The sequence below is a fragment of the Aquarana catesbeiana genome, linkage group LG01 (genome assembly GCF_042186555.1).
Source record: "Aquarana catesbeiana isolate 2022-GZ linkage group LG01, ASM4218655v1, whole genome shotgun sequence".
Classification (NCBI taxonomy): domain Eukaryota; kingdom Metazoa; phylum Chordata; class Amphibia; order Anura; family Ranidae; genus Aquarana; species Aquarana catesbeiana.
The window spans coordinates 194,593,375-194,665,463 of record NC_133324.1 but is presented as its reverse complement, the minus strand read 5'-3'; the positions used below and the strand labels follow the sequence as shown (position 1 = coordinate 194,665,463).

The following is a 72,089-nucleotide window of genomic DNA, read 5'->3' as shown; positions in this document are numbered from 1 at the left end:
TCATGAGCAGCTCACAATAAACCGCACCATAGAAAACATACAAAAATGGAGACAGGCCAAAAGCACCTTTGACCTATGGGCAGAAAGGCATGAAGCGGCCAAAACATCATACTCTCAGCTCCATTTTCATAGATTTGGAAACAAGGCTGGTAGGCTCCTGGCCAAGATGTGCTCAGGCCCCAGACGTCCCACCTGTATCTCAGCTCTTAGAGCTAAGACAGGCTCTATAATCACCTCCCCAGCTGAAATTAGCAACCTACTCGTGGAATACTATACCAATCTATACAAAGCTGACCCGACTGACTTGCCTACCACTGACTTACTGCTCGACAAAATACGATTACCCAAACTTCACCACACACAATTAGAGACGATTAATGCCCCCATCACTGTTGATGATATTCGATTCACGATCAAAAACATGGCCTCGGCCAAAGCCCCGGGACCCGACGGATATACCGCTGAATTCTATAAAATGACCAAAGAATTTATCCCTAATACTTTAAAACATGTTTACGCAGCTATGTGGGACGGAGGGCCCTATCTTCCTACGGGAACACAGGCCCACATCAAATTAATCTCTAAGAAAGGGAAGGACCCCCTATTACCGGGCTCATACCGACCGATATCATTAATAAATGTTGATGTCAAAATCCTATCCAAAATAATTGCGTCACGGCTAGCTCCCCTACTGCCATCTTTATTACACCCAGTCCAATCTGGCTTTGTTTCGGGCAGATCGGCCACCCTAAACATTCGCAAAGTGTTAATGGCTCTTGAATACGCCAAAACTCACCCTAACCAAGACATTGCCATCATGTCATTAGACGTGGAAAAGGCCTTTGACAACATCAGTTTCTCTTGGCTCTTTAGAGTGATGACACAATTTGGATTCTCAGGACCGATTATGCGATTCCTGCTACAAATGTACGCATCCCCTACCGCACGTCTTGTCACCCCCGACTTTATCTCGGACACGATTCCATTAACGAAAGGAACGAGACAGGGGTGCCCCCTGTCTCCACTCCTGTTCAATCTAGCAATCGAACCCCTGTCCAGAATACTAAATTCTAAAATAAAATTCAGCTGATGGAATCAGTGGCATCACTCTGGAGGACCACACTCTTCGTTCGGCACTATTCGCAGACGACATACTGCTATTCTCCACTGACCCTATAACAGACTTCGACAGACTCAAACGACTTTTTTCAGACTTCAGACTTTGCTCGGGATTCAGAATCAATTTTGATAAAAGTGAGATCCTACCATTACACCCCCATCTCTCCAGTAAATGGAAACACCTATCCCCCCTGGCCATAGCCAACCAACATATTACATACCTGGGCATTAAAATAGGACGTGAACCATCCTCTTTATATTCCTTGAACTACCCCCCTTTGATAACCAAAATTGTGAAGGAGTTGGAGGCTTGGGGGTCCCTACCTCTCTCGCTCTTTGGGAGATGCCACCTTTTCAAAATGGTGTCCTTTGCGCGCCTGCTCTACCCAATGCAGACCATACCTCTTCTAATTAAACATTCAGACATCCAAAAACTCCAAAAGGCCCTAACTACCTTTGTATGGTCTCACAAAAAACCTCGCATAGCGCTACAGAAATTATGTCTCCCGAAGGGTGAGGGTGGAGCGGAAGAGTCATGTACATATCCTCTAAAACATGGTGTCTGTATGTCTCTATGTCTTTGAGAAGGTCCATAGTATAAGGTTTAGACAATATTGATGGTTATATGTGGAGGAATAATGAGGCAAGGGGTTGGGAGAGGGGGACACAAAGGAGAGCACTTGCAAATATATCTATGGGGATAATAGTAAAAACAAGAATAATTTACATTATAAACAGATATACAAGTGCAGTTTCAATATATGGTATACAACAAGGAACCAATTGTTAAAGGTACACACATAGAAGAAAATAATTAAAATTTAAAAAGTAGTGGCAAGGTGACACAGATTATTATTGGTGGACACGGTAAAAAATATATATACACAGATGTATATTTTTGTGGTGATTGTGCATGCAGCACTCAAAGCTTCTACAAAGAGGATAAGACAAGTAAAAAGGCGCAAAGCACAATTACCTTCAATAAAAAACCGATTAGTTCATAAACTTAAAATTGGCCGGGAAGATGCATATAAATGTTCATGCATATATGTTGGGAGTATATAAATGTAGGTCAGTCAGGGCAGCCACCGAAGGAGCCAAAATCGGGATCCAGCAAGCTAGAACAACAACAAGGAGAGGGGCGCCTCTGAATATATATCATAAACACAATTTATTAAAACAGCAATATCCACTCACATAAAAGTTGGAGAAGTTGCATTCAGGTCTGTTGGCTGAGCTTGAAGAGATGCAGTAGAACTACAGGTCACAGCGGTTCCTGCAGGGCATATGAAGTCCATAGAGGAAGGATGAGCTGGTGCAGCCAGATGCAAACTCTTGCAGTTATCAGTCCAACGCATATCCTGCTGTATAATCCTGGTGGTATCCTGGATGTCAGGATAAGGGTTCCAGATAGGAAAAAAACAGGGAAGGGGGGACGCCAGAGCAACCATTCGGCCGCTCACCACTGTGTACTGGATTAAAAGTGAACAAGGGAACGAGAGTAAATTAGAGGGGGAAAAGAAAGGGGGGAGAAAGGAGGGGGGGAGGGGAGGAAAGAGGGGGAAGAGAAGAGAATGGGGGGAAAAGAAAGAGAAGGTAAGGAAAGGAGAAAAAGAAGCGGGGGACATAGAAAAAGGAGAGGAGGAAAGAAAGCGATGATGATACTTTTATTATATTATTTTTCTTTCATGCTTAATAATGTTCGTTTTTATCTTTATATTTATTTTTTATTTTTAATTCATTTATTTACCCTGTTCTATAATGACTACCTTTTTACCTCTATTGGTGCCCTGTTGTAAAAATAGTTTCTTTATTATGCTGCTGTAAGGTCCTTCTTTTATTGTCCCCCCTGCTGCTAAATGCCGCCCAGTATGAACATTCTGCATATATCACGGACTTCCTGGCCCCGCCCCCCTTCAGACTATTTAAGCCCAGTAAGTTTCTCATCCCCCATGCTTGATAAAGGAATGCGGCCATTCTTCCACCAATGGCAAGCCGATTCTGAAACGCGTCGCATATGTGTGACGTCATCACCGGGCGCCTCACTCTGTTTGCTCCCCAAGCCTCGTTGTGATTCACCACACGGCCGGCCGTGTTCCAGCTTAGAGGCTCTCAGTACACAGTGGTGAGCGGCAGCGCGGCCGAATGGTTGCTCTGGCGTCCCCCCCTTCCCTGTTTTTTTCCTATCTGGAACCCTTATCCTGACATCCAGGACACCACCAGGATTATACAGCAGGATATGCGTTGGACTGATAACTGTAAGAGTTTGCATCTGGCTGCACCAGCTCATCCTTCCTCTCTGGACTTCATATGCCCTGCAGGAACCGCTGTGACCTGTAGTTCTACTGCATCACTTCAAGCTCAGCCAACAGACCTGAATGCAACTTCTCCAACTTTTATGTGAGTGGATATTGCTGTTTTAATAAATTGTGTTTATGATATATATTCAGAGGCGCCCCTCTCCTTGTTGTTCTAGCTTGCTGGATCCCGCTTTTGGCTCCTTCGATGGCTGCCCTGACTGACCTACATCTATATACTCCCAACATATATGCATGAACATTTACATGCATCTTCCCCGTCTATTTTAAGTTTCTGGACTAATCGGTTTTTTATTGAAGGTAATTGTGCTTTGTGCCTTTTTACTTGTCTTATCCTCTTTGTAGAAGCTTTGAGTGCTGCATGCACAATCACCACAAAAATATACATCTGTGTATATATATTTTTTACCGTGTCCACCAATAATAATCTGTGTCACCTTGCCACTATTTTTTAAATGTTTATTATTTTCTTCTATGTGTGTACCTTTAACAATTGGTTCCTTGTTGTATACCATATATTGAAACTGCACTTGTATATCTGTTTATAATGTAAATTATTCTTGTTTTTACTATTATCCCCACAGATATATTTGCAAGTGCTCTCCTTTGTGTCCCCCTCTCCCCACCCCTTGCCTCAGTATTCCTCCACATATAACCATCAATATTGTCTAAACCTTATGCTATGGACCTTCTCAAAGACATAGAGACATACAGACACCATGTTTTAGAGGATATGTACATGACTCTTCCGCCTACTATTTTTTCCAATTATGTTAAACTAACAGGCGCCACTAGATACACCCTCTGTGGAAAATTTAAACACCTTGAAAGAATAATAAAAAATCTTAATCAACAATGGTGGGATAAATTTTTCCTGGAAAAATACATCTCGACCAAAATTTCCCCTCGAGGCCTTAGAATTACCAAAGATTGCCCTTTTTTAACCACTTGAGCCCCGGACCATTATGCTGCCTAAGGACCAGAGGTCTTTTTCCAATTTGGCACTGCGTCACTTTAACTTTTAATTGCGCGGTCATGCAATGCTGTACCCAAACGAAATTTGCGTCCTTTTCTTCCCACAAATAGAGCTTTCTTTTGATGGCATTTGATCACCTCTGCCGTTTTTATTTTTTGCGCTATAAACGGAAAAAGACCGAAAATTTTGAAAAAAAATGATATTTTCTACTTTTTGTTATAAAAAAAATCCAATAAACTCAATTTTAGTCATACATTTAGGCCAAAATTTATTCGGCCACATGTCTTTGGTAAAAAAAAAGTTAATAAGCGTATATTTATTGGTTTGCGCAAAAGTTATAGCGTCTACAAACTAGGGTACATTTTCTGGAATTTACACAGCTTTTAGTTTATGACTGCCTATGTCATTTCATGAGGTGCTAAAATGGCAGGGCAGTACAAAACCCCCCCAAATGACCCCATTTTGGAAAGTAGACACCCCAAGGAAATTGCTGAGAGGCATGTTGAACCCATTGAATATTTATTTTTTTTGTCCCAAGTGATTGAATAATGACAAAAAAAAAAAAAATATTTACAAAAAGTTGTCACTAAATGATATATTTCTCACACAGGACATGGGCATATGTGGAATTGCACCCCAAAATACATTTAGCTGCTTCTCCTGAGTATGGGGATACCACATGTCTGGGACTTTTTGGGAGCCTAGCCGCATACGGGGCCCCGAAAACCAAGCACCGCCTTCAGGATTTCTAAGGGCGTAATGTTGTGATTTGACTCCTCACTACCTATCACAGTTTTGAAGGCCATAAAATGCCAAGATGGCACAAAACCCCCCGAAATGACCCCATTTTGGAAAGTAGACACCCCAAACTATTTGCTGAGAGGCATGTTGAGTCCATGGAATATTTTATATTTTGACACAAGTTGCGGGAAAGTAACACTTTTTTTTTTTTTTTTTTTGCACAAAGTTGTCACTAAATGATATATTGCTCAAACATGCCATGGGCATATGAGGAATTACACCCCAAAATACATTCTGCTGCTTCTCCTGAGTATGGGGATACCACATGTTTAGGACTTTTTGGGAGCCTAGCCGCGTACGGGGCCCCGAAAACCAAGCACCGCCTTCAGGATTTCTAAGGGCATAAATTTTTGATTTCACTCCTCACTTCCTATCACAGTTTTGAAGGCCATAAAATGCCAAGATGGCACAAAACCCCCCCAAATGACCCCATTTTGGAAAGTAGACACCCCAAGGTAATTGCTGAGAGGCATGTTGAGTCCATGGAATATTTTATTTTTTGACACAAGTTGCGGGAAAGTGACAATTTTTTTTTTTTTTGCACAAAGTTGTCACTAAATGATATATTTCTCACACAGGACATGGGCATATGTGGAATTGCACCCCAAAATACATTTAGCTGCTTCTCCTGAGTATGGGGATACCACATGTGTGGGACTTTTTGGGAGCCTAGCCGCATACGGGGCCCCGAAAACCAAGCACCGCCTTCAGGATTTCTAAGGGCGTAAAGTTGTGATTTCACTTCTCACTGCCTATCACAGTTTTGAAGGCCATAAAAAGCCCAGATGGCACAAAACCCCCCCAAATGACCCCATTTTGGAAAGTAGACACCCCAAGCTATTTGCTGAGAGGCATGTTGAGTCCATGGAATATTTTATATTTTGACACAAGTTGCGGGAAAGTGACAATTTTTTTTTTTTTTTTTTGCACAAAGTTGTCACTAAATGATATATTGCTCAAACATGCCATGGGCATATGTGGAATTACACCCCAAAATATATTCTGCTGCTTCTCCTGAGTATGGGGATACCACATGTGTGGGACTTTTTGGGAGCCTAGCCGCATACGGGGCCCCGAAAACCAAGCACCGGCTTCAGGATTTCTAAGGGCGTTAAGTTGTGATTCCACTCCTCACTACCTATCACAGTTTTGAAGGCCATAAAATGCCAAGATGGCAAACCCCCCCCCAAATGACCCCATTTTGGAAAGTAGACACCCCAAGCTATTTGCTGAGAGGCATGGTGAGTATTTTGCAGCTCTCATTTGTTTTTGAAAATGAAGAAAGACAAAAAAAATGTATTTTTTTTTTCTTTTTTCAATTTTCGAAAGTTTGTGACAAAAAGTGAGGTCTGCAAAATACTCACTATACCTCTCAGCAAATAGCTTGGGGTGTCTATTTTCCAAAATGGGGTCATTTGGGGGGGGGGGTTGTGCTATCTGGGCATTCCATGGCCTCCGAAACTGTGCTAGGCAGTGAAGAGTGAAATCAAAAATTTACGCCCTTAGAAAGCCTGAAGGCGGGGCTTGGTTTTCGGGGTCCCGTGCGCGGCTAGGCTCCCAAAAAGTCCCACACATGTGGTATCCCCATACTCAGGAGAAGCAACAGAATGTATTTTGGGGTGTAATTTCACATATTCCCATGACATGTTTGAGCAATATATCATTTAGTGACATCTTTGTGCAAAAAAAAAAAAAAAAAAAAAAAAAGATTTGTCTCTTTCCCGCAGCTTGTGTCACAATATAAAATATTCCATGGACTCGACATGCCTCTCAGCAAATAGCTTGGGGTGTCTACTTTCCAAAATGGGGTCATTTGGGGGGGGTTTGAACTGTCCTGGCATTTTATGCACAACATTTAGAAGCTTATGTCACACATCACCCACTCTTCTAACCACTTGAAGACAAAGCCCTTTCTGACACTTTTTGATTACATGAAAAAATATTTTTTTTTTGCAAGAAAATTACTTTGAACCCCCAAACATTATATATTTTTTTTAAAGCAAATGCCCTACAGATTAAAATGGTGGGTGTTTCATATTTTTTTTTCACACAGTATTTGCGCAGCGATTTTTCAAACGCATTTTTTGGGGAAAAAACACACTTTTTTAAATTTTAATGCACTAAAACACACTATATTGCCCAAATGTTTGATGAAATAAAAAAGATGATCTTAGGCCGAGTACATGGATACCAAACATGACATGCTTTAAAATTGCGCACAAACGCGCAGCGGCGACAAAATAAATACATTTTTAAAAGCCTTTACAGGTTACCACTTTAGATTTACAGAGGAGGTCTACTGCTAAAATTACTGCCCTCGTTCTGTCCTTCGCGGTGATACCTCACATGCATGGTGCAATTGCTGTTTACATTTGACGCCAGACCGACGCTTGCGTTCGCCTTTGCGCGAGAGCAGGGGGGGACAGGGGTGCTTTTTTTTTTTTTTTTTTTTTTTTTTTTCTTTATTATTTTTTTGCTTTTTTATCTTATTTTTAAACTGTTCCTTTCATTTTTATTTTTTTTTAATTAATTTTATTGTTATCTCAGGGAATGTAAATATCCCCTATGATAGCAATAGGTAGTGACAGGTACTCTTTTTTTTTAAAATTGGGCTCTATTAGACCCTAGATCTCTCCTCTGCCCTCAAAGCATTTGATCACACCAAGATCGGTGTGATAAAATGCTTTCCCAATTTCCCAATGGCGCTGTTTACATTCGGCGAAATCTAAGTCATGAAATGCTCGTAGCTTCCGGTTTCTTAGGCCATAGAGATGTTTGGAGCCATTCTGGTCTCTGATCAGCTCTATGGTCAGCTGGCTGAATGACCGGCTGCATTTTCAGGTTCCCTGTTGGGACAGGAAAGCCAGAGAAAAACATGGAAGACGGTGGGGGAGGGGGGGGCATTCCCTCCCACTGCTTGCAAAAGCAGTCTAGAGGCTAATTAGCCGCTAGGATTGCTTTTACATGAAAGCCGACCGCTGGCTGAAAAGAATGATACCAAGATGATACCTAAACCTGCAGGCATCATTCTGGTATAACCACTCAAAATCCAGCAACATACCAGTACGTTGCTGGTCCTTGTTAGGCATATATTGTAAACTTTTTTTTCATGCAGCCTGTGGGCTGAACGAAAAAAAGATATTGATCGGTGGGTATGCCCACCATTAGAATACCTCCCTTCATCCACCCACTTCTAATGATGGGCATACATGCACCATTTATATATGCCGAAGCATGGGGGCATCCTCCCGCAAAAGGCAGGAGCAAATTGCTCCTCCACCCACTGCTGCCCCCACGCTTCAGCATATATGCTGAAGTATGTAACTGTGGTGGTGAAATCACCTCCGACAGCGCTGGAGTCACGGCTTTATATATCGTGGGAGCAAACGCTGTTGCTGTCAAGATAAATAAATCCGCGCTGCAACTGAATGGCGTACCTGCTAAGCAAATGATGGTTAACAATAAAACAAAGTAACATTACAGTATAACAGTAAGACTTACCATACCTGCAAAGCAAATACAAAAAAAAAACATAGTAAAAAATAAAACATTTAACGCAACCTGTGCCTAAAATATATATATATGCCGAAGCATGGGGGCATCCTCCCGCAAAAGGCAGGAGCAAATTGCTCCTCCACCCACTGCTGCCCCCACGCTTCGGCATATATGCTGAAGTATGTAACTGTGGTGGTGAAATCACCTCCGACAGCGCTGGAGTCACGGCTTTATATATCGTGGGAGCAAACGCTGTTGCTGTCAAGATAAATAAATCCGCGCTGCAGCTGAATGGCGTACCTGCTAAGCAAATGATGGTTAACAATAAAACAAAGTAACATTACAGTATAACAGTAAGACTTACCATACCTGCAAAGCAAATACAAAAAAAAAACATAGTAAAAAATAAAACATTTAACGCAACCTGTGCCTAAAATATATATATATGCCGAAGCATGGGGGCATCCTCCCGCAAAAGGCAGGAGCAAATTGCTCCTCCACCCACTGCTGCCCCCACGCTTCGGCATATATGCTGAAGTATGTAACTGTGGTGGTGAAATCACCTCCGACAGCGCTGGAGTCACGGCTTTAGATATCGTGGGAGCAAACGCTGTTGCTGTCAAGATAAATAAATCCGCGCTGCAACTGAATGGCGTACCTGAAAACAATAAAATGGTTACCAACAAAACAAAGTAAACGGTAAAGTATGAAAATAGTAAAGAAACATGGTAAAACATAATAACAATAAAACATTGCAGAATAGAATAGAGTAAAAAAGAGAAGAACAATAGAGAGAGAATAGAGAGAGAGAGAACAATAAAACAACAACTATTTTTGGTTTTTTTATTTTATATTTTTTTTTGTTTTTATTTTTTTTAATTTTTTTTTAATTTTTTTTTTTACACTTTTTTTTAGTAACTTTTAACTTTTGTAACTCGTTCCAGGTTTGGGTCCCTCAAAATGCAATGGCATCTTGGGAGACCCTGTGTTAGTGTGCCTAGTCTGTGCAGTGCTGAACCCTACGCTAATACTCAACTAATGTATGGTAGCGTTCAAAGCATTCACCCATGCAAAGACCAGGATTGCCAGGACAGGAGGGACAATAAGACCGGGTGTCACGCCTAAATCCGCGCTTGCTGCAGACACGACATCTTTTTTGGGGGGCTCGTTGGGTAGGGGTACTCGGGATGGCATAAAGAAAATGCCGCTCATGCAGCCGGCTTACTGCACTTGGTTGGGGAAGGTGAGGTAGAGCACCGTCTGGAAACAGAAGGGCTCTGACGATCTCTTCCTGGAATTTAAGGAAGGATCCAGTCTGTCCTGAAGCTCTGTATAGCACATGAGCATTCAGCAAAGCCAATTGAAATAAGTATACAGACACTTTTTTGTACCAGCGTCTGGCCTTACGGGCAACTAAGTACGGCGCCAACAACTGGTCGTTGAGGTCCACCCCTCCCATATTAAGGTTGTATTCGTGGACACAGAGGGGTTTCTCCACAACACCAGTCGCCGTAGAAATTTGGGTCGTCGTGTCTGCATGAAGGGAGGTGAGAACGAAAACATTCTTCTTATCCCTCCACTTCATAGCGAGCAAATTATTATACTTCAAGCAGGCTCTCTCCCCCAGCCTAAGACGGGAATCTACAAGCCGCTGGGGAAAGCCCCGGCGATTAGGTCGCACGGTGCCACATGCTCCAATCTGCTGATCAAACAAGTGACTAAAAAGTGGCACGCTCGTATAATAATTGTCCACGTACAAGTGGTACCCCTTTCCGAATAAGGGTGACACCAAGTCCCACACTATCTTGCCAGCGCTTCCTATGTAGTCAGGGCAGTTTGTCGGCTCTACGTGACTATCTTTGCCCTCGTAAACCATAAATCTACATGTATAGCCTGTGGCCCTGTCACAGAGCTTATACATCTTGACCCCGTATCTGGCACGCTTGCTGGGAAGGTACTGTTTGAATGACAAGCGGCCAGAAAACTTAATCAGGGACTCATCAACGCAGACAACTTGATGGGGGGTAAACAAGTCTGCAAAACGTTGGTTGAAGTGGTTTACGAGGGGCCGAATTTTGTAGAGCCGATCGTATGCAGGGTCTCCACGAGGACGACAGAGTTCATTGTCGTTGAAGTGCATGAACCGCAAAATCTGCTTGTATCGTGCCCTGGCCATGGAAGCAGAGAACAAGGGTGAATGGTAAATTGGGTCAGTGGACCAATATGACCGCAACTTACTCTTTTTATTCAACCCCATGAGGAGGGAAAGGCCCAGAAAGGTCTTAAATTCGGAGACCGTAATTGGTCTCCAATCTCTGGCAAGGGAGGACTGGGGATTAGCGGCGATGTGTTGACCAGCGTATAAATTGCTTTGGTCCACAATAGATCTATAGAGATCTTCGGTGAAAAACAGTGAATAAAAATCCAGTGGCGTAAAGTCAACTGTTTCCACCTGAATTCCGGGTTGGCCAGTGAAAGGGGGAAGTACGGGTGCTGCAGAAGTGGAAGGTTCCCAATTCGGATTGGCCAATGCAGCAGGAAGGGCACTATGGGCACGACGGGCCTGTCTTTGTCTTCTTGGTGGCAGCGGGACACTACTAGTGCTTGCCACCTCGCCAGCTTGAACTGCACTTATGGGACTCGCCACATCACCACGTGATACTGCAGTGCTGGATGTACGACCAGGGTGTACTAGGCCGCTGGTGCTTGCCAGTTCACCAGAAGGAGTAGCGGCGCTAGTACTTCTCTGCTCCATACGAGAGCCCTGCGGTTCTTGCACTTCAAGGACAGAAGAAGAAGAATGGGGTCTGGTACGCCTGACTCTAGCAGGGACCACAACTCTGTCGTCAGAGCTATCTGTCATGGAGCCGCTGTCCTCTACAGGTTCGTATTCTGAGCCTGAACTTGACAGATGAGTGACTTCCTCTTCACTATCTGTCATACTCAGAAACGTGTAGGCCTCTTCACTAGTGTACCTTCGATTTGCCATTTTGGCCTCTAAATTTAGGGGTACACTAGTGAGACTCACAGGCAAAAAAGCTCCTGACTGTTGGCGACTGTATAAAAACGCTACCAAAAAACTGTTAGCGATCGCAGGGATCAGGCCTGACTCTGCGAACGCTGCAGTTATGTGTGCTTAGTGTTTTGTAAGTGTCAGTTATCGATCGATACTGCACTTGGGTGGGCTGGGCAGGGCTGGGCCGAGGAGCAAAACGCAGGTGCTAGCAGGTATCTGGGCTGATCCCGCTAACACTGCGTTTCAGGGAACCCTAAACTGCTGGGGAGTATAGATCTGATCGGATCAGATATCGATCCGTTCAGATACTATAGCACTAAGGGAGGTGTATGCTGCGTGCGTGGGTTTTAGCGGTACTGGCGCTAACCTGACGCTGCCTGGGGCGACGCAGACCTTATCTGATCCTAAAAACTTAACTTCTATCACCGCCGGGCAATTAGGGGGTTAAACCTTTATAGGGTAATAAACGGCGGGTGCCCTAAAACTATAATAAACTATAATAAACTGTAATAAACTGTAATAAACTACAAAAAACAAACTAGCTAACCAGCGTCACCCGTAACAGTTATACGGTGATCGCTGGTGAAAGGGTTAACTAGGGGGCAATCAGGGGGTTAAAACCTTTAGCAGGTAGTATATGGGGGTCCCTGTCGCTATAAAACACTGACAGCGAACCTATATACTTACCTCCCTAACTAGCGTCACCTGTGTCACTAATACAGCGATCAGAAAAACGATCGCTTAGCGACACTGGCGATGGGGGGTAATCAAGGGGTTAACTTTTATTAAGGGGGGTTAGGGGGGTACCCTGGACCTAAGGGGGGGTACCCTAGACCTAAAGGGGGCTAACCTAACTGCCCTAACACTTCTAACTGACACAAACTGACACCAATGCAAAAAAAAAAAAATGCTATTGGTGTCAGAGTGACAGGGGGTACAGGGGGGTGATCGGGGGGTGATCGGGGGGTGATGGGGGGTGACAAGTGTGCCTGGCGTGTTCTACTGAATGTGTAGTGTTGTGCAGACTTACTTGGATGTCTTCTCTCCTCGGCGTCGGATCAAAAAGACCGACTCGAGGAGAGATTACATCACTTCCTTTCCCTCTGTTTACATTACAGAGGGAAAGGAAGCATTTTCATTCGCCGGGAGCGATCGGGAGGGGGTGGCCAACAATGGATGGCCGCCCCCTCACCTCTCATCGCCCGGGAACAAATGGCGACCGCCTCGGGCACCGGGGGGGGGACCGATCGGACCCCCCACCCGCGGAAGGCAAATCACGTATATGTACGTGATTTTGCCTGTCTGTGCCACCTTGCCGACGTACATCGGCGTGAGGCGGTCGTCAAGTGGTTAAACACCACCAACAAAAAAGAATGGGAAACCATTTCTGAATTCTGTACGTCCAAATGGATGGAAATACTCATCGAGCATAGATCACATCTCTTTGAGAAACTCAAATCTGAAGCCAACACCATAGCCACAGAAATTACAGATCGAAAGGTCACAGTCCCACTTTCTTGGCTTGATGTTCTCAAAAAAAATACCAAGTCTGATGAGGATTATATGATTAAAACTAAATTAGGCAAATTTAAAAGAGATTTAGATGATTTCAAAACCAATAGAGTTTTCAACTGGAAACTCAAATCATCACCTCCCTTACCTGATACCCGACCACCCCGTCCCCATCACAAACCTCCCCCCTGTCCACTTCCCATCATCCATCTTTGGTCCCTTCCTCTTCCCATCCTCCCTCATCCCTTACTTCCCTTTGTCCCCCCCATCCCCGCCCACTACCTCCCATCGTACCCCCTTCTCAACATCATCTACCCCCACCCCTCATGAGCATTTCCATTCCTCATAGGAACACTTTATCTGGTTCTCTCCCCATGACTCGCTCTGGTCACTTGACCAACAGAATTTCTACTACCAAAACCAATAAACTACTTGGTAACCTTAGTACCTATTACAACAGACCTTCCTATGCCGGAAGGGGACATGTTAACACCAATAAGAACACTGCCCTTGTGCCCAATCCAGCTTCCCAACTGACGTCAGCATCTAATCTGGTCATGATACCACATGACCCAACCATGGATGTCCAGCCCACTAATAATACTTTTGCCTCTACCCGGGATAATCCTGATTCTACTAATACACCTTTTACTGACGCTTCCACATTCCACACAATAGGTTCCTCTGCCACCACTGATAGCATCCCTTTTTTAGTTCTCAGTCCTCCTCGAGCCAATTGGAGAAAACGAAAACTCACCGGAGAGGCTGCAGAGGAGGACGAAAAAACTCCCGACACCAACTCAACAAAGCTCCGCAAAGTGTAAAAATCTTCAACTTATCATCCCTCAAACTTTCCCCTATAGATATCAGCCTATTGAGAAGAGGTCTGAATTTTGCTCCTATCAATAAGCCCAATCCCTTCCTTTTATTTAAGGATTTAAATAGATACATTCGTAATCTTACTCTCAAAAGATTTTTTTATGCCAAACAAAATAAACCTATTGAGGTCTGCCCAGGCTCCTCTTCCACTACTCCTCCCACAGACATGTTTGAATATGATGGCGACATCATAGACATACTAGATACGCTAACTAATGAAGGAGACACCCTAAATCTATTTACTCAACATCTTGCCACGTCTCCACCCATTATACACTCATCATTGAAACCCAAGTCCATTTTTTACCCTGCCCATTCAAAAGGCCCCTACCTTGAAAGTTTTTACAGGGTAGTATATGCCGATTTTTTGAAACTTTGCCAGACATCCACCACGATACCTCCTCACATACATAATTTATCTGCCTCTGAAACTCGTGCCCTTGACTCCTTAACACATTCATCCGACATCATCATAAAATCAGCGGACAAAGGGGGAGGTATTGTTCTGCAAAACAGGGCGGACTATATCAACGAAGCCCTCAGACTCCTCTTGGACGAAACCAGCTATAAAAAGCTCTCCAAAGACCCTACCACCGAATTTGCAGCTGAGGTAAACGTTTTGGTAAAGTCAGCTCTTGACTGCGGAGTGATTGACAAAACGGAAGCCTCTTTCTTCACCAAAAACTTTTATCAGATCCCATACTTCTATCACTTACCAAAAATCCACAAAAGTCTTACCTCTCCCCCTGGCAGGCCCATTGTGGCCGCCATGGAGAGTGTTACCACCGGTTTCAGTCAATACATCGATCTTTATCTCCAGCCCATCGTCAAATTATTACCGTCCTACATTAGAGATGGTTCACACTTGTTGGAACTACTCGCACCATACAAATGGGAATTCTCCTATCTTTGGTTATCCCTAGATGTCACGTCACTGTACACTTCAATTCCACACTCTTTTGGCCTACTTGCGTTAGAATTTTTTCTCGTACAGGACCCCTTGATCAATCCCAGACAAGCTGCATTTATCTTGGAGGCAACTAAGTTTTGCCTTACTCATAACTATTTTGATTTCAATGGCGATTTTTACTTACAAACTAAGGGAACCGCGATGGGAGCCAATTTCGCTCCATCGTACGCTAATTTGGCCATGGATATTGGGAGAAGAATTTCATCATACACAACAACCCCTACTGTGCCAATATCGTATTTTTTGGTCATTATATTGACGACATAATCATTATTTGGGATGGCCCTATTGATCTGGTCCCCCTTTTTGTCAAACACTGCAACTCTAATCCATACAGCCTGTCCTTCACCCACGTCTCAGATTATATTAATCTGGCCTTTCTAGATCTAGATCTTGGTCATTCAGGCGATAGGATTATCACTAAAAATCACACTAAACCCACTGCTGGCAACTCCTATTTGCACTTTAGGAGTTGCCACTATCCAAAATGGACACAAAATATACCGAAAGGTCAGTTCTGCCGCTTATGACAGTATTGTACCCTAGACAGTGACTACGACACCATGAGTATACAACTCAAAAAGAAGTTTGCTGACAAGGATTATCCCAAAGATCTAGTGGACGAAGCATATAATTATTACGCCAAAGGCAAACCAGCCAAAAAAGAAAAAGATATAACAGACCACTCCACTAGGTTCATAACCACCTTCAATTTTCAGTATAAAAAAATGGAAAATATTTAAAAAAAAATTGGACCATTCTGCAACAGGATCCACTTCTCAAAAACTCCCTCCCACCCATACTAATGCCGCGTACACACGGTCGGACTTTCCGGCATACTTGGTGCGGCGGACCAGAGTGTGCCGGACAATCCGCCCGTGTGTAGGCGCTGGCGGACTTTTCCGGCGGACTTTTTCCCAAAAGCCCGCCGGACCTAGATTTGAAAAAAGTTTTAAATCTTTCCGCCGGACTCAGTTTCGGGCGGAAAGTCCGCTCGTGTGTGTGCTGGTCCGACGGAAAGCCCGCTCGTGTGTATGCTGGTCCGACGGACCAGATACGACACGAGGGCAGGGTATTGCATCTCGTGCTCGCTGCAATAGGAAAAACACATTTTCCAATTGCGGCGAGCGCGGGGCATACCAGGCCCTTAGGTCTGGTATGGATTATAAAGGGAACCCCCTACGCCGAAAAAACGGCGTGGGGTCCCCCCTAAAATCCATACCAGACCCCGATCCGAGCACGCAGCCTGGCCGGTCAGGAAAGGGGGTGGGGACGAGCGAGCGCCCCCCCCCCTCCTGAACCGTACCAGGCCGCATGCCCTCAACATGGGGGGTGGGTGCTTTGGGGGAGGGGGGCGCCCTGCGGGGCCCCCCACCCCAAAGCACCTTGTCCCCATGTTGATGAGGACAAGGGCCTCTTCCCGACAACCCTGGCCGTTGGTTGTCGGGGTCTGCGGGCGGGGGCTTATCGGAATCTGGGAGCCCCCTTTAATAAGGGGGCCCCCAGATCCCGGCCCCCCACCCTATGTGAACATGGTACCCCTACCCATTCACCTAGGGAAAAAGTGTAATAAAACACACTACACAGGTTTTTAAAATATTTTATTAAACAGCTCCGGGGGGGGGAGATCTTCCTCCGGCTTCGGGGGTCTTCTTCCGGCTTCGGGGGTCCCTGCGCTTCATCTTCTCCCGGCGTCCGGTTGGTTCTTCTCCCGGTGTTCCAGTTCTTCGGCCGGCTCCTCTGCTGTCTTCAGGTAGCTCTCTTGCCAGCAGAGGTCCGGACTCCTGGGCTCCTGGGCTTCTGGGCTTCTTCTCTTCTCTTCTCCAGATGTTGACACGACGCTCTCTCCGGCTGGACTGCTCTCCGAGGGCTGCGTTGTGACTTATATAGGCGGAGACCCCGCCCCCTTTTGATGTCACAGTCCCTGGGCATGCTGGGACTGTGACGTTTTAGGGGGCGTGGTCACTGGGTGATGTTGATCATCTGGAGAAGAGAAGAGAAGAGAAGAAGCCCAGAAGCCCAGGAGTCCGGACCTCTGCTGGCAAGAGAGCTACCTGAAGACAGCAGAGGAGCCGGCCGAAGAACTGGAACACCGGGAGAAGAACCAACCGGACGCCGGGAGAAGATGAAGCGCAGGGACCCCCGAAGCCGGAAGAAGACCCCAGAAGCCGGAGGAAGATCTCCCCCCCCGGAGCTGTTTAATAAAATATTTTAAAAATCTGTGTAGTGTGTTTTATTACACTTTTTCCCTAGGTGAATGGGTAGGGGTACCATGTACCCCATACTCATTCACATAGGGTGGGGGGCCGGGATCTGGGGGCCCCCTTATTAAAGGGGGCTCCCAGATTCCGATAAGCCCCCGCCAACCAACGGCCAGGGTTGTCGGGAAGAGGCCCTTGTCCTCATCAACATGGGGACAAGGTGCTTTGGGGTGGGGGGCCCCGCAGGGCGCCCCCTCCCCCAAAGCACCCACCCCCCCATGTTGAGGGCATGCGGCCTGGTACGGTTCAGGGGGGGGGGGGCGCTCGCTCGTCCCCACCCCCTTTCCTGACCGGCCAGGCTGCGTGCTCGGATCGGGGTCTGGTATGGATTTTAGGGGGGACCCCACGCCGTTTTTTCGGCGTAGGGGGTTCCCCTTATAATCCATACCAGACCTAAGGGCCTGGTATGCCCCGCGACGGGGCTCGCAAGGTGTCAATCTCGCCGATAAAAGCGGCAAGATTGACATCCTTTTCTAGTCCCGTCGCACCTGAGTCACGTTCAAAATGAACGGACTTGTCCGTGTGTGGGCAAGTCCGTTCATTCTGAAAGTCCGCCGTAACTCCGGTGAAAGTCCGTCGGAAAGACGGGCGGACTTAGCCCGCCGGAAAGTCCGGTCGTGTGTGGGCAAGTCCGTCCGTTTTAAAGTCCAGCGCACCTGGCGGACAAAGTCCGTCGGAAAGTGTGCCGGACCAAGTAGGATAGAAAGTCCGACCGTGTGTACGCGGCATAAGAATTACTTATCGAAAGGCCCCTAGCCTTAAAAATAAGATTGCCCCGAGCAAACTGCCTGTGGACATGCCCATCTCCAATTTCACCACCCTGATCCACTGATCGGTATGTATCAGTGTAAAAAAGTTCGCTGTAAGACCTGTATGTTTGTCGAACATGGCAAAAAATCTTTTCAATCCAAAGACAGAACTTTCACATTAGAACAATTCTACAATTGCTCATCCAATTTTGTCATATAAGGCCTTACTTGCCCCTGTGGGCTAATCTATGTTGGGCGAACTATTTGCCCACTGAGGCAGCGTTTCGGCCAGCATCGACGGCTCATCGAGGGGGGAAAGGACAAACATAGTGTCCCTCGGCATTTTGCCAAACACCATAACAAATCTACTACTGGCCTATCAGTATGGGTCATAGAGCAAATCCCCAAACACATGTCAGAAGCTGAACGCTTCAAAAAGCTATGCGCCAGAGAGACTTTCTGGATATACTCTCTTGACGTGCTCTCACCTGGCGGCCTAAACGAAGGGATAGAGATATCCACTGTCTTATAAACAATCCCTCTAATAATTTTACAGTCATCATGAGTTTCACATACCCTATTGGTGAGCATATATACATGCATATGTAGCTACCTACTATTGTTGATGTTTGCCTACAAACGTGCCCATATGGGGGTACTTATTATACGAATAACCCATTTCATATCTTTATTGATGCTTTTTCTTCCATACATACACACGTTCATATAACTTTTATCACTATTGTTTACCGCAGGTTCTATGTCTTTATTCTAATCATGGGGGTGGTGGGCTCGTTTGCTCATGTAGTAAGTATTGGTAACTGGTACCCCTCCAAAACCCCCCCTTTCTTTCCTCCTCTCCTTTTTCTATGTCCCCCGCTTCTTTTTCTCCTTTCCTTACCTTCTCTTTCTTTCCCCCCCTCTCTTCTCTTCCCCCTCTTTCCTCCCCTCCCCCCTCCTTCTTTCTCCCCCCTTTCTTTTTCCCCCTCTAATTTACTCTCGTTCCCTTGTTCACTTCTAATCCACCTTCCCCCCCTCCCCTCCCCCCCCCCCTTAATTTTTGTCTACTCAATTTGTCTGTGTGTGTATGTATACACACACATACAATTTCTGCATCCTATATGTGGCTGCGCACGCATGCGTACTTGCACACGCATGTGTTTGCACCCATGTGTGTGAGTGTGTAGATACATATACATATACATTAATTATTACAACATATGACTCCGCCTCGTAATGTCCAACACATTTTTTACATTTTTTAGATTTAAGCCCCTTTATTATTTAATTGCATATTCTTTACACCTACACAGTTTAAGACCAATTTATTATCCCAATATACCATATTGTCTACTATATACTGCTTACAAGTAATATGGATCTTTCATTTAATGTACTGTGTACTTCCTTTTTTACTGTTTTGTAATTTAATTTAATTATTGCATGATACTTTTATTATATAATTTTCTTTCATGCTTAATAATGTTCGTTTTTATCTTTATATTTATTTTTTATTTTTAATTCATTTATTTACCCTGTTCTATAATGACTACCTTTTTACCTCTATTGGTGCCCTGTTGTAAAAATTGTTTCTTTATTATGCTGCTGTAAGGTCCTTCTTTTATTGTCCCCCCTGCTGCTAAATGCCGCCCAGTATGAACATTCTGCATATATCACGGACTTCCTGGCCCCACCCTCCTTCAAACTATTTAAGCCCAGTAAGTTTCTCATCCCCCATGCTTGATAAAGGAATGCGGCCATTCTTCCACCAATGGCAAGCCGATTCTGAAACGCGTTGCATACGTGTGACGTCATCACCAGGCGCCTCGCTCTGTTTGCTCCCCAAGCCTCGTTGTGATTCTCCACACGGCCGGCCGTGTTCCAGCTTAGAGGCTCTCAGTACACAGTGGTGAGCGGCAGCGTGGCCGAACGGTTGCTCTGGCGTCCCCCCTTCCCTGTTTTTTTCCTATCTGGAACCCTTATCTTGACATCCAGGACACCACCAGGATTATACAGCAGGATATGCGTTGGACTGATAACTGCAAGAGTTTGCATCTGGCTGCACCAGCTCATCCTTCCTCTCTGGACTTCATATGTCCTGCGGGAACCGCTGTGACCTGTAGTTCTACTGCATCACTTCAAGCTCAGCCAACAGACCTGAATGCAACTTCTCCAACTTTTATGTGAGTGGATATTGCTGTTTTAATAAATTGTGTTTATGATATATATTCAGAGGCGCCCCCCTCCTTGTTGTTGTTGCAACTAGCTAAGGGTGTCCTGGCCCTAACCCTGCTTCCACCAAAAAGATTAAATAAGATTAAATTAAATTAAATAAGATTAAAATAAATAAAAAAGAGAAATAAACTTTCTTTTGCATTCAAGAAGCGTCTGACACCCAATAACTTTAACTACTCTGCACCCACCATGCCTCACAGCCCACCACATACAGAAGTATGTCAGCTATCTCTGGCCCTGGAGGTTCTCGAAAGATCCAAGGAGGCCTGGAACCTTGCTACATTTGGCGCCCAACGTGTGGCTAAAGCGTTATTTCTGCAGTATGGCTCCGTGTAACTTCACTTTAAAGGATACAACACAGTAGAAGCCTGGACAACACCTTTACAAGGCAGCCGAGTTTGAAGCACATAGACCCGCAGACACAGATCCTGTGTCTGCGGGTCTATGTGCTTCAAACTCGGCTACCTTGTAAAGGTGTTGTCCAGGCTTCTACTGTGTTGTATCCTTTAAAGCGGAGTTACACGGAGCCATACTGCATCTTTAACCATCGTCACCCATTGTACCACTGGATTATCCTATTCGCTGGTCTTCCACTACATATGCTGTATACCTTACAGCTGTAAGGTAAGCGGCCTGCGAACACGGAGGTGCCCCCACTGAAGAACACCCCCCTTCTTTCCACCACGGGCATTTGGTCTGTATTTAGAAGTATCACACTTGTTGGTGGGACTGTTGTTACATTTTTTACCTTTTGGATTCACCATTTATAATGTCTGCAAGTCGCCAAGTGCTGGCGTGTTACTAACACATACCACTGGGACTATTTAATATTTTTTATATATATATATATTTTTTACTAATTTATATTATGATCATTTTTTCGATAACTACTTATTCGTTTTTCATGCCATCAGCTGCCCACAGTGTCAGCATATTGATACACGTTTAAAGGGATTTTTACTTGATATTTTCTGGGTTTATGCACCCCCTATGTTGATTCACATACCCATGTGCACTGCTTACTTGTATATTTTTTGATGTTAGCACTCTTGGTATGCACCATTAGGTTTGAGTGTTTTTATGTGCTCTTATCTATACTTTTACATTTATATATTTGCATCTGTGAGTCCTTTCCTTGATGTATCTGACTCATGTATTTAGGTTATTGGACATTTACTGTGTATGTACTATAGTATAGTCCCCCTTTTTCCCTTTCCCCATTCCTCTTCCATCACAGCGCAACTACCACCCCCTTATTTTCACAATTTTCTTGCCTGTTTGGAGCAGTCTTTAGGTGTTGCAGCAGTGTCCCTTTAGAATAGGCTTCCGCTGACAGCGCAGGAGTTATCACTTTCATGTTATTTCTGCAGCCGTCGCCCTTAGCAACCAGCCTCAACTTCATTGGGATTTCGTCTGGCTCCTTTTGGAATGTGGCAAGCAACCTTTACACTTCTAATGGACTGTGTTGTCGTGTGTACTATCAATGTGGGGAAGAATCAAGTTTCCCTGCTCAGGGTAGAGGATCAGCCTGGTCTTTTGACACTTCCCGCCAGCGCTGTGAGGGTTAATACAGACTCCAAAATGGACTCCAGTACAGTTTTGGCATGCCACAGCATGAAGAAGATGGGCGCCACAGCTCCCAAAGAACATTTTCACCAATCCGTTGGCAGGGGGAGGAGTTCCCACTCTGCAGAGGAGGACGCTAAGGATAAGCTCAGGCGTGTTCAAAAACAGCACGTGCAGAGCCCGCCAGGAAGTTGGCACTGCGGAGCGCTAATCACAAGCAGTGAGACATTGTCCCGATGGGCGGCTGCAGAGATCAGGAAATGTCTCACTGCCTGTGATTATCGCTGTGCAGTGCCGACTTAGTGGCGGGCTCTGCAAGTGCTGTTTGCAAACACGCCTGAGCTCATCCTTAGAGGAAGCATTACTGTTTGGTAAGTAATAATTGTATCAACACAGAGTGGTACTGTGGATACTATACAGATGAACAGTGCCACGTCCCATTAGGGTTGACGAAAAATTAGAAAAGAGGCTTGGACCTTTTTAGGCACGACAAGAAAGAATGTACAAAAATATATTTTTAGTATATAAACATAAAAAACAATATACTGTATATATTAAAATCCACATTAATGAGTCAAATACTAATTAAAGTCATGCAACTGTATATAACCACATGCTGAGACCTCAAGACCTGAAAGGAAATGTGGCATGCTTGGGAGCTCCAGGATTTGAAGTCCCTCAACCCATGTCGGCTGAATATGACCTGTGGGAAATTGCCCGTTTCTTCGCATCTGGAAACACGATTACTGGCACAGGTATTTGAATGGTACCAAAGGGCAAGATTGCCCTGTATATTTCTCAAAGCTCCGCAGCTATGGGGATCATCTGCCGGCGGTGTTCCAAGTTTGCCCTGTTTATGCACCTTTGGAGCTGGTGCTGTCAATGCTGAGAACTGCTGCTGATAGCTGCCAGACCGAGGCTGCTGTCAAGGGTGATGAGGGTGGATTGGGCCCGTGGATATGCCACCATGGAGGAGCCTATGTCCAGTACCGAGGCCGCTGATTCTGGCAATCCTACTTCGGCCCAGACTGACTCTCGCCCGGCGAGCTTGCAGATACTGCAGTGGAAGTGTTAATTCCCGCTGCCATTGTTCCTCCTGAGACACCTGCAGTGACCGCTAGCCTGGAACAGGTGGTGCCAGTAACCCCTCTCCCTCCTAAGGAGATTCAAGAATCTACCTCGGCTACTACCTCTGGTATCACGGTTGCGGAAAAGGGTGGCCCCACAGTCAATACTCTTTGACCCAGAATATTCACTCATCATGGATGAAGCAAGGGTGAACGGTCTTGTCTCCCCCCGGCAGTGCCTGAAGGCAGTAACTGAAGAGGGAAGGGAGGATGTACGAGACAAGTAAAGTGACTGTTATGTAAAGTAGCCGTCATGCATAGAGCCTGGGAAAAATATGTTTTTGGAAATTTACAATGATGGACTTTGTAGACAAAATTTTAGAATAAAAATATGAAAATGTATTTAATTGGATAGAGTTAAAAACTTATGTACAGCACATAAAAGAAAACACACGTCATAACAAATGACATAAAATGTTTGACCCTAACACTCAAATTGTAATAGAAAATTAAGCAATTAATAATTATAATAAGATGTAATCAGTAGCACTATTCAACATGAGTAGAGTGCATGAGGTGACTGAGTCCAGACGGGGGTCACAAAAGTATTATTTACTCGATATGTTGCGTGCCTAGCATCGCTTCTTCGGGAGCTACAAATATAATATGTAGATTGATATGGTAAGGTATGCGGAAGAAGTATGAAATAGTTCAAACAAGTATGCCTTACTAATAGAAATTTAATATAGTTCAGTGGTTAAAAAGGCCTATAGAACAATGATGGTTGGTGACAAGTATCGGGGGTTGAAACAAATGGTAGTAACGCAGCACGATCAATAATAGTGGTTTAAACTGTAACAGTGGCCAGTATAATATACATATATATATATATATATATATATATATAATATAAAATTGTTTACCCTTTCCTGTTTCCCCACCCATCCCAGTTTTGCCAGGACACTCGCTCAGGCTTGAGAGCTTAAAAATAATTTTTCTGCAAACTCCGAGACGTAGTTTTTTTTTGGGCAGGGGGAGAATGTAGCACCCTAGAGTTTAGGCCGGGTTGCTCCTCACAAATTTACTTGCCAGCCAGGAGTAGTTATCCTGGTTGATTGATAGAGATCTATTGATTTTTCCCTAGTTTGGCCTCGTTCCATTTTTCTCTTCTACCACTAGGTGGCCAGGTACTTGGTGGTACTAGATATGAGAAGGGTAACGCAAGGTCAGGTTATGGGTATGAAGCGGTGCCCCCGTGGGGTTGCTGCGTGTTTCAAAATTCAAAGATCACCCTGCTGGTCAGACATCCATTGTAGGCACACTTATCCAGTCATGAACAGTCTCTTGCTTGTTTTTGTTGTTTTTATTAGGGGATTAAACTTGGATGGGGAAAAGGGACATGGGATGCCCAAATAATGAATCTTTAGTAATGGAAATAAATGTAGTTGAATCTAAACTGACAGTCTCTGCTACTTCACATCTCTTCCAGCACACTACTTGAGATCACTTGCTTTCCTTACTGTCCAGTTCCAGATTTCTGTCACCGTTAGCACATGCCTTAGCCTCACTCTGAATAAGTCCTAACATTTTCCTAGTAGCAACCATTTTAGATGAAGAAGATAATTGTGCTAACTGATCCTTGGTGAACTACTGCTCCTAGCACGTCCGATGCAAATCCTGCCAGCCCTTGTGGCTGCAACAACTTGACTCCAAAACAACACCACAGTCTCTCCCTCTGGCTCCACATCCAAACCTGGTAGTTCTCCCAGAGCTTCTTACTGTGCTTCTCACTCACTGACCCCGGCATGGATCCCTCCTGAATGACTTGCCTGGCAGTGCTCCCAACTGTCCTCCTCCTGCTCCTTTTTCAGGAAACCTCTCAATGACCATGTAAAGAGAGGCTCCCTCTCAGCTCCGGAGCTCCAGGCCTGAGTTCATCCCCCAGAAAGGGGGTTCCCTCTGACCACGACAGTCTAACACTCCATCATTCAGTTCTTCCACCCGACAACTCCTCCCACAACGGGCTAACCATGGGTGTATATATAGGAGGCCTTCCCCCTGTCAATCCTAGTTGGGGATTGGTCAGGTGTCAGGGCTGGGCTCAGCCCTTCCTTCTCAGACCTGGCCACTCAGCTGTTGGCTAATTGTCAGCTCCTATCTCTCCACAGTTACTCAGATGTTCATGATATCCTGCTCGTCAGTCCTGCCTACTTAAGCTGTCCAGTCCAGAGGATCTCTGCCTTCACCTTGGTCAACATCAGAGAAACTCCTGAAGATCTCCTGCGACCCTGTTCAAGACTTGCTTTGCTGACATCCCTACTGGCTCCAGATCCTGCTTGCTGTTTCCACTACATTGATCCCTGACTTCTGGCTTGGCTGACTATCCATTCCAGTTGCTGAACTTTGGCTATGTTTTGACTACGTTTGTTCTTTTTACTTTTATTATTAAACAAGTGTGATTTAACTGTACTTCTGTCTCTGTCTGATTTCATGGTTTCTGACATCAGGGCTCTCATATACACCCCATGTCACTTCACCACTCTGCCCTGCCTCTTTTCCAGAACATTCTCACTGGAAACAGAGGAGGCACCCAAGAGCTGAGGCACATGTCATTCACCTGCCTCTACAATAAACCACTCCCCTGCCCCCAGATCAAAAACAAACAGGTCTAGCTCACAGCTAGGCCTGCCTAAATTTACCTGCACTGGCAGTATTCACAAAAACCCACTACTCTAGCACCTACCTAAAGGTAGAGGGTGCTACAGGTATATGTGGTATCTCAGCCAATGGGCAGGGGTTTTCTTGAATGGTGGAGTCAGGTGATTATGTTCTGTGCTACCTGGATGGCTGTCTGGGTGGACGTGTGTTGTATTGCCCGGGCTGCTAGGCCAGAGTTTGGGCCTATCCCGGGCACATCTGGCTGCTAGGCTGTCTGAGGGCCTATCCAGAAGCAAGAGAGCAGCGCAGGGTTGAGGCTGCGGCTTGCAGTCCAACCAGAAGTGACGGTTCTGCCGGCTGGAGAACTTGTCGTGGTCGAAGGTAGAGGGGAAGCTGTCACCAGTAAGGGACTGTCCGCCTTATTACCAGGGACCACAGTGAGTAACTTAAACAAGTACCGGAACAGCATTCTCACCAACCGGGGATGGTGAAGAATCGGGAAACTTCAGTGGGAATCAAGCCAGGGACCCAGCCAGCGAAGGTGACACTTGCAGAGCAGCCTTGTGTGTCAAGCTAGGGACCGAGCAGGCCAGCGGGGTGAAGCTTGAGAGGTATCTTGAGTGCCAAGCTAAGGACCCAGAAGAGAAGCAGCGGTGATGCTTGAGGAAGATACCACCGTGAAGATTGGAGGAGCCCAAGCGATTCAGTGGCAGTGAATCAGTGCGTCTAGTGAAAGAAGAACTACAAGGAGTGATTGTAATTAAAGAGGAAGGAACTGTTACGTTTGTGTTGGGAACTGTTAAAGACTGTTGCCATAGGAGACAGCATTCCTGCACATGCAGATGTGGCATCTTGCTGGATGCCTTTCCCTGCATGGCTGTCCTATCGAAGTCTCTGAGTCTGCCAACTAATCTTGCAACTACCTAAGGGTGTCCTGGCCCTAACCCTCTTTCCCCCAAAAAGATTGTTAAAAGAAATTAAGTTTCTTTTGCATTCAAGAAGTGTCTGGCGCCCAATAACTTTAACTACTCTGCACCCACCATGCCTTACAACCCACCGCATACAGAAGGATGTCAGCTATCTCTGGCCCTGGACGTTCTCATTAGATTGAAGGAGACCTGGGACCTTGCTACATATATTTTTCTCTGTCACTTTCACTTGTTACTCTCCATCTCACAACAATCTTTACCCAAACTCACACAGGTGTCTTTACAAAGCACAAACAATACCATTGCTGATGCAAATTTAAAATGAGTCACAATTTTTTGTGCTTTTTTATTATTTCCAAATAATCATAATTTGAGCCCAAAAAAATGTGATATGTGTGCCAACATCAGAAATCAAAATGTAATTCCCAAAAATTTGAGGGTAGTATTCTACTCTCACCCCAAAAAAAACACCAAATATCACAGAATAAATCAAGAAGAATAACTCTTGTGTAATATAATTCCATCACCTGTATGACCAATTCTGGGAAGGCTAGAAAAGCTGTCCATAAGGTTTAGTGTGTCTATGGAAATGTTTGACCATTCTTCCAGAAGTGCATTTGTGAGGCCAGGAACTGATGCTGGATGAGAAGGGGTATTAACCCTTGGCTTCTGGGAAGAAGGATCATTTAGTGGGAGCTTCAATGACATTATGTGAAATACGTTTACGTAAAGATGGGGCTCCTCTGAAAGTGACACCTGCACTAGTGGGAAGCACTGGGCCTAGTATTGGGTCATTTTTTAATTTGTCTGTGTTGGATTGAGAACTGTGTAAACAGCAACCATTTGAATCTGTCATCGAGGGTTGGCTTGGGTTGCACGGTGATAAGTGTGTCACGATCAATACAGGAGACCCTAGTGATCTCCTGATCTATAAGTGACGGTTGGTACCCTTTTTCGACAAAACGTTCTTCCAGGAATTGAGCTTGTTTCACAAAGTCTGAAGAATTTGTACAGTTTCTGCGGATACGCAGCAGTTGACTGCGTGGAACGGACTGAAGCCAAGGGCCATAATGGCAACTGTCTGTGGAAATGTAACCATTTCTGTCCGTCGGTTTGAAAAATGTGGTGGTCACAATACGACGGTCAGCTATGGATATCTCCAGATCTAAAAAGTGAATGGAGACAGTGCTCATCTCGTATGTGAGGACTATACCCCTCTCATTGTTGTTAAGGGTGGCCATGAATTTGTGAAGGGTTTCCTCGTCACCTTTCCATAGGAGGAGGATGTCGTCTATGTAACGAGCCCATAAACACTGCTCTGGTCGCTGTGATGGGTAGACAACATCCTCCTCCCACAGTGCCATGAAAAGATTGGCGAGGCTGGGGGCAAATTTAGCCCCCATTGCCACGCCTTTCCTCTGCAAGAAAAATTGATTGTTGTACCAGAAGTAATTGGTTTGCGTAGCAAAATGTAAAAGTTTCATAATATAACATTGTTGTGATGGCGAGATATTATTACTGATGGCAAGATAGTGTTTCACAGCAGCTAATCCTAGTGCATGTGGGATACAGGTGTATCATGCCGTGACGTCCGCTGTAACCAGGATAAGGTTATCCTGATAGTCAACGGACGCCAGACGGCGGATGGTGTCACCTGTATCTTTGAGATATGAAGGAACTTTGCACACCAGCGGTTGAAGGTAGAAGTCAATATAACCGCCGATAGAGGTTATCGAATCGATCCCGCTTATAATAGGTCTACCGGGAGGTCTTGTGATATTTTTATGTATTTTCGGGAGATAATACATTACTGGGATCCGTCGACCTATCGGAACAAGATATTCCTTTTCTTTTTTATTTAAAATTCCCTTTTGATAACCTCGTTTCACTAATTCTATTAATCTTTTTTTGAAAACCCTAGTAGAATCATTGGTGAGTGCCATGTAGGTTTTCTCGTCGCTAAGAATGCGACACATCTCTAGGTGGTAATCTTCCTTATCCAGGATTACCAAGCCCCCGCCTTTATCGGCGGGGCGGATCACAATGTCCTTATATTCGCAAAGGGATTTCAGGCCAATCTTAATATCGGGGTGTTCGTAAACACGTTTATCAGGTAATCCATCCAGGTCCTTTAATACCAAATCAAAAAAGACTTTGATAGATGGAGCCGTGATGTTAGGAGGGTTGAAAAGCGAGGGGTTTGCTAGCCTGGAGTGTACAGCTCCTCTATCGTTTACCTAATTCTCTTCTACATTTAGGGTTTCAGGGTTGGTTGGATTGGCCAAGAAATGTCTTTGGATATTAAGTCTTCTTTTAAATTTCAAGATGTCTATAAAGGTCCCAAATTTGTTCAATTTCTAAGAGGGGGCAAACTTGAGACCCTTATCTAGCACATATAATTCAGCGTCCGAAAAAGATTTCTGGCTCAAATGGTTTTTAGTGTCGCCTTCTTTTTCCTGGCCCGCCGCCCCCCTCGGGAGCCTCCTCATTGCGAGGAGGATTAGGATGTACATGGTTGTAAGTGTATGGCGATCTATCATATTGATTGTGTTCATTTTCCATGTAGGGGTATGGGGTGTTGTATTGATATCTGTAGGGTTCTTCTCTGAGTGGTGAAAATCTATTGTGAGTACGGATGGAAGTGGGAGTGCGGTAATTCTGGTGTTGTTCGGAAAAATTCTTAACATGGTAATCACGTTGAGGAGATCTAGTATAGGTGTCTAGATTTGAGTGTTCATGACTCACATTCCTCACATGGGAAGACCCCTTACCCCTCCGGGGCATACCTCTCCCAGAAACAGTGGTGACTGTTTCTGGGAAGGTGATTGGGGGTACGGTTTCTCTATTGTGATTCCCAGGAGTGGCAGGGTGTTCAACCCTCTTCCGTGTGTTAGTTTGGGTAGCATGTACTAGAGGAGCTGTAAGAGCCCTTCTATTATCTGGGTTAGGGGAAGAGGAAGTGTCCATTCCCACTGTGCCCAAAGCCTCCATGGATGCACTGGTGTCCTTTTTCTGCCAGTTAAACACCAGATTATTTCTATAATCGGTAATGTCTCGTGTGTATTTTTTCCTGTTTCTTAGTACATTGATCCCTTTCTTCCTTTTCCAAGTGGCCTTTTGAGTTGGCCGAAAGGGAAACGTACTCAGATGTGGCTTTATGGGGAAGAAGTTGTTCTCTTAGCTCCTTGATCTCTCTGTCGATGAGAGACAATCTACTCCTCTTCTTATCGACAAGGAAGCCAAGGAAACTAATGCCCGCTTCATTAAAATAATGGAACCAGGCTTCTACTTCTGTTTCATCCCGTTGGGGGTGGATGTCCCATCTTAGGCCTCTAGGGACCATGCGTTCCTTGGAATATTGTTCCAGGAACGCAATGTCCCATAATAAATGAATCTCAGAGACCATAAGGTTCCTAAGTCGCATGAACAAGCCGCCAATCTCTGTGTTGGTGTTCAAAGCGACAAATACTCCCTCTGTGACGATAGAGCGAGTAGTGCGATATTCAAACACATCCATGTTAGAACGTGAAATGGTAGTGGCAGCAACAAAAATAACTCAAAACAGTAAAAACCAAAAGATAACTAAATATTGTTGCGCCACTACAAAAAGCATGTGAATAGAATAGCAGCCAGCATCACCAGTGTAGTAACAGTGCAAAAAAAGTGAAAGAATAAATGCAGTGCTAAACAAAAATACATAAGGGTTAACCAGCACAGTGTATACTAGTAACATATATCTGACAACTAATCATTCAACGTGATAAAAATTGACAACCACATTGAAAAAAGTGGGGGAGTAAACCTCAATGGCTAAAAGTAATGTCCATAATAAAATGAAAATTCATCCGCCTAGGCAATGTGATACTTCTGGTGCCAGAGAGGAAGAACGTATGTGATTGGTGCACCTAAATCGCTTAGGTGGTCTTCATATGCTGAAAATCCACAGGAAAAAATGGAAGGGGTAAATACGCTTACCAGAAAAGGTGGACACATTCACCGTATGGCTAAGTGTCATTCAGGCTTGTGGATCCACTGATCCAAACAGATGCTCGTGGAGAGATGTTAGTGATGGATTCCAATGATTATTTCTGAGGCAACCGTGGACAGCCGTGGGAAACGGATGGTATTCGGATCCGCCAAGGATGGATGGATTCATCTTCACAGCAAATGGATGGCTGGAGGATATAGCTTTCACTACGCCAGTGTGAGGGCATGCAGGGAAGGGAAAAAACTCCACATAGTGAATGGCTCAGTAAAATCAGGTTTATTGCAAACCACCAAAAAATACACGTTCTTAAGCAAACCGCAGATAAGATGAATAAAAAAGTGATCACAGATGTAATAAAAATTGCGTGGTACCGGGGAACAGATGGCTTTCAGCAACCCGACATGTTTCGGACAAAGGGTCCTTCTACTGGGGCATACAGGCCTGTAGTTGGAGATTTGATGCACATAGCCAAGGGCTAACACAGTTGCAAATGGTATTATTTGTTCCTGCTCATCAGGTGAAATCACTTTAGACATATATGAAGCGGTAGATTGAAAGATACTGGTGGGCGTGTACTTCTATTGGGTGTGTCAGTGTGCTAACAATACAACCTCTCTTATATAAAGGGCTGCAGTAGGGGGGTTTGTATGGCCTGGGAAGGTCAGGTTTTTTGCTGTGATTTGGGGGTGGAGGCGGAAGCGTGATATTGTGCCTATTGACAAACGCCCAGCTAGGGGCTGTTTGTTTGCTGAAATTCCTGTGCATTTTTTCAATCAAAAGTAGGTTTATGTGGCCATGCTGTCAATGTTGTGTGTATATTGTTCCTGTGGTCTGGGAGCATCTGCTGACCTTCTACTCTTTGATCTCATTGCTTAATCATGTACACAGAGATGCAGCTTCCAGCAGAACATACTCACCAATGTATGTATGTATGTGGATTTGTGGGGTGGTGGCGGGTGTTATATTTTGAACATGTGGCTTTTTTAATATCATGTTGGAATGCTTTGTAAGAATAATGACTGTTAAGTATGTTTCTATAATCTTGCAGATAAAAATGTGATGTGTTGCCCGTTATACACTGAAAGTAAAGCGGTGTTCACTCTAAGGTTTAGACAAATTTTAGATTGTAAGTTCTTATGAGCAGGGCCCTTAAAACCCAATTGCTAACTGTTTTGCTAAATGTAGCACCATCTATCCTGTATAATTTTTTTTTTTAAGCTAGTGAATTAATATTAATTTTATTAATATTAATATATAAGATAATTTTGTTTCTGCTGGCAAAATGAAAGTAAATTATTGAAATTATTGAGCTTGTGTGGTGTGTGGGTTTTTTTTTTTTTTTTTTAATTAGTTTTGGGGTGGTGGTTTTAGGGCAGTGCAAGATCTTTTACGTCTTGAGGCCCATACACACGATAGGACTTTTTGACAACAAACATGCAAATTAGCTGTTTTAAGGCAACATCCTACCGTGTGTGCGCTTCATCGGACAAACTTTTTCGGTTTTCATCGGACAAATGTTTTCTGTGCAAACAGACAAACTTTCCGGCAACAAAAGTCCTATGGTGCAAAATCCTATTGTGTGTACACAAGTCCATAGGACTTTATTCCAAAGTACAAACACGCATGCTCAGAACCAATGCAAAAGATCAGACAATACAGAAGTTGACCAAAGGGTGGCGGTAAAGAGCTGAACAACCATGTGATTTGGTGAAAGTTGGCTGAAAAAGTCCTGCCGTGTGTATGCTTAATTAGTTTACGGCCGATGTCCTTTGTACAAAAATCCACGGGAAAGTTTGTACAAAGTCCTATCGTGTGTCTGGGCCTTTAGATTGCTTTCACACTGGAGGCAATTTACAGGTGCTAAAAATAGTGCATGTTGTAAAGAGCCTCTCATCTCACTCCAGTGTGAACTGGCCCTGACCTTAGGTTCACACCTATGCATTTTTGTTCAGTGCGTTTTGCAGTTTTCAGAAACACTCTACGGTCCATTTAACATGGTTTCCTATGGTACTAGTTCACATCTATGCGTAATTTCAATCCATCTATGGCTTGTGCTGTTTGAGAGAAGTAAATTTACTGATCAACTGCTCACGAACTGGCTTGCTGGAAAAAGTTAATTCAATCAACGCTGCAGCCAATAGCTTGTAGTGTATCTGTCAGTGTATTCTGACAGTGGAGGAGTCAGCAGGATTCCTTTACTGTCAGAATACAATGACATGAGGGGAGGATTCCCCCATACACATCAATTGTGAGCAGAGATCGGCAAGGCGTCCGTAAGCAGTCCTTGCCGATCTATGTACTGTAGCTAATGCTACATATAGTTTATACAGCAATGACAGGGGGCACATCTGTGAAGCTAATAGTTCATTTGGGCCAGCTTGGTACAAACAAACAAAATTTTAATTAATTTGATACTGGGCACTTTCACCCCCTTCCTTCCCAGGTCAATTTTCACTTTTCAGCGCTGTCGCACTTTGAATGACAATTGCGCGGTCATGCAGTGCTATACCCAACCAAAGGTTTGGTCATTTTTTGAGACAAATAGAGATTTCTTTTGGCGGTATTTAATCACCACAGAGTTTTTTAGTTTTTGCTAAACAAATGAAAAAAGACCGAAAATTAAAAAAAAAAATAAAAGTGTTCTGTTACAAAATGTTATAAATAGGTAATTTTTCTCTTTCAGTGATGTGCAATGATGAGGCTGCACTGATGGGTACTGACAAGGAGTCACTAATATGCAGCATTGATAGGTGGCACTGTTGGGCACTGATCGACGGCACTGATAGGTGGCACTTATGGGTAGCCTTTATGGGCACTGATAGGTGGCACTGATACGTGACACTGATAGATGACAATGATGAGGAGGTACTGACAGGCATCACTAATGGGCACTGAAAGGCAGCACTGATTGGCACCACTGGTGGGCACAGGTGGGCATCACTAGGGGGGCACTGGCAGGCATCCCTGATGGGGCTGCACTGATTAACATTGCACTGATTATCAGTGCAGATCCCCCCCTGTCAGGAAAGCCACTTATCGGCTCTCCGTTACTCACGCCCTGTTAGCGCAAGTAGAGGAATGCTGATAACTGGCACTTCCCATGTACACTGTGAACAGCTGTGATTAGACACAAGCTGATCAGGTTGTAAAGAGCCCACATCATAGGCTCTTTACTGTGATCGGAAATGTGTTGTGTCTGGGTGACACACTGCACCACCAATCGGCACGCACAACGGCTTGTTCTGTAGGATGTCATATGATGTCCAGTCAGAACAATGGAGCCCCTGCCCGGCCTACAGCAGAATGATGGCCAGATGGGGGGCTCCATTGTTCTGACTGGACGTCATATGACATCCTTCAGAACAAGCCGCTTTGCTTAAAGTGGAACTATGCTGTATCTGAGCACCACAAAGCAAAAATTCAATCAAATTCATTTTCAATATTGAAAGCAAACTCCCCCATCCATCCATGTCTTCATGCTTTATTTTGCTGAGAAATCACTTTGAAAAACACCCCTAGTATTTTTGGCTGTACCCATCTTGAGTAAGGGCTGATGATTCATGTAGCATTGACTTCCTGGAATCTATGTGCCCTTAGTTCGGACATACAAGCAGGAGCGTGTGCTTAGCTAAGAAAACCCCACCTTCCCTCCATAAGACTCCTGGGATGTAAGACATCAATTGCCTAGGCAAGAAACCAGGAAGAAACTGAAGAAACAAAAAAAAATGTGTAAATCAAGTAAATATGATACATTCCAATCTATTTACTAATACTAGCAGCATAGGGATTAAAACTAGTCAATGTTGATTGAGCGAGTGAAGTTCCACTTTAACATGACACAGGGGTCTATTTATAAGCCCTTTCTAAAAAAAAAATGCAGAGCTTTCACCCAGGGTTCACAGGATTTTCTAATGGAAGGCAATTAGAAAAATGTGTGAATCCTGGGTGAAAGTTGCATGAAAACATTTATGAATGTGGTAAAGATTGCTGCCCCAGTTTTAGACCAAGCAATAACACAATGGTCACAACTGATATAAAGAAAACATTTCCAGTGTTTTTCCAGGGCTGAAGTTCCCCTTTTGCTCAGCTGCAAAGAATGTTGAAGGGATGAATTCTTTATGGGGGCTGTAAAGGTTTCTATGGCTGCTGGTTTGAATTAAAAGACTCCAACCCTCTACAAGCCCCTTATTTTAAAGCTCAGCAGGTCTGCAATGTTCTCTGGAAAAGGAGGATATCAGAGCACATAGAACTTAATGATACTGATAGGAAACTAAGGAATTATCTGTTTTATCAGTGCAAGGGTAATTGAGTGCAGATTAAGCTGCATGTAATGTAAAAACAACATAAAAGGCAGAGAAGAGGCTCAGAATGTGTAACAAACACTACACTTATCTCTCCTACCTCCCCTAACAAACTTGGTACATCCCTCTGCAAGTTGGCCAGCTTAAATAGAAGAAAAAAGGGCTGCACTTCTGCACAGTTGTTTGTGTGAGTGATCTACTTGCAGACAGCTCAGTGAGAATCAGCTCTGCTCCAGCTTTGTAGTATGGATCACACTGAAGTATTGAAGCCACAGACATTGGAGGAACTGATCCAGATCCTGCACCAGATCTTTTCCAGTGATAAAGTGAATGTAGAAGAAGTTCAGAATATAGTGGAGTCCTATGAGAGTAATCCACTAGAATGGATGAAGTTTGCCAAGTTTGACCCATACAGGTACTCTATTGGCTTTTGTTGAGTGTTTCCCTTTTTTTTTAACACTATAGCACTATTTTATATGATGAATTTCCTGGAAGTGACATTTGGATTCATCTATAATTTGGTAATAATAATCTGCGCAAACTGTTGGTGCTATATAAATCCTGTATAATAATAATTTTGTATAATAATTTGGTGAGACTGAAGGGTTTGCAAAGTTATAGTGTGAAATAAGAGTTTGCTTTTTTTGTGCAGCTTGCCAGTGATAAAGCTATGTAAATCATTGGATCTTTAGAATTGAATTTCTTGCCAGCTGCATGTGTCTGGGAATTGGTGATGCCAGCCACATCCAGAGGAAGCTGGCATCCTGCGCTGACTACTGGATAGTCCAGTGACTTATAGTGACTGTGGATCCATGCTTTATTTTATAACTATTTCAATTCAATCGAATTTCATGGAATAATTGTAATCATCCCCAATCGTTTTAGTTAGCTATGAGCCTTGGATTACGAATTGGTGATTATTTGTATTATTATTAACTTGCTTATTTACTCAATCTATGGGTTGTTTACATTGTAGCTATATAATTGCTAGAATAATTATACAAGAGATTGTTAGTATTATGTGTTTTTAGTGAATTCATTGTATTTGTTTCTAATGTAGCAGGTGATCAGAGCTTGTAGCAGACCCCTTGGTGATCTAGTGCAGTCTGTATAGATGCCACGCAGATCGGTGTCGGAGTGCAGGGGGTGTGTGCGGGGCAGCCAATCGCAGATCACAGATTTTGACATCGCTGTTGGCAGATCAGCCCTGTAGCGATGCATGCCTGAGCACTTTGCTCATCCAGATCGAGCCTGAGTTTTATTTGTCTTTGCTGTTCTTTTCGTGTGTGTGTGTGTGTGTGTGTGTGTGTGTGTGTGTGTGTGTGTGTGTGTGTGTGTGTGTGTGTGTGTGTGTGTGTGTGTGTGTGTGTGTGTGTGTGTGTGTGTTTTCTTCATCCAGCCTTTTTAAAAAAAAAAAAAAAAAAAAAAAAAAAAAAAAAAAAAAAAAAACCCAACCCAGAAAATGTGAAGGGTCTCATGCTAACCTCACTCTGAAAGCTCTGCTTGGTCATAGTCTTGATCTAAACCTTTTGAAGCTCATTGTCCAAAGCACTTCAACGCTCAATTTTAGGAATGCGCTTAGGCGCCCATCAAAATCCTGACCTGAACGCGAGTGTGTGGTGGTGGTGGAGTTTTTGTACTCCCAGTGAGCTCCAAGCTGGAACATTCCCTCATTCCCTGTCCTGCAAAGAACAAGCATACAAAAAAAGCCAGCATTTTGGTCTAGGCTCCATTCACACCTAAACGATCTGAATCGCCACGATTCTGTCTGTGGTTCGAAATCATGGGACACTTGTGTGATGCCATTACTACTTAATGGTACCCCAATCGCCGTGTGATAAATCGCACTGCAATTGTGACAAAGGTGCTTGTTTTGAACGGCAGCATCTCATGTTTTGCGATTTGCTGCGATTGCAGCACAATTTATCGTGCCAAAATTGCGCAGCCTGAGAGACTAGTTTGGAGTATTATATTTAAGGGCTCAAGCACGATCACACTAGGGGTGTTTTTTAAGTTACCCTTCTGGCCAATAGATTGCATTAACGCCAAACGTGTGAATGCACATGCAAAAAATGCAGGTTTTTACTGTGTTTTTCTGCTGCAAAATTCCTGCAGGAGAGAAAACATCATAGAGAATACAGTGTTCATGTGGCATAATGGTGTCTGTTCACACCGGAGCATTGTGTCACTCAAAAAAAAATACAAGCGCTTCTTTGGGGTACCCTATAGACTTCAATGGTTGCACCTGAAACCACACGTAAGAGCCGGTTCACACGGGGGCGACTTGTCAGGCGACCTAGCCGCCTGACAAGTCGCCTCCTATTCTGTACAATGGAACCGTTCTAATCGGAGCGACGCAAGTCGCTCCGACTTAGAAGAAAGGTTCCTGTACTACTTTGGGGGCGACTTGCATAGACTTCTATACAGAAGTCGTCTTGCAAGTCACCGCGGCAGTCGTGTGCAGGTCGCCTCGGTGAGGCGACCTGCAAGTCGTGCCGCTTCTAATGTGAACCGGCGCTAACACAATTTCTTGACTCTCCTTGCAATTATTTTAAATTGGTGAAAACCTATACACTAAGACCCCTTTCACACAGGGTGGTTTTCAGGTGCTTTAGCGCTAAAAATAGCCTCTGCAAAGTGCTTGAGAACTGCCTCCCATTCATTTCGGGGTATCTTTTCACACTGCGGGGGTGCACTTGCGGGACGAGAAAAGTCCTGCAAGCAGCATCTTTGGGATGGGATTGGAGCACTGTATACAGCACTTCCAAAACTCCCTGCCCATTGGAATTGATGGGCAGCGCTTTTTTGGGGGGAGGGGCTAAAAGCACTGCTTAAACTGCACTAAAACGAGCGGGACGTAACTGCTAATGCGGTCGCGGCCCCAGTGTGAGAGGGGTCTAAAGCTTGTGTGTGTGTGTGTGTGTGTGTGTGTGTGTGTGTGTACACAAACTTCAAAAAAAAAACAAAAAAAAAAAAACTCCCTTTTGAATGGGGACTGACTCTGAACTAGTTTGCAAATGATTAGTTCAGACTTCAATCTTGCATGCTTGCTCTGGGTGATTGAGTTACTCAACATATTTCAGCCATAAAGAGCCAGAAATCTGTACTACATTTTCTTTGCAGAATGTAATTTTTACTTTTTATAAATTTTTTTTTTTTTTTTTTTTTTTTTCTCTATACTAGGTAAGCGTTTATAGAGCAAAATTTGGGGCACAAAATAAAAAAAATATGTACTTGAACTTTTAATCCTTCAGATGCCAAGCAATCTTTAAAGCGGGGTTCCCATTTAAAAACAAAAATAAAGGTCAGCAGCTACAAATACTGCAGCTGCTGACTTTTAATCTGACACTTACCTGTCCCAGGGTCCAGCGATGCGGGGGATCGAAGCCTCGCTCGTCCCCCCCTCCGCTTGTTGGCGCCGGCATTTCAGCTGTGGGCACCCGGCTGTGGCTTCACAGCTGGGCACCCACTGCGCATGCTTGAGCCGCGCCGCACGCCGTCACTGGCCCCGCAATTATCTGGGACCGGTCACGTGTCCCAGATTGACAAGAGGGAGGGTGGAGAGGCGATCTCCCTTCCGGCGACGTGGGAAGTGACGTCAGGAGCCCAGACACCGAAGGAGGCAGACTACGAGGGACCCCCTAGCAACAGGCATTTAGAGGTAAGTAAAAAAAAAATAAAAATTTCTCTGTGTGTGTGTGTGTATGTGTGTGGTTTTTTTTTTTTCCCCGCAGCAGATTGCGTTTTGTGTGTAATAGCCTTCAATGGACACACACCAAAAATGCAAGGTCCTGTGGCCGACATTACAAGGGGACGGGGCCACCCGATGACATCAGTGGGTGACCCCGCCCCTTAGTTATTTAAGAACTGGCAGGTGTACCGCCAGTTTGTTTTTTAAATGAATAAAATATATATATTCAATATTCAACTGTCAGCGGGGAACTGATGCTGATGACTCATCAGTTGTTAAAGTGATTGTAAAGGCTCGTTTAAAAAAAAAAAAAAAAAAAAAAAAAGTCCCTCTCTGCTGCTCCTGGCCCTTCACTCCTATCGAGTGCCCCCATAGCCAGTAGCTTCCTATGGGGGCACTGGAACTATATCGCAGCTCCGTGTGTCCATTCAGACAGAGCCCCGCCCCCTCTCTCCCCTGATTGGCTGGCTGACTTTGGTTGACAGCCGCAGGCGCCAATGGCGCCGCGGCTGTGTCTCAGCCAGTCAGGAGTGTCCCTGAAGGCTTAGACCTTCGTGGACATCGCTGGATAGATATGGGGCTCAGGTAAGTAATTAGGGGGTGCTGCTACACAGAAGGTTTATTTATCTTAATGTAATGCATTACGATAAAACCTTCTGCCTTTACAACTTCAAGGACGCGGCAGATGGCTTTTCGGTCCACTCTGTAACAGCCAGCGATTCACAATTTGTTAAAGAAAATAGAAAAAACATGGGTTTAAAAACGCAAAACGTGCCTGAAACGTGCATCCACCACAGCCGCATAGTGTGAACCAAGGGTCAGGTCCGAGTGCTACATCATGAGAGAAGGTCGCATTTCCCCCACAACAGAAAGCACTGGGTATTGTGTGCAACTCCAGTGGAGCAGTTGGAGTACAGAGAAGATGAAGAATATTAGGCTTAGTTTACACTTACAGTTTGGGAGGGTAGAAACCTAGAAAAGTGGTGGCAGAAAAAAGACTAAGTGGCCCATCAAGTCTGCTGCTTTTTATTTATTTTATTGTGTCCCAAGCATATTTGAAGCCACTTACTGTTGACTGACTACCTGTGCTGGAAGTCTGCTCCAGGCATCAACTATCATAGAAAATGCCTCCTGCACATGAATGTGGTAGCATAGTAGGTGTTGGCGGTGAATTCACATCTCAGGGCTATTCTTCAAGCTTTGCTGCCCTCTAGGACTAAAATCACTACAAGAAACGAGCAAAGAAGGGCGCACCAGCCTAGTGCATTATCCCACAGACGCTCTTTAAGGAAATGCCACAAAATGTGCTTGCAAACCTATTGAATAAGGAACACTCATCAAGCTTCCCATCCGTGGTGTGACCAAATATTTTGGCTCTGAAGAAGGTACTGCCTTCAAAATGCCTCAGCCAGATTGGACCCTGGTGTGCCCCCACCGTCTTCTGGAGTGTACGGTGTCCAGGACTGTTATGCTACAAATGAGTAGCTTGATGAGCGTTCTTTAATCAGTACGTTTTGTGAGTACATCTTATGACATTTCCTTATTAAAGATGAGGCTGGTGCGCCCTTCTATGCTTGTTTGTTCAAGCATCAACTACCCTTTCAGTGAAATAATACTTCAGTAAACACAGTTGAGCTGTGTGGGGGTTTTTTTTTTTTTTTTTTGCCGTCTCCTAATTGCTCCCAACTTAAGCTGCTAAGGGAGCAGACAGTCGTGTGTGTGTATGTGCTGCAGCAAACATTATCCCTGCTATCTGCTGGCATAGTGCCCACAAAATTTAACCTACTCAGCTAAATGAGGTTGTGCTGCAACCACACAGTTGTGGCATGATGGTGTGTGTTTTTAGAGTGACTACAGACTTTGAGGCCGTGCTATAACCTGTCAAAACCCTCTGAAAAATGATATATCACCGATCCACCTTCAGTGGGCAAAGCATGTGTAAGTCATAAGTGGATCAGGATGTGAACTGTCACAGGAGTGCAGTTCGTTTTTGTCCTCCTGTGACCCGTTTTCAACAGACAGCGGGCTGAAGTCACAGAACTGGTCCAGGCTCGGGAAGGATCGCAACCATATAGTCGGGATCTGCCCACGTCTGGACTGGCACCTGGCTCAGCCTCTCAGCAAATCGCTGAGAGCCTAAGCTTGCCGCTTCCACTTCCTCCACAGCCCAGCGCGCCAGTGAGCATGGGGGGGCTGAGCAGAGAGCTGCTCAGGGAGCTCTGAGAATCGAACGCTTGGTTCTAAGTGTTAGAGTCGGTGGGGGCGGTCCGATGCTGCATCTACCAAAGTATGATTTAAAATAATTTTTTTTTTTTTTATATACTGGTTGCAGTACTTCTTCTTCTGCTCCCAATTACTTTGATTAGATTACTGGCAATTTCCCAGGAAGAGAATCCCCTCAGAGGCCCTGTCCTGTGTGGAGGCACTGCCAAGTTTAGTATCAAACCTACTCTTCTATTTAGCAAAGGTTATGGATCGCTTCATTACTTGCAGGTTTAGCGCAATATCCTGTTTGGGGAGGGCCCTTTCTCATGACCCACCACCTTGCTCAAAAAAGGGCTACAGTTATTTTTCAGGTCTTTATTTTGAGTGTTTTTATACAGGCATTTTTACATGAGCTTAAAGTGGTTGTAAACTGCTGGCAAACCCTCCCCAAAAAAAAAAAAAAAAAACCTGCAAGACAATGGCATAATGTGCAAGTATGCATCATCAGCACATACCCTCGTCCAGACACGTTTCGTCATCGTTCCTCATTGACAACTTCCCGTATGACGAAACGCGTCTGGTGGAGGGTACGTGCTGACCTCACCACACTGTGTACGAGGAGGACAGGCTTCTGTTTGCTGGCCGGCTTTGTTCTTTACATGCAACTTTTAAACATACCAAGTGCAAGTGGTCACGGACTCCATAAATGGTGCCAGTGCTTGGGAGATCTACAGCCATTCATCCTGTGATACTCAGCACAGAGATCATCTGTGCAAGCTAAAGGCCCTGGCTGGGCTATAGCCACATGCGTTCTTTGCTTGCCATCCGGTAAGCAGGTTTTTCTTAAGGTGGCGGGGCACTTTTTGGTTGGAATCACTGTGGTGCCACTGGGAAGAGGATTTATTCCATCTTTTATATGTTTATTATAGGCTTACCTGTAGATAAAAATTACAAAGCGAGCTTTACAACCGCTTTAAGGCTTAAAGCGGTGTTCCAGTTTTTACATTTATTAAAAGTCCGCAGCTGCAAAAAAGTGTAGCTGCTGACTTTTTTTAATAAACACACTCACCTGTCCCAAGGTCTAGCAACGTGGCACAGCAACTTCTCCTCTACGTGGTGCCGGCATTGCAAGTGTGGGCACCCGGTTGTGACAGCTAGTGGCTTTACAGCCAGGTGCGCACTGTGCAAGTGGCGCTGCGCCTTTTTTGTGGCGGAGCAATCTTCTGAGACCTGTGACGTGTCCCAGAAGATTGGAGGGGGAGAGGAGGAGTTGAATAGGCGGCGAGAGTGGAAGTGAGAGCTGGGTACCTGTCAAAACTAGGTACCCCTCCAAAAAAAAATTATGTGGCATGTAAGGGGTCGTGGGGTGTGGGATTATATATATATATATATATATATATATAAATTTTTTTTTTTTTCCTTACTCTTGTACTTTTTCGAACAATGAACTTCAAGGGACATCAGGCTCAGGTGTAAACCGATAACGGTAATGGAGATCTTTGTGCTGAGCATTCAAGTGCATCTGGTAAAGTTTGACATTGCTCAGGTGTGAACAGCACCCCATACCACCAATATATGTAGATTACACCACTGATGTATGTAGATCTAACTTTTGTACTAGGCACTCTAAACAGTGTGAGAATGGTCCAATTCCCCAAATAACTAGCTGTGGTGACATAACTACACCACATGATTACATGAGCCCTTTTCTGACAGGGAGTGCAAACTGCAATGGTAATGTGCAAGTGCAGTAACCCAGGATAACCAATCCTCTTAGACTGGGTTCACACTATTACGAATTTACCTGCATCCAATTTGCATGTCAGGAAATTTTGGTCCTGGCTCTCTATGGAGCAGGTTCACACATCTCTGGTGTGAATTGCACAGGAGTCCTGTGTCTTCTGGTCTGTTTCAGGTCCGAATTTGTGCTGAAATTGGACCTGAAACTGAACGGGGACGCACCAGACCCCTTCTGTGAACCGCTCCATGCTGCAGTGTGAACCCAGCCTTACTAAAGTATGCCGCATTCTGGTTGCTAAGGGTTTAGGTTACTGCACTTTCCACATTCTTATGATTCCTGGCTTTACCTGAAGGTATCCATAAACATCCTGATCCAGATAATTCTGAGCATACCAGAAAATAATATGACTATAGGCATTCTGTAACCCCAGTAGACCCCTCCTGGATGACTGATCTCAGCTAAGAAGTGTTATATGTGTCGATGACCTGGAGTCTTTTTAAAGAATCATTTGCTTTGCACCTAATCCTGAAAAACATGTATTGCATTCTGTAAGCTAAATGCCAGAGGACACATTTGCTACTGTAAGTATGCAGTGATTGTTATTTGTCTGGACTCAAGCAGGTGGCTACAATTTACTACAAAGCAAACCTTGACCATGGACAGGACATGCCTAAACATGGATCTGTTACAGCTGTGGGGAAAAAGCAGCTTCAACCGGATAGAGTTCAGTAGAGCTGCAAATCCTGGAGCGTGCTTCTAAGAATTCACACATGGCCAAAATGAATTTTGCTGTGTTGGCATTTTACCCACGTTTAAAAAAAAAAAAAGTTTGGCTATGAAAGCTCTATAATATAGAAATCCTAGAAAAGACTATTTCTGTAAAATGAACTGGTCCTGAGAGAAATGTTAGCTTTATTGAAAACTGCTTCCATTCAAAGTACTGGCTATCAGGCTGATCCAGTTGGCTTTAGTGCATTGCACCACTGCACTGGAACAAGTATGCAGAGGCGTTCGGATTTTCACTTGATTCATGCTTACTTTGGGTCAGGGATTCAGAAAGCATTGCTGCAGATACAACCAGGCAACTAGAGCTTGCAGTCAGCAATGGCGGTCCTCAGGACAGTCTTCCAATATTAAGGGTTTGCAGAGAGCATTGATGTGAAAGATTTGGTTTTCCAAAAAAAGAAGAAATCCACTTTTAGCGCTTCCCCTGATGGAACCGCTTGGTCATTTTGGGTTCTCAATTCTGCTCTTGACTCCAAGAACAATCTCATGCCCATCTGACACACCTGGTTGAGTTATGTTACTGTAAGCTCTTATAGGGACACACAAAAGTGTAGCTACCTTTCTTAACCTGGCTTTGAATTGGTACCAGAAAATACACAGGACCATTTTAGTGATAACTGAGAACCGAGCGATCGGCGGTGTTTGAACTCGCTGTATTGGTAGGGATTAGGATAAAAAATGGTTTGCGCATAAATGAACACACAGAATGTAGGCTCAGACACCGTATACTAGGCCGGTGTTTCAACCTACTTTTAGTCAAGGCACCCTTTAGAAATGTGCACAGACCTGGGGCACACCAGTCTCCAGGCTCGTTCACACTAGGTGCGCATGCTTTTTTGCACAATTCCCCACATCACTTTTTTATTGGGCTGCTCTATGCACATGAGACAGGCAGAAAGGTGCCTGCATTATTTTTAAAATCGCGCAGCACCAAAACACATGGCATTGTGGTACCGTGTGATGTGTGTTTTTTGCTAGATGTGTGGAGGTGTCATTAAGAATTAATGGCACCCACTAGTGTCTGCAGAAGGCAAATCCCAATCAACCCATCCCCCTTTCTAGCATAAACTACCCCCCAATTCCCCCCTGCTATCTGTACTATTGCAGGTTTCTGTAGACAGCTTTCTGTCTTGCCTGCAATAGTACAGATGGCAGCAGAGAGGAGAGGGGCAGGAGGAGGTGTGGACTGTGCAATCTCTCCTCTGTGCACAGATGTTAACACAGGATGCAGCTCAGACTGGGCTGTTGCTGCGGAACCCCAGTTGAAAAACACTGACCTATGATGTCTTCTGTTTCTAGGAAGAAGGCAGCTGGCCCATTCCTGGGCCCAAGGTTGTAATGCCACAGGTTTATCATGCAACATTGTGTAACAAAAGTAGGCTGATCCACCTGTTGACTTTGACAATTTTGGGCCAATTTTTAGGCATTTTGTCAAGGCACCCCTGAAGAGCCCAGAGGGCACCCTAATTGAAAAAGGCTGCGCTAGACAGTATAACCACAAAATTCAGCTCATTCCTTTCCCCCCCTGGCTGCCTCTGGGAAATGCAGTCCAAAAGCTCCAGATTACAGTAAACTCTCTCTCCTTTGGACTACAGTTCCCACAGTCCAGTGCTGCCTGTCCCAGTCCATTAGAATCCTCCTGCTCAGTAGCTCGCTCCCTCTTGCTGATATAGCTGTTAACCAGTTTAGTATCGCAGGGCAGCAGTGTGAAGTGCAGAAAAGTTACACTTCGTAACATGCAATCCTACCCAGTGCAATGCGATTAAAATACAACATGTCTGAGTTTATTGCAAATCACTGTAGCACAGGTTTCAGTGTGTCCTAGCGATAACTGACTGTCATTCTTCCAATGTGGAAAAAAACACCAGTCACCACACAGAATGTGTGAATTGGCCCTTGATGTCAGTTTAATGTCTTGTAGATATTATGGGGTTGATTTACTAAAACTGCAGAGTGTAAAATCTGGTGCAGCTGTTCAAACCATTTGGCCTCAGCTTGTTCAGTTAAGCTTTGACAAAAAACCTTGACATTCGAACCTACCATGCGTAACTGCACCAGATTTTGCACTCTCCAGTTTTACAACCCCTAGGTGTCCTCTCTGAAAAGTCCAACTCTGGGCAATAAAATGACCAGGGTTAAAGCAGTTCTACAATCAGGCTAGCCCTACCATGGATCCCGGTGGGGCCCAGGCGGTGGTTTCAGAGGGGCAGCAATTTGACGCCCAAGACAGTGGTGGAACTCCCTCCTGCTCTTTATTTCACTGTGGGGGGGGGGGGGGGGTGCTGCTTATCCCACGTGGGGGGGTCCCAGCACTGCTACTATTAGAAGTAATGACCGAGCACTCGCTGCCATACCCACCCAGCAGACCACCCATCTATCATCTCAGTGGCTCCCCCAATTGCTGCTGAGGGATGCCATGTTGGGACAGGAGGCAGAAACTGCAGGAGAAAGTCAGCTGATGGCCAACAGCATGGGGGGGGGGGGGGAGCATTCTGCTGTGCAATGAGACCCCATGTTGGAAGAGGCATCACTGGAGGCACGGCTGACACTGAGAGCAAGTGCCAGCCAGTGTCACTGATACCACCACAGCCTGTGTCTGAACCCTCCTAACATGCAATCTCATTTGTCAAATCTGATTGTTTACACACCAAGAAAAGTAGAGCTCCCTTTTCTCTAGGCCATTCACAACACACAGCCCTAGACTGCTCTGATTTTGTCTTAATAGCCAAACATCTGTGTATACTGTACCTATGCATAGGGGATGGGAAACTGTCCTTTTTAATATCTATATGGGTACCCTTGGTTAACTGTAAAATAACCCTCTGCTGGGGGGAAATACTGCACAGCTCTTTTTAAAAAAAAATAAATAAATAAATAAAAAAATCAATAATAATTTGCCTTGATGTCAAGATGATCAAATACTTGAGTCCATGACCTGGAACAAGTGGCAAATCAGGTCTGATTTCTGTGAATTTGCTTGCTACATGCATGGTCCAGGTCGGTAGAACAAGACGTTACAATAAGGTCAGCAATGGTGGCCTTTGTTTGTTTGTGTTTTTTTTTTTTTTTTTTTTTTTTTTTTTTTCACAAGTTAGACTTTGTCCTTGGCAAAGGCTATGGCAAAGCATTACTCTTTAGCATGCTTTAAATACAAGTAGTTATGCTGGCCAAGAATAGTCAAATAAGACTTACTTTGGTGTAGACAAATATTTGATGTTCTAATGTAATATGCCCTGAGGTGGACAACTGGCACGGAGAATGATTCTTACAAATGTAGTGGCAACTGTGGTTTGTGTGTGTAAGACAGAAGTGTCTGACGCATGGAGTATCTGGATGTAGGCCAAAGATCAAGCAGGTAACAACTGTACAGATAACACAAGGCTGTGTGAAAAACATTAGATGTATTCTGTCACCATACGGCAAATTGTATGTTAAAACGACTAATATCTTTCCTATTGTACTTAGGCTGAACTCCCAGGTAGATGTACAAAACCGCCAATCATCTATATATTAAAAACATTGACTGCAACTAGCATAAATACAGAAATTGTAACTTGCGTGTTTTTTTTTTTTTTTTTTTTTTTTTCTTGCCTCTTATCCAATCTACAGCAGCACTTGGATTAGAAGAGGGAGGAGCAGCACTAAGGCTCCATTCACACTAGCGCGTTTTTTGATGCATTTTGCAGAAATGCAGGGGAATTTTTTAACATGGGTTCCTATGGAACATGTTCACATCAATGCCTTTTTGTTTCTCTGCATTTTTGGAAAGGGTCAGGGACTTTTTTTTCATGCAAAATGCAGCGTTTTGCATGTAATAGAATTCAATGGACAAGCATCAAAAACGCTTTTGCACCGTTTTTGCCTTTTTTTTTTTTTTTTTTTTTTTTTTTTTTAACAGTCTTAAAAAAAAAAAAAAAAAAAAAAAAAAAGGCAAAAACGCTGCTCAAAATTGTGGCAAGCATGAAAAAAAAAAAACTCCAAAAACGCTCAAAAGCAACATGCATAGGTGTGAATCGAGCCTAAGGGAGAATCAGGCTCTGTTAGAGAGCTCAGAGAGATGACCTCATCAGTCTATTGCGCCCCCCCCCCCCCCCCCCCATATCTAATCACAAGCTGAGGCAGGGAGGTGACAAGGCTATATTGATCAGCGTTCTGGTACCTAAACTGTGGGCCTCAAGGTGCCTGCAGAGAGTGGTCTATCTCCTCTAGGTGCATACTGTACCTGGGCCAGTGAGAGGGAACAAAATTGAAGTATTGAGTTGTATGCAACAGATGTAATATCGGTGATCTCTAGCAGTCTCGCTTAATGTGTCTCTGATCAATGTCTGTCTCCTGAAGCATGTCCCTAGTCCCCAACACCTCCTATAGTAGGTCTCTGACCATCTCTTGAAGCATGTTGTTGTATTTAGCTGTTTGCCTGGCATTCAACTTTAATTGGCATGTTAAACCATCACCTTGTCAAGGCATAGCGTAAAGGTGTGGTGGTGGTTTTTTTTTTTTTTTTTTTTTTTTTTTATTATAATGAAAAAAAAAAAAAAAAAATTTATTTTATCCATGCTCCTGTAGGTAAGTTAGTCACATTTTTATGCTATCCCACCAGTATTAACCCAAAGATGGGTAGTATCTCCTCTCAGTCCTGCACAATCTTAGCTACTTTGGCCTCATAGACTACATAGCCAGCCTTTTGCTCCGTTTTCACATTATATGACCTCTTAATTTAAACAAACTCTTTTTGCCTATGTAGAGCAGGACCCTTGTTCATTTTTAGAAATCTTCCTCATTTCTCATTCATAAAGGTATTCTATCCCTAACCTCCTCAGGATGCTGGTTTCAGAAATTAATACGAACCAGGTCACATTCTACTCTGTCATAAGCCACGTAAGTGTAAGCAGCTTAGATTTTAGGTCTGGTCATAAGCCAGAGCCTGAACAAGCAGCAAGGGTATGTGATCAAAGAGAAAACCAAGGTCAGATAACGGGAGAGCAGCATTGGCAGTCAACTAGCAGGGGACAACTGTAATGGAGTCTCAAGTTAGGTATTATACAGAGAAAATTGCAGATACAAAAATTGAGCAAAAGTACAACTGAAGTTAAGCACCTGAGCAAAATGCTTGGTGTCCTTTTCACCCTGTTTATGGTAATCAAATGATTGAAAATCCTCATTAGTGGTGACCCAAGTTGTTAGTGACTGTCAAGGACCCCCTGCCACTACTGTGGTGTACACAATCTGCAGATTGGAGAACTACTGCTTTATGTTTCTCATCTCAATTGGAAGAGCGAAAAGGTTGTTGTAGACTCCTACTTTGGAAAAATGCATAGTTGCCACACTGTACTGTACTTCCAGTCTCAGACCGTGTGTGTGTGTGTGTGTGTGTGTGTGTGTGTGTGTGTGGCTTTTTTTTGTTTGTTTTTTTTTTGTTTTTTTTGTTTCATACAAAGTTCTCGGTCATTGACTTTATTGGTTCCAGGGGTATTATGGTCACCTGTGGATGGCCATGAGTTAATGTAGGAAACCTGCCATAGAGAAGAATAGGCTGCTAATGCTAGGCGCTTCTTGGCTGCCACTGGCTAAAGCGGAGTTAATAAATACATTTTAAATATTATTATTTTTTTTTTTTTTTTTCTAAAGCCATCTGTTAGAATAATCTTAATGAAATGCTGGAATCGCTATTCTCACTAATAGCGCCACTATAGTGTGTGTGTGTGTGTGTGTGGACAGGAAGTTGTGAAGAATGCCTTATAAACAAGGTAAAGTGTGAGGGGGGGGGGGGGCCATGTCAAAGTCTGAAGCGGATGATGTGGAACTCCACTTTAGGCCCCATTCACACTAGCGCGTTTTTTGATGCATTTTGCATTTTGCAGAAATGCACGGGAATTTTTTAACATGGGTTCCTATGGAACATGTTCACATCAATGCTTTTTTGTATCTCTGCGTTTTTGGAAAGGGTCGGGGACTTTTTTTCATGCAAAAAGCAGCGTTTTGCATGTAATGGTTTTCAATGGACAAGCATCAAAAACGCAAGTGCACCGTTTTTGCAGCGTTTTTGATGCGTTTTTGGTGCGTTTTTGCCGTTTTTTTTTATTTTTTTTTGTAATTTTTTTGTAAGACTGTAAAAAAAAAATGAAAAAAAAAAAAAAAAAAAAACGCAAATCGCGGCAAAAACGCCGCAAAAACGCTACAAAAGCGCTGCTCAAAAACGTGGCAAGCATGAAAAAAAACCCTCCAAAAACGCTCAAAAGCAACATGCATAGGTGTGAATCGAGCCTTAAATACCGTCACTGGTCATCCACCTATGCAGTGGAAATGTCTTGGATTTTTTGTGCAGGTGAATTTATCGGTTCTATTTTTCACAGCCTTTAAGGCTCCATTCACACTAGCGCGTTTTTTGATGCATTTTGCAGAAATGCACGGGAATTTTTTAACATGGGTTCCTGTGGAACATGTTCACATCAATGCCTTTTTGTTTCTCTGCATTTTTGGAAAGGGTCAGGGACTTTTTTTCATGCAAAATGCAGCGTTTTGCATGTAATAGAATTCAATGGACAAGCATCAAAAACGCAAGTGCAGCTTTTTTTTTTTTTAATTTTTTTTTTTTTTTAGACTGTAAAAAAAACTGTAAAAAAAAAAAAAAAAAAAAAAAAAGCAAAAACGTGGCAAGCATGAAAAAAAACCCTCCAAAAACGCTCAAAAGCAACATGCATAGGTGTGAATCGAGCCTAAGGCTGGGTCCACACCTATGAGGATTTCCCTGCATCCAATTTGCATGACAGGAGACTGACTGGCTCTCTATGGAGCCGGTTCACAAATCTCTGTTGTGGCTGCGGAGTGGCTTGCACAGGAACACTGTGTCTTTGTCTTAGTTTCAGGGCCAAATTCAGGCAAAAATTCGGCCCTGAAACTGAGAACAGGGACTCATTGGACTGCTGCGAGCCGCATCCAAATTAAGGTGTTAACCCGCTTTAATGTCTTTTGGAACTGCTCACCAGATTTCCACCTAATTTTTGTACTGCAAGGACAAATGCCAACCATAAAGCACCTATTTTTAGTTCTTTTATAACCACTAAATCACAAGGTAAAAAAAAAGATCCACTCTTGAAATTTTGGTTCAAATGTTTGCTTTTGCAGCAAAGTAATGATCTGCATAAAACAAGTGCACATTTATGTGGGGTGTTGTGTTTTTTTTTTTTTTTTTCCCCCTTTTAGGCCTCATGCACACTGGACGTTATATAAAACTCCTGCAGCGTTCGCTGTAGAATGAGTTTTGCAGCTGTGTTTTTCAGAGTTGGAACATTTTTGCAGCTTAAAAACTACTCTTCAAACATACTAGTTCTGGGGGGTTTCTTTCCAGCCAGAAAAAACACCTCTGCCCCAAAAATGCTGGTAAAAGCCCATGTCTTCATGGACATATAGGATAACATGCTGGGGAGTTTACTGGCTGCAGAAAACGCCTGAAGCCAAAAACAGCAGCTGTAAAAATGTCCAGTGTGCATGAGGCATTAGGGCTCTTTTCAAAATGAATGAGGTTAGAATAGAGAATTAGTCTGTGAGGGGATCACTAATCGCATATAAGAAGATTTACCAGTCCACAAACCACATAGTAGAGAAACCAGATTTGCCCACTGGCTACGTCATTACATATAGAGTGACTCCTCTTTACTCCTCCCCCTTTTCTTCTTTTTTTTTTTTTTTTTTTTCCTGAAAGAAAAGCAAATCGCTACCAGTCTGAGACGCCCATAAAAGTAGAACTTTAAAGGGGTTGTAACGGCAGAAGGTTTTTTTTTTTTTGTTTGTTTTTTTCCCATATGTATTCTATCCATAGGCATGCACAGCCTATTGCGTTAGGGTGTGTACCTCAAACCAAAGCTCAAACACACTTGCGTCTATGTACACACTTACACTCACACTCTTACATTTTAAAATGTTTGTTAACATTTATTTATATTAAAACCTTTTTAATTAAAAAACATTTATCAATGTAAACAAACATAATTTTTTTTTTTAACTTATTCAGTAATCTTTTAACCTAAACAAAGCTTTTAAATAAATCTCTAAATCAAATAAGCAATTTTAAAAACTGCACGGTAAGTAGGATATATATATATATATATATATTTATTTATTTTTTTTTTTATCCTGAATTGTATTTGCTGCTTTAAATAAATTTGATAGATCACCCCACAAGAAAATGCCCCCCCAGAAACAATAGATCTCGCAGCCTGTGGACATATGGGAAGTGGTATGATATAGTGATATACACTTGGGATTTTTTTTTTTTTTTTTTTTATACCAAAGACATGATAATATAATATAACAAGGCACCGCGCCCCCCCCCGGACTCTGTTTCCTGGCTCGACTAACTCTGAGCACATGTACCATAGGCTTTTATGCAGTATCCCAACATGCAATGCAGCACTTTTCCTCTGCCAATTGCCAGGACTGTAACAAAGCCTATGCACTCACTTGTCAGGTCCCCTCCTACTGTCCAATATGCCTCCCTGTTGGACCAGTGAGGGACAGTCCAACAAGCTGAGCTGCACCTGAGCACAATGAGCAGGCTTAACAATAGATCCTGCTCCCTGGTAGGCAGAGAGCACTCTTAAGTTTTACCTGATCATCTTCCTGGTAAGCAGAACAAAAACTATACCCTTGTAGCACCTTTTCTAGGTAGGTGCTAGAAGTAAAATCTCTGCTAATGGCGGACAGAAGAAAACAAATTGTTTTCGCCATCTGTCCTAGAGACACCAGTTTTACCAAATTTTCCTGTTCTAGTGTTAGTCAGAAAATGACGAGAAATCTTCCTAACAGCACAAGGGGAAAAAGAATTATGTGGATTTTCACTCATTGCTTCATAGGCTGCAGTGGTCCTTTTGACCAAAAGAATGACATGTTGTGAATGTGCATGTCGAAATAGGTGATAGACTGAAGCAAGTCTTGTCTTGAATTATTAGTTATGACTTTACACCTTTCTGACACATGTAAAAAAGATGCCTGCTACTCATTTTCTACCAGTCAAATGAAAAGGTCTAGTAATGTTTACCTATCCACTTCCAAAAATTATGACCTGTTGGTCAATCTGAGGACCGGTTTTGGACGGACTGTTCTAGCTGAAGTCAATAATTGCATAATGAAGCATTCCTGAAGCCGGGGCTTCCTGTGCACTCTAGGAGATAATTGAAGTTATGTGCTGGCAGCCCTACCTGTCTACATAGTGCTGCTACTATCTGCTATCTGTATAAATCAATAGTTTGGTTTTAATGGATTTGGGTTTTTGTCTGAAAGGTCTGCTTTTTAGAATTTCTTCAAAGTCTGTGGGTCTTGTGGCGCATTCTGAACAAAAACTGTAAAAGTTGGAGCTCCTATTTTGGACATGATCAATATGTGACTTTCATTGTTGGCTTAAGGACTAGTTTGTTAATCATTTGTTGAAAGGTTAACGCCTGGGTCAAAGGTAAAACCTTTTAGCGTGCGATTATAATAAAACTGAAGTAAAAAACTGAAATAAAACTGAAGTCCAGGACTTCCAAAACTTTAGATGACTTCTTGATGGTCCTCTTAAACGGTGGCAGTTATTGTAAGAAGGAAACTTTAATAAACACTAGTATTTCTGCTAATGCAGGCAAGTTGGCATTCACGTTCAACAATTTTTTTTTTTTTGGCGTGTATGGCTACTGACACTTGATATCACGGTTATTTGCTAAATTGCTATTGACACTAGATTGCCTTTTCTGGCTAGCCAAACTGTGGTCTCAATTGGGTGACAGTAAGTTTTGATTTTGTGTGTATGTATACTTTATAAACACCCCTAGGGTACCGAACGCAGACCTAGACACAAGATTAGAAGCTGGCAACATTGTGGGTTTAGAATGTATAATTATTCCTTCGCTACCATGAAAGGAGGAGGGAACTCAAGGTGGAACTGCTGCAGGCACCGAATATGGGTCAAGTCAAACCCATAAAGCAATGAAATAAATGTGGGGGTTGGTGCTGCGCTATTTCGAGTAAATTGCAAAAAATATATTGCTAAAGGTAGCAGTACACAAACAGTGTCCTGGAGGTATGTGTGTGTGTGTGTGTGTGTGTGTGTGTGTGTGTGTGTGTGTGTGTGTGTATGGATATATATCTATATTTATCTATATTATATTGCACAATTTTCATACTTTTGGCTCTGTATGCCACCAGAATAAAATTTAAAATGAAACAATCTAAATGAATTTGAAGTACAGACTTTCAGCTTTAATTCAAGGGATTGAACATAAATATCAAGTACAAATTTTTGGAACTGCATCCATTTTTATACAGTGCACTTGCACTGGATTTGCCTTTTTAGTAAATAAACCCCATTGTGTTGCATCATTTTGTATGTTTTCTTTAGTTCTGAGCATGCGTATTCTTGTTCTTACGATTTTTTTTTTTTTTTTGTACTGATGAAACACAAATTAGAGTCCACATCTGACAACTATATTATAGTCTGTACATGCAGCTTTTGTCTGATGAAAAAGCTAAATCCACTGTGGAAAGCACTGTACTAACGATCCGAAAATCGGCAGATGGCTCGTCCGAATTTTTCGTATAGTGTGTACGGGCTTTTAGAATGAACTCCAGACTATTTATTTTTTTTCCTGGTTAATTGATGAAGAAATAACGGAGTAGCCCACACCTGGCTATGAAACCGCTTTTGACTGAATTGTCCAATTATAGTCCCCTGAAAAAGGGGGTGGGGGGGTGTGCTGACAATTCTTTAACCTGTCGAACACTTTTGACACTATTTTGGGACCATTGTCATTTATACAGCGATCGGTGCTATAAAAATGCACTGATTACTGTGTAAATGGCAGGGAAGGGGTTAAACACTAGGGGACAATTAAGAGGTTAAGTGTGTCCTAGGGAGTGATTCTAACTGGGGGGGGGGGCTACCACTGATATGACAGCGTTCTATTAACCACTTTCCGACCAGCTGCCATCATTATAGCTACATTATTGTAGCTATACATCGGTCCCTTTTTAAATGGGATAGCACCCACTCTATCTATCTTATTCTATCTTATTCTATCTTATTCTATCTATCTATCCTAGTGAGTAGAGAGATTGTGAATTCCTAGGAGCTGGGAACCACGATCTCTCATCTCCTATAGTTAGTCCCATCCCCCACAGAACACACATGGGGAACACCGTTAACCCCTTGATTGCTCCCTAGTGTTAACCCCTTCCAGTGACATTTATACAGTAATCGGTGCATTTTAATAGCGCTGATCGCTGTATAATTGTCAATCGACCCAAAAATGTGTCAAGTGTCCGATGTGTCCACCACTATGTCGCAGTCTCTCTAAAAATCGCAGATCGCTGCCATTACTAGTAAAAATAAATTAAATAAAAATTTAAAAATGCCATAAATCCATCCCCTAGTTTGTAGACACTATAACTATTGCGCAAACCAATCCAATATATGCTTTTTGCAAAAAAAATTAGTTTTTTTCGAAATTGTCACTTGTTTTTTATAGCGCAAAAAAATTTAAAAAACGCATAGATGATCAAATCCCACCAAAAGAAAGCTCTATTTGTGGGGGGGGGGGAGAGAGGACGTCAATTTTTGTTTGGGTACATCGTCGCACGACTGCGCAATTGTCATTTAAAGCGTCGCAGTGCCGTGTCACAAAAAAATGGCCTGGTCATTGAGCAGCCAATTCTTCCGTGGCTGCAGTGGTTAATTTTATTAAGTGGGCATCCCATATTACCCTAAACCCTATCCTGTTCAATACCCCTAATAAAATACAAAAACAAAGCTGCAAGACTGATTCTTGACTCTGGCGTGTTCTGCAAAATTCTGTGTGCAGGGTGGGAGATACTTCATTCACCAGCGGCTCCTGCGGGAGTAGCGCTACAAGTATTACAAAATTTTTTTTGCTGTTTTAACTTGTCAACTTCTTATTTGGATTTTTGCCCATCCAGCTCTAGGATTTACAGTGGTGCGAAGTGGGTGATCTGATCCTTTTCCTCTACACCACCTGTTAAACCATACAGGATGGTCCCTGTCATATCCCCCAACCCATGACCGGATGGTAAAGAAGCAGCATCAGACAGTTTCTGTTGACCATGAATGTTTCTTTACATATGCATCTCGTACAACTTCATAAACGCATTTAATGGGTTGCCAGATTCAGAAACAGTCATAAGTAGCTCCTCCTTTCTTGCTACAAACTCATATAGTAGGGCCTCTAAAAGTGTGGATGTGGTAGAAGGAAACAACGGTAATTCTGAGATGACTGTGTAAGAAAAAAAAAAATGTAAAAATCTGGTGCCGTAGAGAAAAGGAAGAGTGATAGGTTAGTAAATAGGTTTGTTTCCCATCTACATAATGCTTTTGGGGATGTAACAGTGGAAGGTAAAAGTCTTTTATTTTAGCTATAATTGGTGTGTGTGTATTTATGTACAGTCAGAGCCTTTCAAAAGTATTCACCCCCTTAGCTTTTTACCCATTTTGTTACATTACAGCTTTTACTGTTTGTGTGTGTGTGGATTTTTTTTTTTTCCCTGAATTAGTCTAAGTTGGTGAAGTAAAATTTGAAAAATATATACATAAAACTATTTTTCAGAAATCAAAAAACTGATAACTGGCATGTGTGTATGCATTCACCCCCTGTGTTATGAAGCCCATAAAAAGCTCCTGGTGCAACCAATTACCTTCAGAGTCACATAATTAGTGAAATAAAGTCCACCTGTGTGTAATCTAAGTGTCACATGATCTGTCATTACATATACACACTTTTGAAAGGCCCCAGAGGCTGCAACACCTAAGCAAGAGGCACCACTAACCAAACACTGCCATGAAGACCAAGGAACTCTCCAAACAAGGGACAATGTTGTTGAGAAGTACAAGTCAGGGTTAGGTTATATATTAAAAAAAAAAAAAAAATCCAAATCTTTGATCCCTAGGAGCACCATCAAATCTATCATGACCAAATGGAAAGAACATGGCAACACAGCAAACCTGCCAAGAGACAGCCGCACACCAAAACTCACGGACTGGGCAAGGAGGGCATTAATCAGAGAGGCAGCACAGAGACCTAAAGTAACCCTGTAGGAGCTGCAGAGTTTAACAACAGAGACTGGAGTATCTGTACATAGGACTACAATGAGCCGTATGCTCCATAGAGTTGGGCTTTATGGCAGAGTGGCTGGAAGAAAGCCATTACTTTCAGCAAAAAACAAAATGGCACGTTCTGAGTTTGCGAAAAGGCATGTGGGAGACTCCCAAAATGTATGGAGGAAGGTGCTCTGGTCTGCCGAAACTAAAATGTACCTTTCTGGCCATCAAAGAAAACACTGTCTGGCGCAAACCCAACACATCACCCAAAGAACACCATCCCCACAGTGATACGTGGTGGTGGCAGCATCATGCTGTGGGGATGTTTTTCAGTAGTCGGGACTGGGAAACTAGTCAGAGCTGAGGGAAAGATGGATGGTGCTAAATACAGGGAGCAAAACCTGTGCCACTCTGTGTGATTTGAGGCCAGGATGGAGGTTCACCTTCCAGCAGGACAATGACCCCAAACACACTGCTAAAGCAACACTTGACTGGTTTAAGGGGAAACATATAAATGTGTTGGAATGGCCTAGTCAAAGCCCAGAACTCTATCCAATAGAAAATCTGTGGTCAGACTTAAAGATTGCTGTTCACAAGCGCAAACCATCCAACTTGAAGGAGCTGGAGCAGTTTTGCATGGAGGAATGGACCAAAATCCCAGTGGTAAGATGTGGCAAGCTTATAGAGACTTATCCAAAGTGGCTTGGAGCTGTGATGCACGTTGACTTTTTCTGTTATTTTGTCCTATTTGTTTGCGTCACAATTTCTGTGGTTGGGTGTTTTTTATAAAAAACAAAAAAACAAAAACAAAAACAAAACTCTTTACTGATTCATAATTAAATGGTAAGATGCATAGATTGGTAGATAGTAGTACAGATAAAATTGCAGTTTGCCTTCGCACCACCTTTAATTGGCTTAGAAAGTGACAATGGTGACCGTTTTTATTCTTCAACTGGGTAAATTAACACAACATGCACTAGGCATATTAAAGCATTATGAAAAAGCTGCTTGTGTACTTCATACATGGCCATTCTATTTTGAGTCTTAAAATCTGAAATGTTTTTGTCTAGAGGAAAAAAAATAATCTTGTATGGTTTCTCTCGTTGCAGGTACACTCGGAATTTGGTAGATGAAGGAAATGGAAAGTTTAATCTGATGATTCTCTGCTGGGGTGAAGGACATGGCAGGTAAAAATAACTTTAGGCCCCATTCACACCTGTGCGACTTCTTCTAAGTAGTTCCTTTACTATTTTTTTTTGGTCTGCCTTTTAGGCGACTTAAAGTGGATTTAAACCCGAAAATTTTAATTAAGGCTTGCAACTTTGTACAGTATAGGATTTCATGTCATCTGTGCCCAGTCTTGCCACAAAGAGTTAATCCAGCTCTGAGCAATCCTTTATAATTTTTTTTTTTTTTTTTTCAGTGAGATAAAAACTGACACACAGAGAAATAGTCAGTTCTCCCCCCCTTGCTATGACAGACAGGTGATTTACATATCTCATGCATGAACCTGAGAGACATTCTGTGTACTTCAGATCCCCTCTTCCTTTCTTCTCCAGCTCTCCCAGGATTAGCTGCTTCACACCTTAGCATGATTGGGCATGCTGAAGTCGTGTGGTGACTTTTCTGGATGTTGGTGATCATAGTAGAAGCTCAGTGTAAGAAAGGCACATTGACAAGGAGTGTAGAGGTAGGCAGGGAGTCTACTGACATCACGACTGCATCCACTGAGCTCCGGGTAAATGACCCATCCACAGAATATACAGTTTTTTTGGGTCTCGTAACAGACAGAGGGGAGACATTTGACAGGTAAAGATACATGCAGGAGGCATGTATATCCTTATAGATAACCACCATGGCAGTAGTTTAGAAAGGATGATAGTGGGTTTGCATCCACTTTAATGTCCATAGACCTCAATGTAAACCTTCAAAAGTGGCATGAAATTCACACCTGCATAATACAGATGTGATTTGTGTGCAACTGGCACAGTCTGGAAATGCCAGCAATGAGGTATTCATCTAAAAAGTGTAAAATTTAGTAAAGACCTAACACAAGCTTTTGACAAGTCCTTTAAAAAAAAAAAAAAAAAAAAGTTGTCCAGTGTAGAACCATCGTCCATCACACAGCCACCTTCGACCCAAAAAAAACCCCCCTCCGCCGTATGACAGCTCTTAAATAGCGGAGGGGTGGCACGGCCCCCTTGTGACATCACCGACCCAGCATGCTCTTGCATGTGATAATCCCCCTCAGGGTCCTTCAAGTAAAGCATGCATGAAACTGAAGCCAACACTGTCTTAATTGCTCATTTCAACCGGTAACATGAAACACCTGTGCGCACACACATTTAAGGCTGCATTCACACCTTCGTGTTTCGGTAATGTGGGCAGAAATGCATGTTTTCAGCCTGTGTTCTCATAAAAGCGCTCATCGAACTTGTAGTGCTTAATAGCACCCAAACACGGGTAGCAGTCACGCATTTTTGTTGTGTGTAAAATGTGCATTGCCCAAAAAAAAAAAAAAAAAAAAATGTGCTGGGCTTGCTGCCAAAAAGTGCAAGAGCTACTTTGAGTTACTTTTTGTACATAGGGCAGCCCATTCACGTGACTGGGATGCCCTATGCTATCGTGTGACAAATGCAAAAAAAGTGGGAAAGAAATTCATCACAAAGGTGTGAATGCAGCTTAACTTTGTATCTAACTACTCCCACAAAGGAACATGAATGATTTATGACATTTGTATAATTACAATAGGCTCAAAGCCTATTCATAGTGTCTATACCTTATTTTCCATCCACAGTGTGACCTGTGATAAAAAAAAAAACAAACAGAATTGATCTAGAACTTCCCGCACTGTATTCTGGTATGAGCCAGCTATTAATGTAGAATCTTCAGTGCTGCTCAAAGTCTTAGGGCATCATGGGTCGAATTAAAGGTGTCTGAGGCCAACTTTATCTCAGCTGGTGTGCAGCCAATCTGCCTTTAAAGTGTGTGTGTGTGTGTGGGGTGTTTTTTTTTTTTTTTTTTTTTTTTTTTTTAAGCTGGGATGGTGGAGGAGGGGGAGAGAGTTTGCTATGGGCAACTGCATCAGAACTTTTTTTTTTTTGTTCCCCAAATGAGATAAAGTGCTGCATATGGATTTTTTGTTAGACTGATAGAAGTCTTGAACAGCTCAAGAGGAAAAATCTGTCTTATGTACAAACTCTCTAATTAATTATGTGCATTTCTTCACGTACACTAATGTTTACGCTGTTACTTTTAAAGCAAGGTAGTTGGTAGACATTCTCTTGTCATAGTTCTCAAATATTGCTGCAATAATTCCACAATTGGTGCAAGTTTTAACTTAAAATTTCAGACCTAAATCTTTCTGTCAAATGTACAGTAGAGGTTTGGTTTGTGTGCAAGTAACTAGACCTCCGTACGGTCTGGGATCCATCTACTTCCATGTGACCCTGAAGATGCTTTATTGCTCCTAAACATACTGGGGGTTTATTTACGAAAGGCAAATCCACTGTGCACTTGGAAGTGCAGTCGTTGCAGATCTGAGGGGAAGCTCTGCTGATTTTATAATCCCAATCATGTGCAAGCTAAAATGCTGTTTTTTATTTTCCTTGCATGTCCCCCTTGGATCTACAGTGACTGAACTTCCAAGTGCACTTGTAGTGCAAAGTGGATTTGCCTTTTGTAATTAACCCCCACTATGTTGCCCTTGTTGTAGACTGTTATTTTCAGCTGGTGGCTTTCGCCCCATATTCCCTGGTGTAACACTTCCAAAGTTCAAAATCTGTTTGAGCAGAACAGGTACACTATGTCCAAAAGTATGCAGAAACCCCTCCAAATTTTTGAGTTCAGGTGTTACTGCAAAGGACACTGTTAATATGTAAAAAAAAATGTTTGCATGCCAATACAACTGTACAACTTCTTCCAACCTTTTATAAACGGTTTGTGGAAGGTCATTTTCTATTTAGCACAACTGTCCTTATGCACAAAGTTTGGTGTGAAGGAATTCAAGTTTCCTGATCGCAACCCTACCGAATGCCAACTGCAAGGCAGGTCTCCCTACCAAACATAAATACCTGACCAAATTTGTCTATATAATTTTTATATGGCATGAGATTCCACCGCACCAGATACATAAAAGTTGGTGTTTCACTGGTGCAGATCAATTGCACAATCTATACTTTGCTTGTTAATGCCTCTTTGATCCACCATTCTAAGCTGTTTTAAAATTATTCTTCCATGCAGCAGTATACACGATCACACCAACTCGCACTGCTTCTTGAAGATTCTCCAAGGCAACCTGAAGGAGACTATGTACGAATGGCCACAGAAAAAATCAAATGGGGCAATGACGAAAACATCTGAGACGGTGCTGAAGTTAAATCAATGTGCATACATCAATGGTAATTTTATTTATTTTTGTGAAATGGCTAACACTTGGCACTTTTAGGGACACCTTCATTTGGAGGTGATAAAAATGTTTCAGCAAGCAGATGTGACAAGACTATCTGCTAAGGGTGGGGGGAAATATTTTACCAAATTATTGCCATTATTTAATGCAGTTATTTTGAATCTGGATTTGGCTGAAATGTGGAGAATCCTCAGCCCTCGTTCACATTGGAGCAACTTGTCATGCGATTTGATGGGTCAGGAGTGTTTTGTTTTTTGTTTATGTAGTGCCACCCCCGAAGGAGCCGCTTTGTAATTTTGGGTTCTGTTCTGTGCCTCAACTCCAAGAACAACCTCAGCCCCTCTGGCACACCTGGTTAAATAAAATCACTGCAAACGCAAGTGGTAAAGATACCAAAAGGAATAATAGAGCTTGCAGGGTAATTATTACTAGAGATATTATTTGGTCAACAAAAATGTAAACACTGGGTATTCACCAAATTACAGGATTTAGTGTTAAACAGAATTGGTGATATGCAATGAACTGGCAAGAACAGTGACCCTGAATGTGGGGCCAATAGATCCCAAGTGGTCCTATGAGCCCAGGCACAAGATGGGTAAGAAGAGACTCTTGGTCAATCGGCTCCCTCAAAGCACATATGCCACAAGAGAAAAATAACAAACGCAATTTGTGAAAATTCAAAAAGCTGTTTTGTTTTTTGTAATGCATTAAGATAAAAAACCTTCTGTGTGCAGCAGCCCCCCTAATACTTACCTGAGCCCCATCTCGATCCAGCGATGTTGCACAATTGCCTCAGCCATACGGGACTCTCCTTTCTGATTGGCTAAGACACAGCAGTGGTGCCATTGGCTCCCACTGCTGTCAAAGTCAGTGAGCCAATGAGGAGAGAGGGAGCGGGGCAGAGTCATGGCTCTGTGTCTGAATGGACACACGGAGCCTCAGCTTGGGTGCCCCCATAGCAAGTTGCTTGGTGTAGGGCACTCTACTGGAGAGAGGGCCCAGGAGCACTGAAGAGCGACCCCAGAAGAGGATCAGGGCTGATTTGTGCAAAACCATTACACCGAGCAGTTAACATGTTTGTTATTTTTATACAAAAAAATACTTCAGTGTCACTTTAATCAGTAGCAGATTTTGCAGTTAAATTCCTTTTATGTGGAGGCATCCATAAAGTAAAGGGATCTGAGATCTTCAGCTAGCTATGACAGGGCCCAAGGATAATGCTGTGCAATAGCGACGAGCTAAGTTCAGTAGGGTAAACCGGGTGTTTGCCAGCAAAAGGCCTTTGCTGTAGAAAGGGTGGGGGTAAAGATGTCTGCATGCAGTGACTTTGAATGTAATATTAAAGGTGGGCTTCTGCCCTCTCACCAATTGTGACGATGCCAAGGCTCATGGAGATGGGATGTCCCACAACAGGCTCTTCAAGGATTGGCAGCCTGATGACCCAGAGGCTCAGTGATGTGGGCGTATATGAAGATGGCCTAGAGTAGCCACACAGCCGCTAAGATGCCTGTGGCAGTAAACCTGTGCCCAGTGATGGAGTTTGCCAAATGGAGGGGCCTCCGCTCTGTCCAGACTGCGATGCCCACACACAAATCCAGCGTCATCTAAATGTTTTTGAAGTGAACTTGGGGAGGGCAGAAATGCGGAACTGGCATGGCTGGTGTTTAAGGTTAACTTTTATTCAGTGAGGTCTGCAATGTCTGAAAACGTACACTGCTGGCTTTTTACAGGTTAGTAACTCGCTTGGTAGTGAAGCCACTACCATGATAACAGCCCTGGGGCCTTGACCTTTTTTAAAAGCCAATATCAGCGGTAGCTACAATTGCTACATTGGCAGAAATCTTTTGACAAGATATTCTCAATGTGTCATGCAATGAGTTTTTATCTGTCTGTGTCCTACATACCATAACTGCATTTAAAAGGCTTGAAAAATAGCAATCTTAGATAAATACAAGTAGCTTGACTGCTGCATCTTTTACAACTATACTTTGTCTGAACTGTTACATAATCCTCAACAGTACTGATATCTAAGGGTTTATGTTCAAGGTAAAAGTATTGATTATATACATAGTTCTACATATCTGGCTTGCGAAAACTCCCTTTGCACAAGCCAATCACTTGTAGTTTTGTTAAAAGGACTACAGTCTAGGTTTATTATATGCCTTCTACTATAGTGTCACAAGTGAATACTACTTCTTCTTTCTTCTTCTTCTTTCCTTTTTTAAAAAAAAAAAAAATGTAGCAATAACTCTCTGTGGAGCTGCTGGTTTAAAGGGGGCTGTTACCGTCACCTTCGCTACCTCTATTTCACCAGAACCGGGTCTAGGGTCCCGTTGAGTTTAATACCAGACACTGTAGGCACCGGACACTTGAGTATCTTTTCCAATGCTTTAATAAACGTAAATTGAAGGAAGTAGCAGGAAAGAGGTAGAAGGAGAGTTGCAGGGAAGTTCAAATATCTTTTCTTAGTGTGGTATTAGAAATTGAAATCTTGTAGATGAATATACTCTCTAGAGTTGAATCTTTGCCTGCCTGGATAGGTTTCTCTCACTAACCTAGCAGCCAGTACGCAGCACGAACAAAAGTCTCTGCCACAGACTTGATTGGAACAAAACCTGTACGATCCTCTGCCACAGTATGTAATGGTTTACGATGAACAGCAAACACAGCACTAGAACCTTTAAGCCAACCCGGCAGTACTATGCAGTAGAATTACTTTAGGATGCGTCCTCCAACTCTCCAGACCAGCACTCTGCATGATCCTTCCATGACGGGTCCTCCCCTGGAATCTTCTCAGTTGTCCAGCTTCTTCCCTCTAGGACAGACAGCCCAGGAACATTCCTCTGCCGCTGTGGTAGGCCCCAGACAGGCTTCTGGGCCCACCTACACGCTGCAGCGATGTGGGCCTCCCGGATGGAGAACCACGAGGTAGTACTCCTAGCACATACCTGTCGGCCAGGAGGGCCAGCAGGTGGAACGAAAAACGAACCCTAAAACATGGCGTCTGACCCATAACTACCCTCTCCCAGAATGCAACTCAGAGGACCACCTCCACCGAGTTATCTCCGGGACAGAGGAGCACTTATACACTTCAGCGTGTTGCCTTTCCAACACCGACCCATGGTGACAACGACACCCACAGGCACAGTGTGAAACTACATGCAACTCAGCCAAGCTGGAACAGAGGCAAATCTGACTATGTATGAAACAGATAACCCACTAAATTTACCTATAAGCGTTAGATTGAAAATCTACCAGCGCTACATTTAATATGGCCATAACTATTTCAACACAACCTTTTCACATATCTGTTTTCTTTTTCAGTTGTCATAAAATTGTTGCACATAAGCAGTCCTGAGATTTTGAGTGGTAGAAGATTGCAATATTTGACTGCATTGGTCTGGGGTGTTCATTTATTTATTTTTTCCCCTGCAAGTTCTCAGTCTAAATTTGCCAATTACATTGGCCTTAACACATTTTTAGCACAAATTCAGTGGGGCTTTCACAAAGCTTATTTTAAATGTAATTTATGTCAAAACCACATGAAGTTCATTTGCATATTGCATAGATTTTGAATCCTTGTGCTTTTATTTTTAAACCATTGTAAGCTCCATAATTCTTGAGGATCTCACATTTATCTCCACCTAAAATGCCTTCTATTTCTGCTCTCTGCAATAGATCTATAATGGGACTTCACAGTCAATGCCTACAAGAGGCTGAAGGGAAGTTGTCAGTATTTTTTTTTTTTTTTTTTTTTTTTTTAAATTGAACTTTATACACTTGAGGTGATTGTAGCTGTGTTAGTGCACCTGCAACTAAAACAATTGGATACTGTCCATGATACTTTTAAATTTGCACTAACCTCCAAACTTTCAGGACAAGTGTCTCTGATTTTGAGGGACAGTCCCTCATTTGGAACAAAGTCCCTCCTTTCCTATGCATCGGTCCCTCATTTTGGTCTGATCTTTATAGTTGTATATAAAATGCATTACTTGTCTGTCAAAGTGTTTCCCAGTGCTAAACCTTTTTAAATCCAATTTCTAAATTTCTGCATTTGTAAATTCCAGTATAAAGGAATACTAGTGGTAAAAAAAGAACATCCATTATTATTTCTTCTTATTCATTTTTTTTTTTTTAAAGGGGGGGATCTGTCAGGGAGTGTACCCTATACTTTTGCTAATGGGTGTCCCTCATTCCCTCAGAAAGTTGGGAGGTATAGTGTACCCCATTCTTAGTCCAAGCGGTACCTTGAAGGAGGTACAAAAGCTTGTCCTGAATTAATTTGTATTTTAGAGCAAACAAAGTTTCACTGACCGTACACAATTATGAAATGTGATATTTCAGTTTTTCTTTTTTAATAAATCTACAAAAAATGTCAACAATTCTGTGTTTTTTTTTTTTTTTTTTTTTTTTTCTATCAATATGGGGTGCTGTGTGTACATTAATGAAGAATAAGTGAATTTAAATGATATATATATATTTTTGCAATAAGCATATTATCATTGCTTTGCGCAAAAGTTGTAGTGTCTACAAAATAGGGGATAGACTTTTTTTTTTTTTTTTTTTTTTTTTTTTCCATAAATGCATTTAAGGTAAAAAACATTTTACATTTACAGCCACTTTAATTGTAGTCCCAACACTGCTTTAGCTTGGATATGTAGAATTAGTGGCTATGTCATAAGGTTTGTCTTCTAAGCAATCTGTCAATCCTTCTTCTTTCTAGATTCCATGGGCCTTCACCGAGTGGAAAACCCAAGCCATACAGAATCAGCTGTGAGTCTCCACTTGTATAGCCCGCCATTTAACCACTGTCAAACTTTTGACCAACGAACTGGGCACAAAAACACGGTGAAAATGACATTTTGGAGCAAATATGGAGAACGAACTCCAGTGGTGAGTGTAAATGTAGGGATGTGTAGTATGAGGAAAAATATTTGGTTGGACAGGTGGGGGAAGTACACATCCACAGAAGTAAAGAAAATGAGTGACATGTAAGGTATACACATGTGGGGAAAGGAACTGGTAAGCAATGGGCAACTCTGCACAGGTGAAGGGGACATACAGAGCCGCTTATAGGGCAGTACAACCAGCCCCCCTGTTATACCGGGCCCGAGCAGCTTTGTAGTTAATTTCTAGCTTAAAAAAAAAAAACAAATTGGCTAAATAACTTTATTAACCTGCACCTACGTGATTATTAAGGTATATAGTACCTTCCTGGGCCCCATCAGTTTAACAGAGGGGTCCAGGAGGAAAGAGCAAAAGAGGGACTTTTTCTCCATTTTAGGGCGCAGGCAGACAATCCCTGCTCTGCACCAGTGTACCTTGTAACAAACTAAAGTTCCGGCTGCTCACCTTATGCTTTCCCCGGTGGATGGATTCAATTGTAATGTGGCTCCCTTCCCTCAGTAAGTGCCGTGCTGCTGCAGCCTGTGAGACTGAGGGAGAGACTGATCCCTGAGGAGGCTGAGACAGTAGTGCAGAAAGAGTAATCCCAGCGGCGGTGCACAGGCAAGCAATCCCCCTGCACACACACTGACACATCACACAGGCTAAGGTGCAGTCCCCAGACTCCCCATTGTGTGCTCATGGTCATCATTATGATCAGAGCACACCAGGTGCTGTATGGCTCTGTCAGTGTAACATACTGTTGGGTGTTGACTTTCTTAATATATGGCTGTACTGTGTGTTACAGACTATAACACTGTACAGCCATAACAAAGTCAGGACCCAGCAGCCATGTTTCACTGACAGCCATACAGCACCTGCTGTACTCTGATCATCATAATGATGATGACCATGAGCACACAATGAGACGCTACTTTACATGTGTGTTGGGGGGGGGGGGCAGTACAAACACACAGTCAAGCTGCATTTTTACCAACCCAAAACCACTCCCCTTTGAGAATTTTTCATCCAAGCTTTGCATTCAGGTCCCCTGCCAGTTTTTCATGCAGACCTGATTGAAAGCTCCATGTAGGTCTACAGGAGTCCAGATATGAATTGACTTGTGTGCATTTAGATCCGCCTACCTTCGTGTCCATTCAGGTCAAAAAATAAAAAAATGAAAAAGAACATCCTTTTCTATTTTTCCAGACCTGAATGTGACAGATTAGAGGTAGCCTGATGTAAATGGACACAAGTCTGGTGTATGCGGACCCAAACTGAACGGGCACAGATGTCAAAACGCTGACATCTCTTCCATTCAGATCCAGTTATGATTGGTGGGGCGCTGTAAAGCTTCCTGGTGGTATAGCTAAGGTGGGTTCAGACTATGGTCCAAACACGCCTGAGCTCATCCCAGCTAATTAGTTGTCAAAAGTTCTAAAATACGACGTCTCTGCTGCTTTATTATAGTGTAAAAAGTTTAGAATAATATTGGTTATTAAAGGTTCACCTTTTGGAACATGTTGCATGTTTCAGCTTCTGCCACCATTCCCCCCAGATTTCATGACAGCGTGGAGCCAGGGGTGATGTTGTGGGCGGGGCCAAGGGGGCCCCGTCAGGTAGGCTGTATGGGCCCCATGATTTCTAACAGCGGCCCTGGGGACATACCAGGATGAAGTTGATCTATGGTCTTGTTTTTCCACAGATCTTAGTTCCTGGGTACTTGGCAATTCTAGTCCCAGCCCTTATGCTTGGTGGATGCACCTAAGTGTCTTCATGCTGCTTTTCTATGTGCATCCAATGCCAAACTGTTTGTGGTTTTTTGGTTTTTTTTTTTTTTTTCTTTTGCTGCAATAAAATATTTCTATATGCTATCAAAAAAAAATATGCATGTATAATTTTTCTTTTTTAAAGCTTTACCGCTGGACCAAAGATTATATAAATGTATAATAACCATACACATGGACTTTTATGCTGCTCATAGATGCAGTCTGACATTCCAGTGTACAATATTTTAAGTTTTGATGATGATGTATCCACCCAGAGCACTTGACCTCCACCAACGTATTATTGTATCTGATATGAAAATCCTAACATAGAAATGCAAAAAAAGTATGGTATCCTGTTTTAGTTAATTAAGCTTTTTAAAACTTTTTTTTTTTTTTCAGGCAACCATACAGTCACAAGAAGACAACTAGACTTGCCCAGAATGTTGTATTGGAAGCCTTTATGAAAACAAAATGGAGTTCCTAAATACTGTAGTTGATTAACTTTGCAAGAGGAGCTGCACTTGCAAGAAAATTATCCTCAGAGCTTGTTGAATAAGGTGAAGCTCTGCTGAATTCAATCATCCAATCACATGCAAACAAAACTGGTGTTTGTTTTTTATTCCTTGTAGTTGATTTGGGCTGTGTTGCAGAGTGGAACTTTGTTACATTCACAAAGCTCTGGGGCAGATTTTCTTGCAAAGTGCAACTTCCCTTAAAGAGAACAGCCTATTTGCCTTTGTTGTCATTTAAAAACCCTTTCAGCCTCTGGAATTTCTTGACCAAATTGTACATAACACCCTCAGTAGGATTTACAAGATGGCAGTTTTGGAATATTTCATTGTTTTTTAGCAAGTTCCTCCTCAAGGCTTACACCTAGTCTAGAGAAGAAACTTTTATTTGTAAAACCAATTTATTTTTACTTTTTATAAGGATCTGTATAATTGTGCATGTCCTTGACTCAAAACAGCAAACTAATCTTGCATGTCAGGAAATGTCGTCTTCCTATTATATTTTTTTTTAAACTGCCCTAATTTGTATGTATAGATTTTAACAATGTTGTAAGAAATGTACATTTTGATCTATGTATATTTTTAGAAAAAAAAACTTGGCAATGAATTTGGAATCTTCAGAAGCAATAAAGTTCAAATTCATTATTTTGATTTCTGATGTTCATATTAAAGTTTTATAACTCGGCCACACACTACTTAAAAAAAAAAAAAAACTCACTGTTACCACTTAATCTACCCAAAAAACATTTTGTACACACGTTAACTTTTTTAGGATACTCGATCACTCACACTCTCCACTCTTTAGCTGTGCCTGTCAAATGTTTGTAGGCACTATTTCATATTTATCTGACTAAAACAAAAGTATTATTACAGACCTGTGAAAGTTAGTACATTTCATGGAAACGGTTGACTTTTCCAATATTTGAGCAGACAAATATTCATAGATCGCCATACTTGAACAAATTACATATAAAATTTACATGGGGTATTTTCATATTCAAAATTTAACAAAATACACATTTTATCATATGGAAAAAGTAAATGCACCCCTATGTTTACCAACACTTCATTTTCATTGAATCTGGTGTTCCAGATTAGGTATCTGTGATTGGAAGCCTTATTTAAAACCTCAGGCATTTGGCGTCTTTTTTCCTGCTGACTTATGTGATGCCATCATGCCATCATAAAAGCAATGCAATACACTCAAAGAAAGGTGTGGGTGCCTATGAATCTGACAATGAATTTAAGATTGCCAGGTTTTGATGGCGATGGCCCACATTACACGATTATCTGATTAATATTTATATATTTTTGTTGAGTAAATGATTTAACAGGCACATTGTGTTCTTATTCAAATCAAATATAGTATATCACCTTTTTATCTGTAGCCACTGTTTGCATAATGATGAAATGTTTTCCTGTTCAAAAGTCAATCATATCAGTGGGGTACACTTAGTTTTTCACATGACTGTACATGTTTATTATTCTTATACAGGATTTATATGGTGACAACAGTTTGCGCAGCACTTTATAACATGAGGGCAGACCGTACACTTACAATACAAATCAATTCAGAGGGCCCTGCTCGTTAGAGCTTACAATCTAGAAGGGAGGGTCAAGTGGAACAAAAGGTAATAATTGTGGGGGAAGAGCTGATGGAGATGTAATATCCCTTTAAATTTCGTACCTGGGGGGTGTCTATAGTGTGCCTGTAAAGGGGCGCATGTTTCCTGTGTTTAGAACAGTCTGACAGTTGTTAGATGTGGGTAGGGTAGGCTTCTCTGTAGAGATGGGTTTTCAGGGATCGTCTAAAAGCTAATAGAGTAGGAGATAATCGGACAGATTTGGGTAAGGTATTCCATAGGTTTGGAGAGGCTCTGGAAAAGTTATGGAGGCGAGCATGGGAGGAGGTGACGAGGGAGCTAGAGAGCAGGAGGTCTTGAGAGGAACAAAGAATGAGTAGGTTGGGATTTAGAGACTAGGCTAGTGATGTAGCTGGGACCTAAATTGTGGATGGCTTTATAAGTAGTTAGTATTTTTTTTTAATTTAATTTGTTGGGTGAACGGAAGCCAGTTGAGGCATTGACAGAGGGGTAGCAGACCGAGCGATTGGTAAGGTGAATGAGTCTGGCAGCAGCATTCATGATGGATTGAAGGGGTGATAGACTATGTAGAGATAAGCCAATGAGAAGGGAGTTGCAGTAGAGGCAAGAGATGACCAGGGAGTGAAATAAGAGCTTTGTTGTGTCATTGGTTGGAAAGGGGCGTATTTTGGAGATGTTGAGGCAGCAAGATTAGGACGGGGGTTTAAAGGAAAGTTCAGAGTCCAGGACTACACCTAGAACTTTGGCTTGCAGGGATGGGCTTATAGTTGTGCCATCGATTGGCAGATTATGGGAAGGGGCATATGGGGGAGGAAGAACTTTTAGAAGTTCAGTTTTGGATAGATTGATATCACTAATTTACTAACAGACATAAGTGAGCTGAGGGGTAGAGAAATAGATTTGGGTGTCGTCAGCGTAGAGGTGGTATTGAAAGCCATGGGAGGATATCAGCTCACACAGGGAGAAGGTGTAGATTGAAAATAGAGGTCCAAGTAAAGAAACTTGGGGGGGACCGCAACAGGGAAAGGAGGAAGTAGAGTTTTAAAACGCTAAAGGTGCAGTTGGCTAGGTAGGAAGAGAACCAGTGAAGAGTACAGTCAGAGTCCAAAGGAGTTTCATTAGTCTTGGATAGGGATGAGCTTCGAGTTCGAGTCGAACTCATGTTCGACTCGAACATTGGCTGTTCGCAAGTTCACCGAACAGCGAACAATTTGGGGTGTTCGCGGCAAATTCGAATGCCGCGGAACACCCTTTAAAAGTCTATGGGAGAAATCAAAAGTGCTAATTTTAAAGGCTAATATGCAAGTTATTGTCATAAAAAGTGTTTGGGGACCTGGGTCCTGCCCCAGGGGACATGGATCAATGCAAAAAAAAGTTTTAAAAACGGCCGTTTTTTCAGGAGCAGTGATTTTAATAATGCTTAAAGTCAATCAATAAAAGTGTAATATCCCTTTAAATTTCGTACCTGGGGGGTGTCTATAGTGTGCCTGTAAAGGGGCGCATGTTTCCTGTGTTTAGAACAGTCTGACAGCAAAATGACATTTTGAAGGAAAAAACTCATTTAAAACTACTCGCGGCTATTGCATTGCCGACAATACACATAGAAGTTCATTGATAAAAACGGCATGGGAATTCCCCAAAGGGGAACCCCGAACCAAAATTAAAAAAAAAAAAATGACGTGGGAGTCCCCCTAAATTCCATACCAGACCCTTCAGGTCTGGTATGGATTTTAAGGGGAACCCCGCGCCAAAAAAAAAAAAAAAAAACGGCGTGGGGTCCCCCCAAAAATCCATACCAGACCCTTATCCGAGCACGCAACCTGGCAGGCCGCAGGAAAAGAGGGGGGGACGAGAGTGCGGCCCCCCCTCCCTCCTGAACCGTACCAGGCCACATGCCCTCAACATTGGGAGGGTGCTTTGGGGTAGCCCCCCAAAACACCTTGTCCCCATGTTGATGAGGACAAGGGCCTCATCCCCACAACCCTGGCCGGTGGTTGTGGGGGTCTGCGGGCGGAGGGCTTATCGGAATCTGGAAGCCCCCTTTAACAAGGTGACCCCCAGATCCCGGCCCCCCCCTGTGTGAAATGGTAAGGGGGTACATAAGTACCCCTACCATTTCACGAAGAAAGTGTCAAAAATGTTAAAAATGACAAGAGACAGTTTTTGACAATTCCTTTATTTAAATGCTTCTTCTTTCTTCTATCTTCCTTCATCTTCTGGTTCTTCTGGTTCTTCCTCCGGCGTTCTCGTCCAGCATCTCCTCCGCGGCGTCTTCTATCTTCTTCTCCTCGGGCCGCTCCGCACCCATGGCATGGGGGGGAGGCTCCCGCTCTTCTCTTCTTCTCTTCTTCTCTTCTTCTCTTCTTCTTTTCTTCTTTTCTTCTCCGGGCCGCTCCGCAATCCATGCTGGCATGGAGGGAGGCTCCCGCTGTGTGACGGCGCTCCTCGTCTGACAGTTCTTAAATAACGGGGGGGGCGGGGCCACCCGGTGACCCCCCCCCCCTCTGACGCACGGTGACTTGACGGGACTTCCCTGTGACGTCACGGGGAATGCCACAGGGAAGTCCCGTC

At 43.1% G+C, this 72,089-nt stretch overlaps 1 protein-coding gene across 1 annotated transcript; it reads left to right on the top strand.

Moving 5' to 3' along the window:
* Window positions 1-34,985: 34,985 nt before the first annotated feature.
* Window positions 34,986-68,565, top strand: CDO1 (cysteine dioxygenase type 1). The gene is made up of 5 exons (XM_073624646.1): window positions 34,986-35,255; window positions 57,454-57,531; window positions 60,587-60,744; window positions 65,476-65,645; window positions 67,805-68,565. The coding sequence occupies exons 1-5, from the start codon at window positions 35,086-35,088 to the stop codon at window positions 67,832-67,834; spliced, it is 606 nt and encodes a 201-aa protein (XP_073480747.1). The 5' UTR covers window positions 34,986-35,085; the 3' UTR covers window positions 67,835-68,565.
* Window positions 68,566-72,089: the final 3,524 nt, after the last annotated feature.

What these genes read in the sequence shown, in the direction of transcription:
- CDO1 (XM_073624646.1), top strand. Translation starts at nt 35,086, where the DNA reads ATGGATCACACTGAAGTATTGAAGCCACAGACATTGGAGGAACTGATC. An exon ending in TCAATGTGCATACATCAATG is followed by an intron (nt 60,745 to 65,475) that starts GTAATTTTATTT and finishes TCTTCTTTCTAG; the next exon opens with ATTCCATGGGCCTTCACCGA. An exon ending in ATGGAGAACGAACTCCAGTG is followed by an intron (nt 65,646 to 67,804) that starts GTGAGTGTAAAT and finishes TTTTTTTTTCAG; the next exon opens with GCAACCATACAGTCACAAGA.